The 72,089-nt window shown below is 40.3% G+C and overlaps 2 long non-coding RNA genes across 2 annotated transcripts; one reads left to right on the top strand and one right to left on the bottom strand.

The window, feature by feature from the left end:
* Positions 1–25,542: 25,542 nt before the first annotated feature.
* Positions 25,543–56,399, bottom strand: LOC141495009 (uncharacterized). Its single transcript, XR_012470628.1, has 4 exons — positions 56,300–56,399; positions 52,895–53,029; positions 28,370–28,505; positions 25,543–27,022 (listed from the first exon to the last, which is right to left on the bottom strand). It is a non-coding gene; the product is annotated as an uncharacterized LOC141495009 (long non-coding RNA).
* On the top strand, positions 55,731–66,647 carry LOC141495008 (uncharacterized). Its single transcript, XR_012470627.1, has 3 exons — positions 55,731–55,816; positions 66,154–66,255; positions 66,399–66,647. It is a non-coding gene; the product is annotated as an uncharacterized LOC141495008 (long non-coding RNA).
* Positions 66,648–72,089: the final 5,442 nt, after the last annotated feature.

Below are 72,089 nucleotides of genomic sequence, written 5' to 3'. Positions count from 1 at the left end.
ATCTCTCACTGTTGTTGTTAATGTGCACAGTGTTCTCTTGGTTCTGCTCCCTTTGCTCAGCATCAGATCCCACAAGTCATTCCATGCTCTCTAGAGTTATTGTATTGTCTTAAAGAGAGGTTATGTGGATGGGGGTGAATTGGGGTCTTCACTCTCAAGACACAGCAGGAAGGAGCATGTGGATAAGAGGATGCCAGCCAGAAAGATGGACAGACCCTAGAATGGTCAGTATTAGTCATGGTCTTCCACTCTTGTGGAAGGAGACACAGGGAGCTGCCATACTGGGCAATCTGGACATGCCCAAGAAAATCTCTTTACCAAAGCATAGCCAGAGTACCCAGCAAGCTCCAGGAAAAATGCAAACGCAATCCATGTTTCTCACATTTTCTCCTTTGCAGTGTCCTCGAAGACAAACTTATAGACATGCCCACAACAGGGACTCTCCCTAGGGAGTCCAGCCAGCACACCCATGCCCTTCCCCAGCTCTAGAGCTTTGCCTGTTTGTTCTACAAACAATTGACTATACCAAAGAGCAATGAGGCTAGCACCGGGCTGATTATCCCTTTGATAGCCATCACTACCCTTACTCCTTAAACATACAAGAAGTCCCAGGAGCTCCTACATGCTAGTGGGGGAAACACAATGCAGCATAGCCACTATTCCTATTCTGCTGCCTCTTTAGTCACGATGCTGACAGTTATTCAGATATGAATTGAAACGTACCAAACACCTTCTTTTTAATTTTGAAGTTAATAAATTTTAAATAAAATGAGTATTTCTGAGGTACAGGAGGGGAAAAAGGATTATGAGAAAAATTCTGAATCTCCATTATTATCCTAGCTCACTTTTAAAAGCACCTTCTCTTTGGGAGAAGTATAAAGGAATCCTTTAGAAGATTCTCTCCTCTCATGGTAAGAGGGCTGATTGTGAGGAAAGAGGATTAGGTTAGAATGGCACCTCTACATTGGCGACCTTGAACTAAATCTTTAACTTCTCTTGATCTCAGTTTCTTCATCTGTAAAAATGCAAGGACTAGGGTAAGAGAGAAGGTTAACTAGATGAACTTTGAAGTCCCTTCTTGTTTGGGTTTTTTTTTCCCTTTGTTTTTGCAAGGCAATAGCATTAAGTGACTTGCCCAAGGTCACACAGCTAGGTAGTTAGAAAGTATCTGAGATTGGATTTAAATTCTGGTGCTCCTGACTGCAGGGCCAGTACTCTATCCACTGCACCACCTAGCTGCCCCTTGAAGTCCTTTCTAATATTGGATCAACAATTCCATGAACACTAGCATCATGGTGGGGGGGAGATTTAGGCATTTGAGCTTTCTCCAATCTTGGCAGTCGATGTAGACTATATCTGAGTCCAGTCCAACCACCGGGCCACAGTCCAGCCACATTATGGTGGCATAATGAGCTTCTCATCATGCATAATGTCAGCTCTGACTCTAATATATATGCAACCTAGCTCCCATGCAAGCAGGGTGGGGAAGGGATAGCCCATTGATGCATGTGGAAGGAGATATTTACGATTGATTGAGAGAATGCAGAGTCCTTTCTCTTGGGGAAGAGATGAAGCTTATGACTTTGCCTAGCTCTGCCTCGCTTAAATTTAATTCACTAACAAGTCAAAATATCACCCTTATGATGCCCTTCCTAAGGAAGGACAAATAGCACAACCCTAAGAGAAAGATTTTTTTGATCATCTACAGTTGCAGGAGGTATGGGAGGTGTCAAGGGGAAAAAAAAGGTAGATTCTAGGTTAGCAGGAAATCTCTGCACTCCCTTTACTCCTGGGTCCTGGGGAATGGGTCATCACCTTCTTGAACATACCTCAGGTTTCAATGCCCATCCCTGGGAATGAGAATTTTAAATAAATCTTTTAAACAGAAACATTAATTAATTAATTAGACATTAATGGATCCAAGCTTTAGGACATACTGTGGTAGATAAAATAAAAGGCTGATGGGGTATGTAATGTTCAACTATTTCACAGGCTCAAGGAGTATCAGAAGTAGGAGACATCTTTCAGGATGTCTTAACCACCAATCCCTTCATTTTACCATCAAGAAGATGCTGAATCCCAGCAAAGGGAAGGAAGTAGAGTAGTTAGTAGAACCTGGGACTCCAGATCTCTAGCCCACTGCCCCTTCTGCTCCCACCCCTCATCTTTCAGAGGGAGGAAGGATTCCAGTCTCTGTGTGACTCCAGAGGCAAAACTAAGATGAATGAATGGAAATCACGGGGAGATTATTTAGCTTCCAAGCCACTCTGAAATGGCTCTCTCCAAGGTCATAAATGACATCCTTATCATTAATTACAACAACCCTCTTTCTCTCTTCCTATTGTTGACATCTCTGTACTTTTAAATAGTGTCAAGTCTCATTGATACTCTCTTGTTTCATGGTTTCTCCACTATTGCAATCTCAAGGTTATTAAGTGCCTACTTGGTATAGGTATTGGGAATGCCAAGAGACATGGAATACCACAAAGGACCTTGCCCTCAGGAGCTTCCAACCTAACAGAGAGTTGATAAATACACAAATAATCACCATGCATAAGAGACACTTAGAAAGTCCTATGGGAAATTTGAGAAGGGAGAAATTCTGTTGATGGGGAAAAACCTCGAGGAGGAGGGAACTTACTATGTCTATCTCCACACAATATCTTTTCATTAAAATGTAACTTCTTTAGGAGTGGAGACTTTTTTATTTTTGGCATTTATACACCTAGCACTTAGCCTAGAGCTTGATGTAAATATTTGTAGATTGATTGGTATGGAAAGAGAGCCTTCTTTCTAAACATGAAGGATGGCATGAACAAAGACACAGAGATGAAAAAAGACCATCTAAGAACAGGGACAGAAGACAGTTTCCTTTGCTAGTTTCCTTAACCCTTCTCTCTGCCTTCATTTCCTCATCTGAAAAATGAAAGACAAAAATAATAACACCTATTTTCCAGGAAAGGATTAAATGAGGAAAAATTTGTAAAGTGCAATGCAAAATGTAGTGCCCTAAATAAATACTAGCTATTGTCCTTGTAAGTAGGAGAGGAAGAAGAGGATTTTTTGTGCCTCAGTTATTGGTGCTCATTGATTCTCCCTTCAGTTAGATGACAAAGTACATAGAGCAAGAACCTAGAGCCAGAAAAACCTAAGTTCAAATCTGATTTCAGGCAGTTACTAGATGCATGATCTTGGGAAAGTCACTTAACTCTGACTCAGTTTCCTCAACTGCAAAATGAGCTGAAGAAGGAAATGGCAAATTACTCCAGCATCTTTGCTAAGAAAGTCCCATATAGGGACTTCAAGAGCTGCATTTGTACTTTAATTACAAGCCGAATAAAAAGGTAAATGACTTTTTTTTTTAAAGTCCCATGTTGGGGCGGCTAGGTGGTGCAATGGATAGAGCACTGGCCCTGGAATCAGGTGTACCTGAGTTCAAATCTGACCTCAGACACTTAATAATTACCTAGCTGTGTGGCCTTGGGCAAGCCACTTACCTCCATTTGCCTTGAAAAAATGAAAAACCACATAAGATCTTGAAGAATCAGACATGACTGAACAGCAGCAATATCATCTTGCAAGGCAGGGTCAGTAACATAATCATAGCCATTTTTACCTCTCAATTATCTACATGGAACATGTTAATGCATGAAAGGAAAAACCATCTGGTAAGGCTGGACAGTTAGATTGGGTCCATATTGTAGAGTCTCTAAATCAATTAGTATTTGGGAGTAGTTGAAAGGTTTTTAAAAGGGGACTGAAATTTTTACATGCTAATTTAGGAAGACTAAGTAAAAGATACTCTCCACACCTATGTTTGAAATGCCCTCCGTTTTAGGAATTAACAACTCTTCATTTTGATAGGTTGAAACCCTTCCCTCCCTTCCTGCATGGCTCAAGTCAGTTGCCATTTCCTCCTAATATTGCTTATCACATTGCCTGGCCCTGTTTTTTCCCTTTTTTAGTACGTTCTGTGTTAATCATCACAAAATTGAAGAACCCATCTTACCAAATTGTTCTGAAGATCAAATGAGAAACTATATAAAGCTATTTGCAAAAATTAAGTCACTACATAAATGCTAGCTATTACTATTATTGCTTTCAATCCATCAAGCTATTGATCTGTTCCTGTATCAAATCCTTGAAACTACCCTCCTTCCTCCTCCTGCCAACATACTCCTAATTAGTCAATAAGCTGGCACAACTACTAATACATGAATGGCATACTCCTTTTTTAAAATTTTTTAATTTATTTTGAATTATACAATTCCCCCCCATCTCGCTTCCCCACACACATAGAAGGCAGTCTCTTAGTATTTACATTGTTTCTATGGTATACATTGATCCAAGTTGAATGTGATGAGAGAGAAATCATATCCTTAAGGAAAATTAAAATAAAATATGAGATAACAAAATTACATAATAAGATAACTTTTTTTAAATTTAAAGTTAATACTCATTGGTCTCTGTTCAAAGAACATAATTCTTTCTCTGGATACAGATGGTATTCTCCATTGCAGACAGCCCCAAATTGTCCCTGATTGTTGCACTGATGGAATGAGCAAGTCCATCAAGGTTGATCATCACCCCCGTGTTGCTGTTAGGGTGTACAGTGTTTTTCTGGTTCTGCTCATCTCACTCAGCATCAGTTCATGCAAATCCTTCCAGAATGCCATACCTCTTAACAAAAGTCTGTTTCTGGATGGTGCTCTCCTAAAATGAAACAGATGGCAAGACTGGATTACAGTATGGGCTGGGGGAATAATGATGATGGGGTCTAAATGCTTCCCACATTGGGTAGGAACCCAACTATTTGTACTAGGGATACTAAGATACAAAAGGCAGCCTGGCGGCCTTTTCCTCATTCTTTCATGGTTTTTTTTTTTTCCTTGAGTAGATGACTGAGCAGTAGTCTGTGGATGGATATATCTAGTGGTGACCTTGTGAGTCTTAAAAATGGTCATAGAGGGCTTTCAAACCCTGATAACCTTGGTGTCATCAAAGAAGAGGGCTAATAGCAGGGTAAGCAGGAGAAAAAAGAGGCTACTGGAAAGAATATGAAGACTAGCTAATTCCAGTAAACTTGAATATTCACCTCCTAGATGGCAGTTTCACATAGCAATAGTGGAGTGATATAATATAATTAGCAACAAATTAATAATTTATTAATAATAGGAATAATTTGTAAGAACAGCTAGGTGACATAGTAGATAGAGCAGTGGGCCTGGACTCAGGAAGACTTACTAGCTTGGTGACCCTGGATAAGCCACATAACATGAGTTGCTTCAGCTCCTCATCTGTCAAATGAGCTGGGGAAGGAAATGGCAATCCACTACAATATCTTTACTGAGAAAACCCCAAAAGGGGTCACATAAAGTCGAAAAGACTGAAATGACTAAACTACAACAAAAATTTACAGTAATAAATTGCACTGCTGAATTTTGTTCTAATCATTCTGCTTTGTAAACTGTAATTTTTTGAAGTATGACATTCTTGTCTCTTTGTGTGTGTGTGTGTGTGTGTGTGTGATTAGGAATAAATCATTTCCCCTATACCCAGATCATGCTTGTATATTTAGAATTGTTTTACCATCTCCATTTGGAAGATTTAGACCTTTGGTTCTACTTTGTAAGAGTGGGGTGTGAAAAGGGGAGACATCCAATACCATCTAGCCGTATACAGACTGGAGTAAAGCTGATGTTCATCCTTATGGCCTCACCCTGGTGGTACCTCTCTGCTCTTGGTCAGAAATCAATCAATCAGCAAACATTTATCAAGCTCCCACCCACTGTGCCAATCATTGTGCCAGATCCTGGGACTCCAAAGACAAAAACAGGATCATCCTGTCTTCAAGAAGGTGCACCTATATAAGGATATGCCAAATTAAGCATAAAAAAATGCAAACTGGCTTAAGGATAAAAGACAGGAGCTGTTGAGGAGACTCAGGAAAATCTTCAAGTTTTGTAGATAATGGAGCTTAAGCTGGGTTTTGAAGAAAGCAAGTGATTAATCACCTGGTAGAGTTAAGAGTTAGAAATGGCCAAGTTTGAATCCTGCCCCTCATATGTTACCTGCCATAATGACCCTGGATAAGTCATTTAACCTCTTTTTGCCTTAGTTTCACTATCTGTAAAATGGGGATAATAATAATAATACCTGCCTCCCAAGGTAGAATCAGAGTGTTTTGTAAGCTTTAAAGCCCCAAATAAATGTTATCATCATCATCATCATCATCATCCTCATCCTCATCCTCATCCTCATCATCATCATCCTCATCATCATCATCCTCATCATCCTCATCATCATCATCCTCATCCTCATCATCATCATTATTATTACAAGGAGATGAGGAAGAAAAGACACAGTTATTTATACGTGGGATTTTTTCTCCCCAATTAGATTACAAGTATTTTCGAAGGTCGGGTCATACCCAGTTTGGCATCTCCAGTGACGGACACATTACCATCCTTATGGGAGCTGCTCAATAAATGTCTCATGAAATAAAATAAGCCAGAAACTGGGCAATGATGGGATAGGAAGTGAGGGTGGGTGCTATTCCTGTGTCTTAACGGAAAGAACCTGGGACTAAAAAATTGGAAACTCGGTGTTATTTCTTTTCTCCTCCTCCCCCTTCCCCTCTCCCACCCCTCCCTCCTCCTCCCCCTCTCCCTCACTATCCCCCCCCCCCCCATGTTTACTAGCTGCCTGAGTGAAGGAAGGTTGTTTAACCTCTTCTGTATCTTAACCTTGACTGTGAATTGAGATTATTATCTATTTCGCCTATACTGTTAACTAGTATCTACCCTATTAAACCACTGGGACTGTCGTAGAGAAACATGAAATGATATACCTGAAAAAATACTTGGGAAAATTCAAGATGCCACGGCAAATACTAAATTGCTGAATCCAATAAGGGAGGGAACTCAGATGGATTCTCCCTTAAAACAGTAAAACTTCACATAAATGGTAGTTTCTAACAATCATTTAAACAAGAAGAAAAAAATGAAGGCTGATTCTAGGCAAAGATGGTAAACCAAGAAATAGCCAATATTAGCCCCATACTGCTCTGCTCTCCCCAGGAGACTCCAAGACATCAGCTGATGGGGGTGGTGCCTCAGTTTTAAAAAATGGCTAGTTACTGATCTACTCATTTACCCGGGATTATTCTCTTCCCCCTTCTCTCCCCTCCCCCTCCCACCCATCATATTTGCTCCAGGGCTGAGAGGCTCCCCTTCCTCTCCCCTCCCGGCTGTGCAGCAGTCCAGCCCTGGCTATAGCTTCCAGAATGGCCAATGGGGCCATTCTCCCACTCCTGGCATGTTATGAATCGGTTGTCGCAGGCTGCTGGGGGAGAGCCTGGGATTGCAGAGATGATCTGAGGAGGGGCTCCAGCCACATCAAGGCGAACATCCAGGCTGCTTGCTATCAGATCCTCTCCCCCAACTCTCCTAAATCACTGCTTGGCATTCTCAAACACACCCCTCTCTCCTGGCTGCATTATATACCCTGCCTTCCTTAATTGGGAAGATTATATTTACATTGACTGGTGAGGTGGTAGGCGGTAAACCAGGGGGTGGTCCCAAGTTCAATGATCACCCCAGTATTGCCAATTTCCTTTCCCTTGGGAGAGGGATTTTGGTTTGAAAGTTTTAATGGGGGAAGTGGTTCCCATGGAGAATACCCAGTCTCCCAGTCTTAAGGTCAGTGATGATCTTGGTCATACACATATTTTTAAAAACATTTTAAATGCAATTGTACAAATGAATACTATTGTGCTAGCCTTCATGTGTAAAAAAGAAGGTGCTAAGAATCCTTCAGACTCATCCACATTCCTACACCCAGCCCAATGATAATCATTTGCATTCATATTGTACTTTAAAATGTTCTCATTGTGAAATATTTTAAATTTTCCTCACTGCTAAATAATACTGTGAAATAAGTCATTTAGATAGATGAATAGATTAGATATAGATATGTGGTTTCCAGCTATAGATCTGTTGTTGTTAAATACAGATGATGAAATGTAAATAACTAAATAATTAGATAGAGATATAAAGGTTTGTAGATATAAATACAAATGATGAAACATAAATAATTAATAGGTTAGATATAAATATATAGGTTTCTAGATATAAATATAGATGATGGAATGTAGATAATTAGACAGATATATGGGTTCTAGCTTTGGATTTGTTGGTATATACAAATGATGAAATGGAGATAGCTAAATAGGTTAGCTATAGATATATAGGTTCTAGATATAAATACAGATGATGAGATAACTGCCTCTGTGATTTCACTTACAGCTTCTCTGAAACTCAAGTTTTGGAATTCCCTAGAATATGGAGAGGTTAAGGGAATTGTCTAAGGTCACACAGTCAGTAGGAGTCAAAGGTTAGGCTTAAAATCAGGTTTTCCGGCTCCATGGGCAACTCTCTCCTTTACTGTGTCACCTGTTTTATAGCTAAAATTTAGTTCAGAAAAGGTTCCGGACTCTAGAACTAACTCTGCAAAGCCTCAAGAGGCCAAGGTGTCCAACCTCCCTCATTTTAAGACTTGAGTAAACTGAAGGCCTAAGAAATTAAGTGACAAGGAGCAATTGTTTGGGCAGATCACAAGCTCCGACTGGGGGCTGTGGTTTGTCGCTCTGCACCTCCAGATTGGTCACCCACAATCACTCACAGAGAAACAGAGGCTCCTGCAAGCCCAGTTCTCTGCTAATCCTAAATTCCTTACTCTGTTTGTCCCAGCATCTGCTTCCCAAACAGATTCTTCTCCAGATTGTGGGCCAGGGGTCAAAGGAGCTGTTTGTACCTCCAAAACAATGCTCTCAATGCTCTCAGTGATCTCTCTCTCTCACTCTCTCTCTCTCTCTCTCTCTCTCTCTCTCTCTGTTTTTATCCTTTTCTCTCTTTTCCCTCTTTTCTGTCTCTCTCTCCTCTCCCCCTCTTTTTCTCTTTCTATCTCTTTCCTTTCTCTTTCCCTTTTCTCTGTCTCTGTCTCTTCTGCCTCTCTTCCTCTTTCTCTGCATCTCTCTCCTTTTCTCTTTTTCCCTCTCTTTCTGTTTCCCTCTTTTCTGTCTCTCTCTTTCTTCCCTCTTTTTTCTATCTTTCTCTTCCCTTTCTCTTTCTTTCTCTCCCATTTCTGTTTTTATGTCTCCCCTTCCTCTCTCCCTTTCTCTATCTCTCTCCTTTTCTCTCTTCCTTCTTTCTTTCCTTCCTTTCTGTCTCTCTTCTCCCCATCTTTCTCCCTTTTCTTTCTTTCTTTCTCTCTTTCTTTCTTTCTTTCTTTCTTTCCTCTCTTTCTTCTTTCTTTCCCTCCTTTCTCTCTGTCTCTCCTCTCCCCCCTTTTTCTCCTTTTCTCTCTGTGTATCTCTCCATCCTCTTTCTCTTTCTCCTGTGCTCCCTCTCCCTCTCCCTCTCCCCCTCCCTTCCTTGGTCCACATGAACACTTTGCTCTAACTCCTCATCCAGCTAGCTAACCCAGAGGCCAGCTGTTCTAGACCCAGGATGAAGGCGGAGTCCATTCACTGCTAACTTTCTCATTATCCACCTCAGCATACTGAGATGTAGCAGGTCCTTGCATTTTCCCTCTGGCATTCCCTGCCACCTGGCTGCTCAGTCCCTCACTCTCCATTTATATCTCTATTCTCCAGAGTTCCTCCCATCCTGGATTTTTCTAATCTCCCTCTCATCAGAATTCACTGTCATGGTTGGCTGACTTCCCATTCTGCTCCTGCAGAGTGTCCACTAAAAACAGTCTCAGATAGCTCTGCCTCAGGTAAGATTCTGTGAAGCAGAGATTATAAATCTCTCTCTCTCCCCCTACATGGACTCAAGTAATTACAGCAAAGTAAAAGAGCTCTCCCTTCTTTCCTCTCTAAAAGTTTCAGGGAAATAGCTTCAGGTATTTACATAACTCTGCCCAGCTGGCCAGGTAAAAGTTTAGGGAATGGGAGGACAATCTCAGAAAGATTGGCAAACCAGTCCCAGATACAGAGAAAAGTGCTGATACAAAGAAGAAAATGCTAGAAGAGTAATATGCTCCAGCAGCTTACACAGAATTGGGGAAGGAGAACTGTTTCTAAGGCCCACGTGGGGCTACTCCTTATTTTTTGTGGAAAGTCACTGAAATTGTACTGATCTCTGAAGACAGGATTGCTTACTACTGGGTATTGTCCATTTCTGTAGGCTTCGATGGATGACCTGTTTCCATTAACTTGCTCATTCATTCATTCATTTATCTATTATCTATCTATTTATTTATTTATTTGAGTTTGCAAGGCAATGGGATTAAGTGACTTGCCCAAGGTCACACAGTTAGGTGATTATTAAGTGTCTAAGGTCAAATTTGAACTTAGGTTCTCCTGTCTCTGGAGCCATTGCTCTACCCATGACATCACCTAACTGCCCCTGTTTTCATTAACTTGTCAAGAAAACTGTTCTTGTCTTCAGTTTTGTGTGTTTTAAGGCCAATTGGTGACTCCTCAAGGACCCTGAAATTCAGAGATCATCTGAACAGAAACAGTTAGTTGGAGAAATGGAAGAACCAATCGTGTGGTCATGTTCCTTCTCTCCTTCCAACTTTGTCAAAACCAAAGATGCTCAAAGATTTACTCATTGAACTTCGCCCAATACAACCACCATTCTAGAGGCCCAAGGTTGCCACATACCGCTTACTAACTGGAAGAGAGGTGATGGATCAGATGCATGAGAGAACATCAATGCATATTTTTGTATATCAACACTGCAAACCTTTCTTTTTCTTGATTATGTATAATTGTTATAGAGCTTTTGTTTATCTTATTCATCTTCAATTGGATGAAAGAGAAAGTGGAAAGAGAAAATAAATGCTTTGCTAACTGGAAAGAGCATTTTAAAAAAATTACATGATGGAGCACCCAACACAAAGGTTATATATGTAAACTGCTTTGTAGATTTTCAAGTGACAGATCACTGTGAACTGCAGAGCTGCTAGAGGCTTCATTAGCACCCCATTAGCAGTCTTTGTAGTCTGGTGGAACTCAAAACTTAACATGGTGTGGAAAGAAGTTACTCCTTGGAAACATTAAAAGGAACATCCTGGGGCGGCTAGGTTGCTCAGTGGATAAAGCACCGGCTCTGGAGTCAGGAGGACCTGGGTTCAAATCTGGTCTCAGACACTTAGTAATTCCCTAGCTGTGTGGCCTTGGGCAAGTCACTTAACCCCATTTGCCCTTGCCAAAAAAAAAAGAACATCCTTTGAGTCCTCTTCATCTATATGACAACATAGCGCTACAATTCAAGTCAATCTGGGTGTTCCTACGTGGAGCAATCTCGGTGAAGACACCCAGCTGGATGTTCTGACCAATAGCTAGTGATGGGTGGGTTACATCTTTTGGTTCCTATTAAGAAATTTGACTCAATAAACATTGTTAAGCTCATAACGAATAACGAATAACGAATAACCATAACGAATCTGTCCCACCTTAAATGTGTTTATTTCACCCTAGAGGTATATAACACAATTTATACACAAATAATTAGGTACCAGATAATTTGAAAACTGTTACCAGATAGGAAGGAGGACCAAAAAAAGGCTTTGAATAGGAGATGACTCCTGAACTGAACATTGAAGGAGGTCAAGATGAAGTTAAACTATATTCTAGACATTTGGGATGGTTTATGCAGAGGTTCAGATGTGAGGGATGAGAAGTCCAGGTTGGGGCCCAGTTTGTAGGCATGCCTATAGTGTGGCATGCAAGCAATCAAATAGGGAGAAAGGTGATCAGAAAGGTATGGTAAAGCCCAGTTGTGCAAGAACCAGGCTGAGGAATTTATAATTTATGCATAAGGCAATAGGGAGATATTGATGATTTTTGAGCAAGAGAGTCATAAGTCAAAACTAAATGACTTAGGAAATTTGATGGAGCAGCCGAGACGGCTCTGGATTAAGAGATAGGACAGAGTGGAAGCAGGGAGACCACTTAGGAGGGTGTAGCAATGGACCAGATGAGAGATGATGAATGTCCGAACTAGGGAAGAAAATGTGTGAGTTTAGAACAGGGAATGGATGGGAGAGATAGAGTGGGAGTAGAAAAAGCAAAGTTTGGTAACTTGTCCAGCTTTGATTGGACAAGGGAAGACCAGAGAGTCAGCGATGACTGTGGGCTATAGACCGGATAACTGGGAGCTGGCAGGGAAGCCTCCAGGGTGAACTGATAATCACTGTTAGTCACAACACCTAAAGGATAGCAGCCAGGTAGAGATGTGAGAGTAAGGATGAACCTGCTTACCTGGGAAGAAGCCTGCTTGCACCTTGTATGTGATAGTTACCTATGCTGCGTCTCCCTCCCTCTGGGTTCTGATCTTTGAGGGGAGGATTAGCTAATCTGATAAATCAATCTGGCCTAAAGTGTGAAGGTCTGATAAGGGCCCCATCGTGAGTTAACCAAGAAACAAGCTTGCCCTTCACCTCTGGGCTTTACACTCAGAAAGGGACTTTAAAGATAGCAATTTGAAGTTAGATAGAAAGCTGACCTAAGATATTGGGGGTAGGGATGAATTGAATTTTTCTTCTTTCCATATCTTTCAAATCACTGCACAAAGATGACTGTTTATAAGCAGAGACAGCACTAAACCTTTCCAGAATCCAATTCAACCCCTCTACAAGATTTTAAAAAAATGTTTTTTACATTAAATTGTGCAAAACCCAAATCTCACAACTTGTATGTAAAATGAACTTAAGACTGAATGTTTTAATTCAATTCAACAAATATTCATTAAAGGTTGTTTGAGATGCTAGAGATAGAGATATCAAAAGAAACATTACCTGTTCTCAAGGAGCTGCCATTTTACCTGGATCCAGACAAGTAAATACAAAATGTGTATTATGTGCTACAATGTAATTTATAGAGGGAGTAGGTATGTTAGTACCTTCTGGAATGATCTGCAGCATGGGAGGTGGTCCTGGCTTTGAAGGAAACAAAATATTATTTGAGACAGAGATAAGGATGGAGTGCATTCCAGACATGGGGACCCCTAGACTGGAAGCCCGGAGCAGCAGCCAGCAGTACAATTTGACTGAAATGAAAAGTGTGTGAAAAGGGATAATATAAAATCAGGTTGTAAAGGAAAGTTGGAGTCATATCGCAGAGGGTTTCAAAAATCAGTATGAAGATTTTGTATATTATTCTAAAATTCTTGATTTTTTCATATTATAGACCTTTTTATTATTCTGTTGAAGCCTATGAATCCCTGTTTGGAATCATTTTTTAAACAATTAAAGTAAATTCTAAATTTCAGGTAGAGATTGGTGGGGGGAAGAAAGCATAATGTTTTTCCTCATTGAAGTTCAAAGACTCCTACCCTCCAAAAAATAATTTATTCACAGGTCCCCTTGGAAGTCCCTGGACTCCAGGTAAAGAATTATTCTAGGCAGTTTTATACATAGAGATCTGGACTTGAAGTCTAAAAGACCTGAGATCAAATCTTGTCTCAAACATTCATTAGCTATGTGACCCAGGGCAAGTCACTCCACTTCTGTTTACCTCAGTTTTCCTCAACTATAAAATGATGATAATAACAGCAGCTACTCCTGGGGCAGGGGGAGTTCTGAGGATCAACTGGGATAATATATGTAAAGATAACAAAACTTAAAGTGTGATATAAATGGTAGCCATTATTGTATTATTATTACTATTATTATTATTATTGAGGCAATGGGAAACAACTAAAGATTTGAGTAGTAGAATGAGCAGTGGATCATCAACCAATTTAATAAGTGTCTATCGCATGCTGGATAAAATAACTCCGGCCTTCAAGGAGTTTATTCTCTAATGAGGGAATTCAGCATGTGCATATATAAAAAAAATATGGAACAGCACATTTGGAGCTACATCACTGACTACTCTAGACAATGGTTATACTTTCTAGCCACTATGTGATGTGTTTCCATATATCAACTTGCTGATATAAATTTGCTTTAAAAAATAAAGGAATGTGTGCCAAGAAGATATAGTAAGGACCATATATATATATATATATATATATATATGTATATATATATATATATATATATGTATATATATACACACACACACACACACACACACACACCATATCTTCCTAAACAAACTTCCCCACCTTGTATACCAAGCTTCCTGGGGAGAGTGGGCTCAAACTTAGAGAATACATGACATCAAAAAAGTGAATTCATGTTTTTGTTCCTATGTGATCTTTTCTCCATTGGAGTCTTGTAGTTCACTGTTGGACTCCAGGGGTCAGTGACTTATAGAGACCTGAAATTACCTTTCCGTGGTATGTCTACTGTATTCTCTGTGTGCCTCTCAACTCCCAATGCAGATGCTTCTATCAATCACTGCTTGACTGCTTATGGTAATCTTAACCTTTCAAAGTTTGGCAAGGAAATAGGATGGAGGAGGCACAAGAGAAACTTGATCTTATTTCTCCTCCCTGTCCTCTTGACCTCCACTAGGCTGATTTATCTATAGCTCCATGGGGGTATGACTATTTCTTTTCACTCATCACAAAACATTTCCTGTACAGAGTCATCTGCTTCCATTCAACAATTAAAACATTTCATTCCTCCCATAATTCATAAAGATGTGTTTATACCTAATTTGTATCTTTGATTGGTTTAATGAAAAATTATAGACCTTCTGCATTTACATTCATGTAAACAAAATGAATATAAAGTTACTTCTGTACATCTAGAAGATGGGAAAATCAAAGAAGGTTGCCTTCAAGGAGAAGGCGGCACCTGTGTTTACTCTTAAGGAAGACATAGGTTCCAAGAGGTGGTAGTAAAGAGGGGATGCATTCCAAGCATGGGGGCAGCTAGCATGGCTGAGGGGAAATAATATGTAAGAAGGTTAGAAAAGGCAAGAAGGGGACAGGTTATACTCAGATTTAAATGTTAAATAGAGTTTATATTTGACCCTACAAACAATTAAATATGAGTTTATTGAGTAAAAGTAAGTATAATAAAACCTACACCTTAAGAAACTCACTTTGACTGGTGGTATCTGAAAGAAGATAGATTAGAACAGAAAGAAAGGCTAAAACAGCATTTTAGGAATATCAGTTTGGTAGGGATATGAGGATAGATTGAAAAAGGGAAAGACTGGAATCAGGGCATCTAATTATGAAGGTATTGCAATGGTTCAGGTAAGAGATGCTAAAGGACTGAATGAAGGGCCATGGGAATCAAGAGAAGGGAGACAGAGGAGAGAGATGCTGTGGAAATGGAATTCACCCATTGATTTGACATGTGGAGAAGAAGAGACTAGAGAAGAGTCAAGGATGACCAGGTTGGAGACCTGAATGACCAGACACTGATGGGTAAAGCTCTTCTACCAGCCACAGCCCAGCTTCAAAGGAGGCAGGCACTTGGAGAGGGAGTGAGTGCGAATCTCCCTGACTCAGATTAGGGACCCAACAGCAAGATCTGGCAAGGAGGGCCAGGGAGGAGGCCACGGGTGAGGCAGAGCTGAGCCAGGTGGATGCACTCAACCCTTCACAATCAGAGCTGAGGCTCAGCTTGGCTTCGTTTACACCTCCCTGCACCTCCCCTTCCCTGCACCTCCCTGGATCTAGGTGACAGTTACCTGCCCTGCATCTCATTTCTTCAGCCCTGATCTCTGAAGTGAGGATGAGCTAATTTTAATACTCAATCTGGTTAGAAGTGTGAAGGACTGATAAGAGTTTGAGTTTTGTTAAACACTGTAAGAAACAATTTGCACTTTACTCAGGACCTAAGGCACATAGGATAGGTAGCTCTAATTATGGGACTTTCAAACTAGGAGTGGTAGATTGCTAAGAAAATCAATTCCCTAGCTCCCCCATCAAACAGACAGACAGACAGAGACAGAGAGAGAGAGAGAAAGACAGAGGCAAAGAGGGAAGGGGGGCAGGGAGAGAGCGAGATCAAGAGAGAGACAGAGAGAGACACACACAGAGAGAGAGAGAGAGAGAGAGAGAGAGAGAGAGAGAGAGAGAGAGAGAGAGAGAGAGAGAGAGAGAGTCTTCTATTCGTCCAAGCAGATAGACAGTGCAGTCAGAACACTGGCTTGGAGTCAGGAGGACTGGAGTTTGAATCCAGTCTTAGATACTTGATACTTACTAGCAGCATGACCTTAGGCAAGTCACTTAACCCTGACTGCCTCACATCCAGTCATCCTGATTCATATCTGGCCACTGGACTCAGATGACTCCGGAGAAGAAATTGTGACTGGTGACTTAGCACAGCCTCCCCCTCACTCAAATCCAATTCATGTGTTTGTCATGGCATCACCTCCCTGATGCCCTGGTCTTAAAAAATGAAGGACAACATTACAGGTAGACGGAACAACTCAGGATGGGTAGAACCAACCCTAAAGCTTGTGATCTAAACCTTTCTAGACCCTAATTTTCTCCCTCTATAATTCCACAATAGCTTTCTGCATTGGATTGCATAAGACCCTGGGGAATTTCTGGATCTTTTGATAAAGTATCCCTCAGATGGACTGATGAAGGAAAGAGATGACCAAGATTATTTCTTGAACCTTATTTCAAAAAGAATGTGGACTCTGAGGGTGTTTTCACAAATATCTTGGGGGGTAGTTTGGAAACCAGGCATTCCTCAAGTTTGGAGAAAAACATAGGTTATATAAATCTGGCCATACAAGAACCTTAGAGGACATCAAATCCAATTTCCTCATTTTATACCTGAGGAAATGGAAGTTTAGAGAAGTGACTTGCCCAGGCACACACAACTCTTCAGTGTCAGAGGCAGTGAGATCTTCAGAGAGAATCCTTCTAAATAGTCTTGAGTAAGTTCTCCTTCCCTATCCGCCTTCTTTTTTTTTTCTCTTTCCGAGATAGGGATATTTAGGTATTTAATTTACTCTTTTTTTTCATTCTCTACCTTTTCTACTTTTCTCCTTCTCTTCGTATTTTTCCCTCTTCAATCAATCCACAAGAATTTATTAGGCTCCAGTTATATGTCAGACACACTCCTAGGTACCATGATTATAAGTATAAAGAATGAAACACTCCCCCACTTGCAAGTAGTCAATAAATACACAAAAATAGCTAAATGGAAGGCAGTTTTGAAGGTGGAGAATCAGCAGTAGAGAGGAAGGGATCAGGAAAGGCTTCATATGGTGCTTGTTCTGTGTCTAAAAGGAAATGAGGAATTCTCAGGAGGAAGTTAAGGAGAAAGTGAATTCCAGTCAAGGGGAATAGTCAGTGCAAAGGAATGGATCCGAGAGACGGTGTGTTGTGTGTGAAGAATGAGAAGGCCAATTTGTCTGGCTCAGAGAATGCAGAAGGGGCAGCCATGCCCAAGAGACCGAAAAGATGGGTCAGGTTGTGCAGGACTTTCAAAACTAAACAGTTTATATTTGAGTCTGGAGACAAGAGGAAGCCACTAGAGTGAACTGAGTGATCCCATGAATATGCCTGCAAATAAGGAAAATTCCTTGTGTGGCAGTGTGTAGGATAGATTAGGTTGGTAGACACTTGAGGCGGAGAATGGATGGAGGATGAAGAGGTGATGGCAGTAATTTAGGTGAGAGGTAATGAGGACAGGAGCCAGTGGTAGCCAGCCATACAGGTGGAGAGAAGGGGTCAGAGTTGAGGTGTTATAATGTTCGTCCTCCATTTCCAAAGAAGACCGCAGCATCAGGGAAGGGTCATGACAAGTACATGAGTTGGATTTGGGTGAGGGGGGACTGTGTTAAGTCACTAGCGTACTTTTTTCTTCCAGAGCCATTTGGTTCCAGTGGCCAGTTATGGATCAGGATAGTTGGCAATGGCCCTGGATGTGAGACATTTGGGGTCAGTAACTTTCCTGAGGGCACACAGCTAGTGAGTGCCAAGTATCTGGGGTGGTTCTCCTGACTCCAAGGCCAATGCTCTATCCACTGTACCACCTAGTTGAGGTGTTAAAAAGGTAGGAAAAAGCAAGATCTGGCAACTCATTAGATCAGCAAGACTCCCTCTCTTTCTTGTCCCAAATCTCTCTCCTCTTTCCCCTCCTCTCTTCTCTTTCCATTTTGCTTCTCACTCTCTCTCTCTCATTCCTCTTTACCTCTCTCTATTTATGTCTTTCTCTGTCTAGTTGTCTCACTCTTCTTTTTTTCTCTCTCTCTTCTCTTTTTTCTCTTGCCTCTCTCCTTTCTTTCATGCCTCTTTCTGTCTCTGTCTCTTCTCTTTCTCTCTCTCTTCTTTTTCCTTTCCTCTCTCTTTTCTTTTTCTCTTACTCCTCTCTCTTATTCTTCTCTATCTCTCTCTTTCTCTCTTCTTTCCCCCTCCTCTCTCTCTCTCTCTCTCTCTCTCTCTCTCTCTCTCTCTCTGTCTGTCTCTCTTTGTCTCTCTCTCTGTCTCTTTCTGTCTCTCTTTGTCTCTCTCTCTGTCTCTGTCTCTCTTCCCTCTATCTTTTCAGACAGAGGAGACCTGTGGCATTTTCAACACTACCACTAGAAGAATAAAGGTGCTTTTGACAGAAATGAAGAATTTGTGACCTGGGGAGAGTTTAGGGAAAAAGAGAATAAGAACAATTTGGATTTTTGAGTTTCCGATGGACCTGGGACATCTAGTCTGAAATGTTCAATAGGCGATCATTTCTGTGGAATTCTTTTGTTGTTTGCTTGTCTTTGTCTTCCCTCATCTCATTCCTGACCCACAGCAGGACTCCCATTCCTATCTACCCCAAATTTGAGGCACAAAGGGAAGAGTGAAGATCCCTTCCACAATCTTTCACTTGGCATGGAAGGACCACATCTATAATTTCCCTGGTGCAGAGAACTAACTTGGCCTAAAGGAACCCCTCAAAGTGGTCCCTATTCTGTAATTTATAGTCCCAGAGCTTGGTCTGGGCCCCTAAGAGCTTCAATTCTTTTGCCAAAGGCCACAGATCATATATGTCAGTGGTAGAATGTGAACTGGGGTAATCTAGGTTCCTAGGCTGGGTCGCAAGGCCACTTTGAATGGATGATGATTATATAGGTCAAGTGCTTTTGTAGACTTGGTCTCATCTGATCCTCATAGCCCTGTGACCTCTCTCTCTGTGCTTTGCAGGGGTGGGAGACTAGAGCTATGAAAGCTTGCACGGTCAGGAACTATGGATTATCATTCTCATTGACATGTTAATTGTGTCAAAATGCAATTTTTCTCTTTTTTATAAGGGATTGGAGTGGGGGGAGGAAGATACACACAAGATTTATTCATCAATCTATCTATCTATCTCTATAACTCTCCACCTATATAACTACGAACCTACCTACTACCTACCTACTGATATCTATCTACATATTTTCAGAAATTAAGATCATATAAAAACAAAAGATATGAATTGAAATTTTAAAACAAAATTCTTCTAAGCATTATTAGCCCCAATTTACAAGAAAGGAAGTTAAAGCACAAAATAATTAGGGACTTAGCCAGGGTCTCATAGCCAAAACAACCAACCAAGTGTCTGAGACTGAAGGGAGTTGCTATCTTCTCTATAGAAACAGAAAAGCGAAATTCCTGCTGGTGCTGGATGCTCTAATAAGAATGAGGATATGAAGGAGATTTGTCTTGTGGAGATGATGATATCAGCCCATTCATCTTTCCCCTGCCCTGCTCAGGTCCCCATCGGCAGCCCTCATCTGACAGACTCTTTGAAGAATGCTGCAGAATTGGCCAATTCAGGGTAGGGTGTGCGAGGAGCATTTGTACAAGACGACAGGAAGTGACTTTAGTCATCTCTGGAACTGACCCCAGCTAAGAGAGCTAAGTCATCTGCAAATAAGATGAGCCTTCCCTTCCTTTACAAAGTCACTGGATCCAACTTTGTGGCTAAGCCAGCAGAACAGAAGGGTTCAGTTCCTCAGGGCTTCCTGTCCACAGGGCAGGTACAGGATTACTTAGGGCTGCCTCAGGGAGATGGGAATTGCTTGACTGACTGTCAGTTGGTCTATCCAGGAACAAGAAAAAAGACAGAGACAGACTAGAGACACAAATGCACAAGAGGGATATGGAGTGTGTGACCATGCACCGAAAGATAGAGTGATAGAGACAAAGAAAGATTTAGATAGATACAGAGTCACTAATAGAGACAGAGACAAGAACAGGCCCATGGATCCAGACAGAGAGACTTATAGAGAGATGTACAGAAAATGAATAGGAGAGATGGAGAGAGAGAGAGATAGAAACAGAGACACAGACGCAGAGATACAGAGGGAGAGATAAAGAGAGTCATAGAGAGACACAGAAAGAGTGTGAGAAACACAAAAAGGGGGGGGGGGAGAAAGAGAGAGTGAGAGAGAGAGATGGAGAGAGGCAGAACGATGGAGAGAGAGGGAGAGAGATGGGGAAAGACAGAGAAACAGATACACACACAAAGATTCAGAGATAGAGGGAGAGACTCAGAGACACACAGAAAATGAAATGGGAGAGACAAGGAGAGAGAGAAATACAAACAGAACAGACACATACACAGAGAGAAAGGCAGAGACAGATACACACAAAGACAGAGACAGACAGACAGAGACAGACAGACAGAGATGGACTGACAGACAGAGATGGACAGACAGAGACAGACAGACAGATGAAGAGATAGAGGGGGAGACAAAGAGACTCATGGAGAGACACTCAGAATATGAAATTGGAGCAACAGAGAAACAGGGACAGAGAAAGAGAGAGTCAGAGATGGAAGAGAGATCAGGGAAGGGGGCCTTGAGGTGAGGAGGGTACACAGAAATCAAGGTGAAGACAGGAATGTGTCTGGGTTGCCAAAGAGGCAATAGCCCCACTGCATTCGGTCCTAGTCAGATCGTAGCTGCTATTCTTCATTCCATTCTGGAAGACCCTGGATTAACTGTAGGTAGTTCAGAGACATTGAAGACCTTGAAGATCAGAATCATCTATTTAGAGCTGGAAAGGAACTCAGATGTCATTTAGTTCAATTTTACTGAAATTAAAACTCAAAGGAGGGGTGGCTAGGTGGAGCAGTGGATAAAGCACTGGCCTTGGAGTCAGGAGTACCTGGGTTCAAATCCGGTCTCAGACACTTAATAATTACCTAGCTGTGTGGCCTTGGGCAAGCCACTTAACCCCATTTGCCTTGCAAAAACCTAAAAAAAAATTCAAAGGAGTCACAGATTAAAAAAAAAAAGACAGGATTTGAATATAAGACTTCTCACTTCCAACTCACTGTGCCAATTTATGATCTATAAGGATTATTTGGAGAATTGTTCATTTAAAGGAGAGAGCAGGAGGTTGGAGGCAAGAAATTAGAAGTGAAGGGTGGAGTTATCGGGTTTGTCAGGAAGAGCTTCCTAATTTTTAAAACTCTCCCTTAGTGGAATGGGCTGGAGGCAAGGTGAGATGCTGGGGACGGGGTGGTGTTGGGGTGGGTTGTGAGGCAGTGAGTTTACCATTGTTGGACATCTTCAAAGGAAGACCACATATTTTAGAGAGGATATTGTAGGGGTATACTTTGGGCTAGAAGGCCTCTGCTCTCCCTTCCAATTCTGAATTCCTAAGAGTTCATGACTCCTAAAACATTTCTCATCACTTTTCTCCCCATTCAACTGCCACCCATTCATGCTTTGCTAGAGAGTAAAGACAATTGAAGAAGAAAAGAGAAGAGAAAAGGGAAGGGGAAATGGGATCAAAGGTATCCCAGAAAAGTTCCTGGTCATCTTTCCTTGTCCTGAAGATCTCTAGCCTCAAGGGCTGAAGGACTATGGGGCTTTGAAGAGTTCTCTGACCTAGAGGAGTAATATGGGAAACTGAAGAAGAAACACATATAGCCTAGGTAGGACCTTACCAATTCATCCATCTACTCAAGCCTTACCCCTTCTGATCAACATGTTCAGTAATAGTGGCCTTCAGTTTTCTGTCACAATTGAGAGGAGTACTTTCATATTTTTAAACTGAAAGAGATAGCATGGCATAGGGAGAAAGAGAATGGATTGTGGAGAAGACCTGGGTTCAAGTCTTACCTTTGTCATATGCTGGCTATATAACCCTAGGTAAGTCACTTAACCCTGTTTGCCTCAATTTCTTCATCTGCAAAATGACCTGGAGAAGGAAATGGCAAACTTCTTCAGTATGTTTGCCAAGAAAACCTTAAATGGAGTCATGGAGAGTCAGATATGACTGAAACAACTCAAAACCAACACTTTCCTTGTCTACTTCGTCTAATTTGCAAAACTATCCCCCACTTCAAAGCAACAAATATTTATTCATTAACTACAGTGGAGAAGCATCATGAAAGTGTTGGGGATAAAAAAAAATGTTAAAAATCACAGAATCTTAAGAGTTGCAGATCTCCAGAAATGTCTAGCAAGAAGTTCCCTAACAACTTCTCATAAAGTGAACATCCAACCTTTGCTTGAAGCCCTTCAATGATGCAGCTCTCACTACCTTACAAAGCAGTCAATTCCACTTTGGGATATCTAGAAATGTGGAGCTTTTCCCCGACATCCAGCTTACATTTGCCTCTTCTGTTGGTTTTCATTCTGCTCTCTGGGACTAGACAGAGCAAATCTGGGCCCTCTTCCGTGTGATGGCTTTTTAGTTATTTAATTTCAGCCATCCCATCCTCCTTGAGTCTTCTTTTCCTCAGATTTAGCATGACCAGTTCCTTCAAATGACTCAATCTAGAATAAGAATGCTTAATCTTTTTTTGGTCATGACCCTCTTTGACAGACTGGTAAAACCAATGGATGCTTTATCAGAATGTTATTTTTAAATCACTAAGGAAAATGCTAGATTTAAGTTAGAGAAAATAAAAAGTCCTTTTTTTCCCCCCAGATCTGAGAATCTGAGTTCACAGACTCCTTGAAACAAGCCAAGAATCTTTAATCAAGAGATTCTGCACTATTTTGGTTGTCTAACCCTGGACATGCTCTGGTTTATCAGTGATCTTAAAATGAGGCATCTAGAACCAAACAAATCACTACAGACGTAGTCTGACCATGGAAGAATAGAGAGAAAAAGATTATCATCTTTCTGGTGCTCTACACCATACTTCTCAATGCATTAACAAAACTATTAAACATCACAAGACCAAGCAGAGAAGCCAGGGATAGTGTGATATTATGGAAAGAACATAGAAGTCTTAGGTTTGAATCTTGACTCTGTCATTTAATATCTATGCAACCTTAGGCAATGTGCCTCAGTTTTCTCATCTGTAAAATAAAGGGCTGAATTAAAGGATGTCTGAGATATCATCTATTCCTAAATCTTGTGATTTACTAGAGATCTTGGTCCATTGCCTGACATCATTTCATCTTTTCCATGAGAATAATATAGAGACTTTGCCATGCTCTCAAGAAGTTTTCATTTTGTCAGAAGATATCACATGTCTATATATGTATATATATATACATATATGTATATATATATATATATATATATATATATATATATATATATATATATGCCAAATGAAATCTCATGGGAGAAACATTTGTCATCTAACTACATTTTATCATGATTCCTAAGCCCAATGAGTGATCTTTTATTGGAAGCAATTTCCTCGAACTCCATTCCCCATGAGACTGAGTACAAGTGATGCAGGAGCACTGTGATTGGAGTGTGACAGAGGTGGTTAGAAGGAGAGAATATAAAGGAGGACACACATTGATCTATATACATATGGCATCCTCCATCAAAATGAAAGCTCCCTGAGAGCATGGCATATTGTTCTTGTGGAAAATATTCCATATTATTCTTGTGGAAAAGATGAAATGATGTCAGTGAATCACAAGATTTAGGAAGAGATGGGATCTCAGAAGTCTAGTTCTACCCCCTATTTTACAGATGAGGAAACTGAGGCACATTGCCTAAGGTCAAATATGTCTTAAGTGGCAGAGTCAAGATTCAACCCTAGGTTTTCTGTAGGCTTTCCATATCATCGCACCATCTCTGGCATCACTGCTTGGTCTTGTGATTTTCCTATTCAATCCAACAAAAATCTACTAAGCTTCTACAATGTGCAAAACACTTCTAGATATTGATGACGATAGAAAGATAAAATATTTTATATGATCCCTATTCTGTGTGCTTATAAAGTATTTCAGCAGCTAAAATTGATAAGCATATACACAATTTGAGGAAGAAGAATCTTCCACAGTGCTTTACAAAACTTTGTTGTTCAGTCATTCTCAATTACATCTGACTCTTTGTGGGTTTTCTTAGCAAAAATACTGGAGTGGTTTGCCATTTCCTTCGCCAGTTCATTTTAGAGATAAGGAACTGAGGCAAGCAAGGTGAAGTGATTTGCCTAAGGTCACACAGTTAGTAAGTGACTGAGGCCAGATTTGAACAGGAAGATGAATCTTACTGACTTCAGGTTCAGCACTCTATCCATTGTGTTACTTAGCTGTTCTTGTGAACCTTAAGGTGCTATATAAATCTTCTCCTTCTCCTCCTCCTCCTCCTCCTCCTCCTCCTCCTCCTCCTCCTCCTCCTCCTCCTCCTCCTCCTCCTCCTCCTCCTCCTCCTCCTCCTCCTCCTCCTCCTCCCCTCCCCCTCCCCCTCCTTTTTCTCCTTCTCCTTCATTTTTTTTGCAAGGCAATGGGATTGAGTGACTTTGTCCAAGGTTACACAGCTAGGTAATTATTAAGGGTCTGAGGCCAGATTTGAACTCGAGTTCTCCTGACTCCAGGGCCTCCTCTTCCTCTTCCTCTTCCTCTTCCTCCTCCTACTCCAACTCCTTCTTTTCTCCTTCTCCTCCTTTTCCTTTCTCCTCCTTTTCCTTCTTCTTTTCCTCTTCTTCTTATTCTCATCATCATCATCATCATTATTATTAATGGAGGAAATGAGGGAATTTGAAGAGACAGATTACTAGTAACTAGGAAGATCTTGGAAGGTTTCATATAAATCATGACCCCAGAGTTGAGCTCTGTGCTGTGGTCTAATTCTCAAGCACATCCAAGATAAGAAATCATGCAAGAAATCCAAAATTTTTAAAGGAATATTAAGTGGATCCCAAATACAACAACAAAAACCATGACTCATCTATGATCACAAAGAGGGAAGCAGATAAAACTAGAAATGTCTGTTTAAGTCTCCTTCCTTCTGCTTCTCAGCTCCTGTTTTTAATGGGGTGAGGAGAGTGAAGCCAATTATACAACTCTGAAGAAAGTAGGAAAGGGAAGAAAGGAAAATTTGCTATGAATTTAAATCTGAATGAAATAGTTTTTACCCTTTTAAGGATCTATATGGAATGACAACCCTGGTCAGAAAAACACTGCAGTTTTAAATTTTTATTTAAAATGATAGATGTGGACTCTAGATAAGAATTTGACCCACAGTCCAGCATCAGGCTTCTGCGTCCTCCCTGGGAGAGCTTAAAAAACATTTCATCATTGTACGTTCAGGTTGAATTTATGAGCTTTGTAGTTATAGCAACAAGCCCCTTTAGCTGATATGCAGCAGTTCTGTGAGACACTTACATAACAGTCAACTTGATATGGAAAAATGGAGTAAGCCCAGAGACTGATCAGCACTCATCTACCTCCTGCCTCCCCCCAATCAACCAACCAACCACCAATTGCGGGGGGAGGGAAGAGGGGAAAATGGGGAATTATTATTTTTAAGGACACACACCACGTAGATATTTACTCCAAGCTTTATTTCCCTAACTCCGAGTAGGACAGCTCATGAATATTGGATGCGGCTCATCGAGCTAAAGAAGAGACAAAAATATGGACACAACAGTTCAGGCCTCTGCCAAGAGGGGATTAAGCAGCAACCAAAAACACATGGCTGAGGAAGAAGGATCCTCCATCAAAGGTTTCCTTGGACCCTGTTGAAGCCAGGATGATGCAAGGTCAGATCAACCCAAAAGATATTTTTTATTTTTTCCTTAAAGTGCTCCGGGAAGAAAACTTCCTACCCTGGTTTAATGGTAGTCTTTCTGACGTGCAGCTCCTCTATTTTAGTTGCTTTTTCCCCCTTCTCCAATTTCTAAGCCTTGAGCTGCCATCTCCCTTGGCTCTCCTTCTCTCTGGGCCTGCCACCGGCTACTCTTAGGGGAAGCCAGATGGGGATTCCAGAAAACGGACATCTGCCAGCCTCTGCAGGCAGCCAGGAGAGGAAGAGATCCCTATCCCTGGAAGGCTCAGGCATTGCAGATCCCTTACAGATGCGGTCTCCTAACAAGGTGAAGCATGAGGATCTTGACAGTCATTAATATTAGGCTTGTGGGTCAACTGCACAAAGCCTGCAGGAAAATGGAAGATCAGTGTGGACATTGTGAACTACTTTCCAGGGCTATAAGCAAAATGGAAGGGGGGAAATTTAGCAAAAGACGTTAAATCAAGTCCAACCATATATTAGCTTTCAACAGAGGTCTTATTCTTTTTTTTTGTCAGTCTTTCCAATTTCTACGGTCTAAACAGAAACTGGAAATTAGTCATTATTCTGCCAGTGACGAAGAAAACAGAAAGGAGAAAGGGCTTTACACACACACACACACACACACACACACACACACACACACACACACACACTTTCTCATTTCTCTTTCTTCAGTGAAGGACACGTGCTGCCTCTTGAAAAACCAGCTCTCCTGAGCCTTCCCCTTAGTTACTGACTACTGTAGGACTAAAGAGCAGCTCTCTTGTCTCCATCTCAGACCCCCTTTGAGAAAAATCAATAGCCATTTGGCAGGGCCCTGGCATCAGGCCAACCGTACTGTGTCTTCTCTGGATAAGTCAATTCCATTTGCCATCTCCCAGATGTAAGTGGGGCCGCCAGTAACCTTCAGATGAAGTTTAACCTAAATTCTCTTCCTTTGGTGGTCCTTGGATTGAAAGATTTACAGCTTCCCAGGCTGCTCCCTGGTGCAGACCCTGGAGAGGCCGGAGATGGCAACAGGGGCAGTTTTTACGCACAGGGTGAGGGGAAGAACCCAGCCTTCAGTTGTTACCAGTATGGGCAAACAATTTCACAATTACTAGGCTTTGGCCTGGCCCAAGACTTTCCACTTTACTCCAGTCAAGGTTGGGGGGTGGAGGGTGGGAAAAGATTTGTCCATCCTGGAAAAGGTGAGAGAGAATACATACAATGACTTTTGATTATCAGCATGAAGTGGGGTTTTGGCATGAACTGACTACTCACCTGATCTATGTTAGGCAACATTTAACTAAATAAGTGTCTTTTTTTTAAATTTTATTAATTTAAGGCAATGGGGTTAAGTGACTTGCCCAAGGCCACACAGCTAGCCAATTATTAAGTGTCTGAGATCAAATTTGAACTCAGGTCTTCCTGACTCCAGGGCTGGTGCGCAATCCATCACACTACCTAAATAAGTTTCTATTTGGGGTTGATTTTGTGTTTTTCTTTTGGTGGTGAAAATTTTAGTTAGAGTTGAAATAATATCGGTCAGGCTAAATTCTGTGGTGTTATCATTGTGACTGTCTTTTGTCTTTATTGATATCCCAAGCACTAAATTCAGTGTCTAGTTTGGAGTAGGTGCTTAATAAATGTTTATTGAATTGAAATGAAGCTAACTCCAAATTTATATATTCTTCAAAAGTCTCCTATTACTTTGGATAAAAATGCTCCAAGAAGTTTGGCAATCAGTATATGAGGAGTGATCAGGGGCAGCTAATCCAGGTTTTCAATGAGCCAGAGAGCAGTAAGGGGAAGCTTTGCTAACAGACTGCTTCACTCCTGATAAATCATTCTCTGTTTATTTATATAGCACTGTCATTTAAGGTCTTTAAAGACTTTAAGGTCTGCAAAGATTTGCAAATCATCTCATTTGAGCCTCAGAAAAAAGCCCATGAGATAAGTAGAGCAGATACTATTATTAAGCTTAATAAATGATTGCTGAATGATTGAATTCCCATTTTACAGATGAGAACAATGAGGCCAAGAAAAGTTCATCAGCTAGCCCAACTAGCAAGTGTCAGAGGCAGGACTCAGATTTAGGTTTTCTTGACTCCCAGTCCAAAAGGCCACCCACTATAACCACATAACCCTCTAAATGTCTCTTTTTAAACCAAAGATATCATCATTCTCCCTGGCTTGTGGGTTCAAATTTTGGTGTCATCTTTTATAAGGTCTCCATCTTTCCTTTTCATTTCCATTTCTACACCTGGGACTGCCATTACCATTTGACCAAATTAGTATGATAGTCTCCTTAGTCTCCTTTTCCCATCTCCTCCAGTTAATCCTATGAGACTTAATCTTTTAAAAGAACCAATTTGTGTGTCACAGCCCCTTCTCAAAAAACGTCAGTGGATTGATTGTCTACATGATACAGCCCAAACCATTACCCTGGCACCTGTGATTCAGCTACTACCTACCTTTCTAACTTGACTTCCCATTACTTCCCTCTTATCTGCATCATAATCTTTGGTATCTTGGACTACACTTACCATCAAACTCCATTTGTCATGACTTCTAAGTTCAATGAGGGATTTCTTATTGGGAGAAGTTTCTCAGGACTCTATTCCCCAGGAGACTGAGTGCAAGTGAGGCAGAGGTTTGGTCTGTGGAGTGTGACCGAGATGCCTAGTTCAAGGAAATATAAACCAGAATACACAATAGATGAGTTTTTAGGGTTCCTCATCATTACTCATTTTTCCAATTTAATTCAACAAGCATTTTCTGAGTTCTTACTATGAGCAAAACTCTGTTCTAGGTGCTGACAATACAGTACAAAGATAAAATATTGTAAATGCTACAATTCCTGCCTCTAGTGGGCTTATAGCCTACTGAAATAATACAGTATATGAGCTGATAATAATTTGAGGAGGGAAAGAGCACTAATGACTAGGGGTTTCATTAATGACTGGCACAAGAGTTGATCCTTGAAAGAAGCTAGCACTTCTATGAGAAGGAGGTGAGGGATTAGTGCAGGGGAGTGAGAAACTATAGAAAGGCATGGAGGCAGGAGATTGAATACCAACTTTAGGGAAAAACACACAGGCCCATTTGCCTGGAACATGGAAGAGGTGAATGGGAGAAGTCTGAAAGTAGTCTAGAAAGATGGACCTTGTCTTTCCAGTACCTAATCCTATACATTTGCACGTATTTGATCAATTTTTGTTGTTACAATGCATCACATTCACAACCACCCTCAAAAGACCTCAATACACAGAATACACTTTTAAAACTTATTCTGTGTCATTACTATTTTCTGCATTACTTTCCTAAGTTTAGGCAAACAACAAAAGAATTATCAAGTTCTGATTTGTGACTTCGATTGATTTCCGAGGTACTGATAATGCTGCAAATTTAACAATTGGCTCAGCTAGCTGGTGTGGCCTAGCTTTAGGAAATCCCTGGGTATAATGGAAAAGAAGAGCTGGGTCTGGAATCAAAAGAACTGGATTCGAATCCCAGCTCTGCCACTTGCTATCTGTATGACCTTGAGAATGTGGGCAACTTCTCTGGTCCTCAATTTCTTCTCTGTAATTTGAGGGAGGCGGGTTCTCTGAGTCTGTTTCCTCATCTATAAAATGAAGGGACTGGACAAGAGGACTTCTAAGGTCCCTCTCAATACTCAATCTATGATGCATCTGTCCATCTAAAATGATGAGAAGGATGGTGACCCAGGTGAATTTGATGATTGAGGCTTCCCAAAAGGGTTGACTCAAAACTTTCTTGCCACCCACAAGCTCCTTGGTTATCCCACATGATACTCTATGTCTTTCCTCCAGGAGTCACTAGGCTTCACCATAATTCTTTCATGATAGTATGATTGTCTTAAAGGAGAAGGGAGTTACAAAATTGTAAGGAAGAAAATTCAGGTATAGGTAATTTTGCTTTAAAAGACCCCCAGTGAGATTCGGTCAAGAAAAAATTAGCCTTGACTGGTTGCCCTTTGAGTGTTTTAAGGGTTGGACAAAAAAGGAATGGCCACATGTGGGGAAAGACACATCCATGCACAGGACGCTGCCTCCCGTATTTCCCGCTGCTCTTCTCTCCCATGACTGTAATGCTGGAATCCAAGCTGTTTCCCTCCATTATGATCTGATCTGAAAATTAAATGCTAAAGCAGAGTAGGAGGAGAGGACATGATTCTATTCCCCTGGGGGTTGTCTGTGATAAGAAGAGAATTAAGACCTCTAATCTGTTTCTAACCAGGAAGCTTCAGGAGGGCATTGGGGAAGCAATTGAAAGGTTAGTAAGGACATTCTGCCAGGAAATGTACGATGTCTCATTACCTTTTATCTTACAAATACGTAAGGTCAGGCCAGATCTCCATACAGTTTGGAATAAGGTCTCTAAAGAAATAGTCAGCTAAGGAGTCCTGTGTTCTTTAAACTCACGGGAATGTTAAGAAACCATTGCCCAGAATTCTGGAGAAATCATTCTGGACTAACACCTTCACTCTATCCTTGATTCCTATGAATAACAAGAATGACTTATTCATAAATAATAAATAACACCTTGCATCTGAAGAGTTCTTTGTTCTTTTCAAAGCCTTTCAAAGAGGAATGAGTATCGGATTTTAGTCCTGGACCTGTAATCTGCCCCCCAGGACCTCTGGAAAGTCACTTTCAGTTTTCTTATTTGTCAAAATTAAGGAGTTGGATTAAATGATGGCTAGGCGAGCTTCTCAACCTACTTTATGTGTAATGGAACCCTGGCAGTTTGGTGAAGTCTATGAGCCCTTTCTCAGAATAACTGAGCTATTTACTTGACACAATAGTTAGAGTGCTGCATCTCAAGTCAGAAAGAAAATGAATTTGAATTCTGCCTCATTCACTAACTAGCTGTACAACCCTGGACATCACATAGCCTTTCTCAGCCTCAGTTTCCTCATCTATGATAATAACACCTACTTTCCAGGATCGCAGTGAAGACTAAATAATATATGATATTTGCAAAGTAGTTTAAAAAGTTAGACATCATGTGAATGCTTGCTATTATTATTAACATTTTAAATGCATGTCATAAAAATACACTGATACCAAGGGAAATATATATTCATTCATGAACAGACATATACACCCATATACACAATCATACACACACACATACACACACACAGACACACATACTGTATAAAAAAGTTCATGAACTGCAGATTAAGAATTCCTGCTCTAAAGTTCTAACTCTCACATAATAATTTGGACTTAATTACTTCTTCTGACATATATACTAGCTGTGTGACTATGAGCAAATCACTTAATCTCTCAGAATTCCAGGCTAGGACTGTAAATTACAGATCAGTTGTCCCATTGGCAGAATGAGTTTTGACACTGGTGGGATCAGAATTCTGGACCTCCTACCCTCTCCCCTCCCCAAAAAAATTCAGTTTTGAATCTTGGAGTTGTCATAAAACAGCAAAACATAAAACATCTAAACTTTTGGTAATTTAAAAATTCTTATTACAAGGACAATGGAAAGGTACATGGTGGATGCAAGCAGGCTGCAACATATGACCAATGAGGAGCTGCAAAGAAAAGCAAGAACCAAAAACATCACCGGGGAAATTGTATGATGGCATGAAAAGATGAGCCGACAGCAGGGGACATAGCCAGAGTGATCAAATGGCAAACTTTTGGGAGGACATCGACAAGAGTGGCCCACGAGTGGCAGCCAGGGAAGGGTTTTAGATTCTACCCTTGTAAGGAACTCCCAAATCAATGAACTCACATCCATTTGAGTATTTAAGAAAATCACAGACTGCTATCTCTTTGAAGATCTTCCAATAGTCAGTGATCATCCAATCATAAAAATTATAGATTTGCAACTGGGAAAAATTTCAGAGGTCATAGCCTAACCTCCTCATACCCAGAGGAGAAAACTGAGGATTGGACAAGTTTCATGAATTGGTGGAGACCTCATAGGCAGAAAATGGTAGCACCAGGCTTTGAGTTCAAGTCCTTTGGATCCCAAATCTGGTACTCTCCTATATTGCTGCCTCATCAGCTCAACCACTTCTTTTTCTTTTTCAGATAAAGTAACTGAGTCCCCGAACATTTGAGGCTTTATCCAAAGTCCTCTACTCCAATCCCTTCTTGCATAACCAAACAATTAGAGCTATCCAAAGGTGAAATGGACATTTTTCAGATGAAGCAACCAAAGATTAAGTACTTTATACAAGATTTAACTTGACAAATTAGGAGCCTGTGAGGTGACTCCTCCTCTTTTGCCATGATTTCCCCCTCCCTCCCCTTACCCAGTTAGTTACCAAATCAATCATGTTTTTCTTTCACAATGTCCTTTGCATCCTTTCCATTCTTTTCAGTTCCATTTCCACCATCTTCTTTAGGCCTTAATTATTGTTCACTCGGTCTATATTGTCTTAACTGCTCCCTCTGTCCTAATTCTTCTATTCTAAGCCATTGTACAGTGCTTAACAGATTTATTCAAGAGTGAAATGGGTGGATTCACTGAAGGTCTTCAACTAGAAAGTTTGCCCTCAAAAGAGGTCTTCAAACTAAATGCCAAATGACCACTTTTATACTGAGTATTTACATATTCTCAAACTGAGTTACTTGCTATTTTACAAAGGAAATGTTCACCCTGTGCATTGGTCTTTACCTTTCCCCAGCTTCTCCATCAATTGAAATAGTATTCACTTCTAAAACTAAAGTTGAAAGACTGCAGAACTTCTGAAATTATAGAAACAAAGGAGTGAGGTCCCATAGACCTGAACTGGAAAGAAAGGACAGCTGAGGGACAACCAGTGGATGGAGAAAAAGAAGTGAGAACTGAGCAGTCAGGAGAAACGAAAAGCAAGGAGGACCATTGACCCTTCCGGTAGAGCAGAAGGCTTGGGCTGATGTTTTTTATTGTAGTCACCTATTCAAGGACTAAGAAGGTTCCAGGAAAAATGTCTACTCTTCCCAGTTTCTCCTTTGGTTTTTGTTTAGCCACAGATATTGTAATATAATATGCTATTCTGCTACTCAAACACTTCCAACAACCTGATTTTTTGCCTTCAAATACAGAGATCAAGGGCTGACCAAAGATAGATATAATTATAAATTAAGACATAGAACCAAACCTCTATCTAAATGTTAATAATTTTCCTAAATAGGTGCTCAAAATAATTGTGGCTATACTCCTCATCTTTCACATAAAATAAAATCCCTGGAGTCATAGAAGAGAGAACTATAAGGATCTTATTACTTTATATACATATATATATATATATATATATTATTATATATGAACCCTAGGTATCAATGAGATAAACTTCTCCTTCTCCTCCTTCTCCTCCTTCTCCTCCTCCTCCTCCTCCTCCTTCTCCTCCTCCTCCTCCTCCTTCTCCTCCTCCTCCTTCTTCTCCTCCTCCTTCTCCTCCTCCTCCTCCTCCTCCTCCTTCTTCCTTCTTCCTTGAAACCTTCTCTGGATATCCTAATGAGACGTTATCTTTTTTGTGCCTTCTAGAACCACTTTGTACCTTTCAAATAACATTGTCACCTACCACTTTTGGGATAATATCTGTGACCACATCTTAACTTCTCTACTAAAGTAAACTCTTTAAGGTCAAGCTGTATTTCATTACATATTAAGGTGGCATTGTAAAGAAAGCATTGGATGTGGAGTCAGGAAAATCCGAGTTTGAATTCTGCCTCATATACTGTGTGACACTAGGCAAGTGTCTGCCTGTACTTCCTTATCTGTACAATGGGAATAATAGCATTGGCCTCTCAGAGGTTGTCTTGAAGATAAAATGAGATGATATTTGTAAAGTACGTCATGAACATTAAAATGCTATATAAATGGGCTAGGTGGTGCAGTGGATAGAGCATGGGCCCTGGAGTCAGGAGTACCTGAGTTCAAATCTGGCCTCAGACACCTAGCTGTGTGGCCTTGAGTAAGTCACTTAACCCCATTTGCCTTGCAAAAATCTTATTAGAAATTGCTATATAAATGCTAAGTGCTATTATTATTTTTGTTGTTTTTAAATTTTATTTTTAAAATGTTTAATTTATGAAATCAAATAGGCATTGTTATGATAATAAAGGGATTGTTGTCCATCTCAAAAGCAACCTCTGTTGGAATGTCCCAGAGTTCAGTCCTCTGACCTCCAGACCTGTTCTCTCCAACATTTTCATCAGTGACTTGAATGAAGGCCTAAATGTCACACTTATCAAATTTGTGGATGATGCGAGGCTGAGAGAGGTAGCTTATACACAGGATGACACAATCAAGGGCCAAAAAGACCTTGACAGCTTAGAACCATGAGCCAAAAATAACAAGATGACATTTCATAGGGAAAAAAGTCTTACACTTTTTTTTTAATCAACCATACAAATACAGACCAGGACAGCTATGGCTAGAAAAGAGTCCATGTGACTAAAGGAGCTGAGGGGTTTATTGGGTCCAAGTCCATGAGCAAAGAAAGGTCATTGAGTTTTGTAGATAAATTGTAAGTGGGTAGAGAGGGGAGTAGGGAATGCTAACTAATAGCCACCAGAAGAAGTCAAAAGCTATGGGGAGATGAGTTGTGCTGGGCAAATGGTCAGGCACTCTTGACATATCCCATACTTTCTCTCCTGATCAGACAGAATCAGACCTTCCAGTCAGAATCTGGCTTCTGAATCTAATTTTCTCATTCATCTCAGCCCCTGGAATTCCTTCTTTAAAAATTGTCTTATTTAAATTATGCCTTTTTTAATTTCAATAATTTCCTTAACTTCCCCACTCTTTTTTTCCCCCCAATATACTTGTAACAGTGATTTTAAAGGAAAGAGTGAGGAAAAATCACTTTAAACAGGCAATTTCTTACTCTATCTAGGTCAGACTCTGTGCAAAGCAATGAGATTACAAATACAAATAAACAAACAAAACCCATTTCCTGCCTTTAAGGAATTTACAATCTAATGAGGGACAACATGGAGGTGGGGCATGATAGCTAAGCTAGGAATGAAGCACGGCCACCCTGGATAGAATTCACCAATGAAAGAAAAGGGAATGGCAGAGGGATGCTCCAGAGTGAGAAGAAACCGTCTAGTTATGGAGTCAACCTCTGGAGAGGAACAGCAACAAAATTAACCAATATTCCAACCTTGACTGATAGTATATGTGATACCCTATACCCATAACCCTTTACCCCTTCACACAGGGACTGTTTTAATTTTGTCTTTATACCCCTTGAGCCTTGAGTAATGTTAATGTTTGACATGCAGCAGGTGCCTAATAAATGCTTGTGGCTTGATTTATAGTCATCATCATCATCAATTATTGGCTACTCATATAGTACCAATATTATTGTGTTATGATAATAATATTAGTATATTTATTTGAATATATCCTGCATATCCTTCTCAGACTATAAGTTACAGAACAGGTGTCAGCCTGCATTGGTAGAGATAGTTTTATCACTGGGAGCTCACTACACCAGTGAAATCACTGGTGATTTCATGGGAAATGTATCAACAATTAAAAGTATGTGAGTCAAATCAGATTTTCCACAAAAAAAAATCCTTTTTGCAAAGATGTTCTTTGGCAAGCTGTAGAGACTTAAGGAGACTTCCCACCATTTGATAGCTTTTGGAGATACTGATCCTACAATTATACCCTCCCAGGAGGTTGATATTTAAAACATGAACCACTTAGGGAGATTATTGAATAGGGATTTCACATTTCCCTTGACTCTGCACTAGCTAAATAGCTTTATCAAAGTTGATGTCTTCTGGCAAGCCAGTCCAAGAGGTTCATTCATTCTTCTGTCTGTGGTTGTCTTCTCCAAGAAACCCCGAAACTGGGGGCATCTCTTGGAATCCAGCTGGTACTACCTCTTGAACTCAGAAAGTTGCCTCTGAAGCTGGAAATGACCACTTCAAGATCACTGGTAAGTCCTCTTTGCTCAAACAAATTACTACCAAACAGAAGAAATACCCAAGGTCTAGAGATTCTGATTCGGTTCACCTGCATGAGCCCTATACCAAACATCCATGTAAGATCAGTATCCATTTTTCAAAGGAAACTCCAGAGGGAGGGTCACAGATTCAGGAGATTAGGATGGAGAGACAGCAAAATCTGTCTCTCTCTTGTTTTAAATGGACATAGTATCGCCTACCTAACCCTTACCACTAGCAGGGATGGGTTGGGACCATCTAGGTCTTTCTGCATCTTTCCAAAATACCGAGTTCTTCAGCACTGATTCAGAATACACAGCTCACCTAAAGTAAGCCAGGATTCCACCAGAGAACTCATCTCTTTGATTCCTTACACAGCTATTGATTACAAATGCCTGTTTAATCTTTATTATTAGTGAATTTAATCTTTTTATCTACTTTCTTTGGCCATTTGTTTGGTGGAGGAAAACAACTCTTCAACACAAATGTGTCTCTGATGCATATGCCAAAATTATCTAGGATACTTTGGAATACATAACAATATACACTCTTTGTTGAACTTCTGATTATTAATAACAAGCAAAGTATAAAACAGGGAGACATATGTTCCTCAAAAGAGTTTGCCACTCTTATGGAGGGCAGATTTCAGCAAAGAGCAATTCCCAAAGGTAGTAAGGTCTTCCAGATATTCCTTTTCATGGTTGACAGACAAGGTGATAGCAATAAGCATCAAAACAGTGTTTGGTCAAACTATTCACATGGGAAAAACTAAGTGGATGAAAATTGCCTATTGTTCAGACTATGATAAGTGATTATAAATAAACCATAGAGAGCTTATCCAATTATATGTATTTATATATTATGTATGTGTATATGACCCTGTACATTGGGCTTAAACAAACAAGAGTAAGGGGCATGTTTGGGTACCTTTGAAATAGAATAATTATTTTAATGCCTTCCTAAAAAGAAAATTCATCTTTAATATCCATATTCTTCAGGTAATAATATATAATTGGTAGCCATTTAAATATGCCAGTTCTTAAATTTTTCAAGAGTCATGAGAGAGTCTTTAAATTCTGAAAAAAAAATTATCCAAAGGACAATGGAGAGGCTGGTGATGGGAGTGGCCAAGCTGCAAAGAACTTGATATTTTGAGATGATGCTGAAAGCTCTAGATGGTTCCAACCCACCCCAGGCAGTGGTAAGAGCAAGATGGGTGATGCTACGTCTATTTAAAATAGAGAGATGTATTTTACTGTCTCTCCATCCTACTCTCCTGAATCTGTGACCCTCTCTCTGGAGAAATTGTTTAAAGGATTTCATCAAAGCAAGGACTGAGTGAAAAAGCAGCTGAGATGATCAGGTGGAGACCTAACTGAGGCAGCATAGAGGTTCCATTGGTGTCCTTGCTGTGATAATAAAATAAGAGTTAGGTCCTTAAGATGGTTTTTCACTGGAAGGACAGACATTCCAACCTTCTCTTAAGCCTGAACATATTGCTGTCTACATCATTGGAAGGAAGAACCATTTCAGTGAGATCCCAGATTCACTGGAGGATTTAAGCATTGGCATATTTCCTGTCATCCTTTACCAGGCTGGCTGCATTTTGTTTCAAAAAAAAGGGAGGGCTGAGGAAGGCCATTTATGTGGGCAAATTGCTCCTCTCTGCTGCTACTGACAGGTAATCTGGGATTGATGTGGTCAGGAGCATAATATCCTTCTAGACTAGAGGATAATTCCTTCTGTGAAAGCCTGGGAAGAGTGATGGAGGAGAGGTGAGCAATGCTGAAGGCTACTTCTGGCTTTTAGTATCCAAGATCATTCAGCCCTTGAGCATCCTTTCTTACTAGGTCTTGAGAGCAGTTGCCCATGACAAGTGGAAAGAGGGGGTGCTTCAAGGTAGCTTCCCTAACCCTTTTCTCCTGAGAGGCTTTCCACCTGGCGGGGAGAGGCTCAGAATGGATAAGAACAAGTAGCAGGTACTTAGTGCTTGGAAATCGTGACTCTCCAAAGGAAGGAAGTGGGAGGGAAGGGATTAAGCCAACTGCAGCCAAGCCTACCCATGCTTCTAGGGATTGGGGAAAAAGTGTCAGTAAACCTTCATCAAGGACCTATTACGTGCCAGCCCCAAGGATACAAAGAAAGGCAAAGATCGGTCCTACCTCTCAAAAAGTTCTCAGTCTAATATAGGAGATCATATGCCAACAACGAGGTACAAATGATGATACGGTTCGGTCCTTTCCACCGTGATCCCATTTGGGACTTTCACAGCAAAGATTTAGAAGGGTTTGCCATTTCCTTCTCAGAGAATGAAAGTAAATAGAGTTAAGTGTCTTGGCCAAGGTCACACAACTAGTAAGTATCTGAGGTCGGCCTCTAACTCAGGTCTTCCTGACTCCAAACCCAACACCCTATCTACTGCACCACCTAGCACTCTCTATAAGAATGACATATATGGGATGAATCAGAGATAACTGACAAATGGAAAGATCTAATATTAAGGAGGATCAAGAAAGACTGCTCAGAGAAAGTGGGATTTTAGTTGAGGAGGACTGGAAGAAGGGGCAGCTAGGTGGTGCAGTGGATAGAGCACCAGCCTTGGAGTCAGGAGTATCTGGGTTCAAATCCAGGCTCAGATACTTAATAATTACCTAGCTGTGTGGCCTTGGGCAAGCCACTTAACCCCGTTTGCCTTGTAAAATCCTAAAAAAAAAGGAAAAGAAAAAGAAAAAAAAAGAGGACTGGAAGGAAGCCAGGGAAGCCTAGAGGGGAAGATAAGAAGGGAGAATTTTCAAGGCACTGACAGAGCCAGTGAAAAATGGAGTTTTGTGCGAGAGAGATTTGAGATATCTCTTCCTATCAACCACTCACTAAACTTGAAGGACTTTCTTCAAGCCAGGCATTTGCCAAGCACTAGAAATACAAAGAGGCAAAAGATGGTTCCTGTCCTCAAGGAGCCTGCGATTCTCCCCCCCACCCTTTTTTTTTGGTAAGGCAAGGGGGTTAAATGACTTGTCCAAGGTCTCATAGCTCATAAGCATCAAGGTGTCTGAGATCAGATTTGAACCCAGGTGATCCTGACTCCAGTGCTGATGCTCTATCCCCTGTGCCACCTAGCTGCCCGGTAGCTTGTCATTCTAATGACTAGAAGCCTTCTATCTTGCCAGCATCAGACTTGAAATTCTGCCTTGGTGTTCCAGCCGTAGCTGAGGCACTTGGAGGTCTCATCCCTCTTGCTGACACCTTCCATTTCAGGAAGCTCACACCCTGCTAAACACTGGGCAAGAATACACAGATACTCATGTTCAAAAGCTGAGATCTTGGGTGGAAAGATGCTCCTGGTGAAAGAGCGCTAGACCCTGAATGGTGGATTCTGTGAAAAAGGTGCACTCCCAATCTTCTCAGAGCCTCAAGATTGACTTTATACCTAGGATGGGGGTGGGGGGGAAGCAGGAGAAACTGGACCCACAAACTTCCCTGGGGGCTGGGAGGAGGTAAGGTGGTACTCAAAGGTCCAGGGATTTAGGAGTGCTTGCCACTTTGGGATTTTTTAAATCTCTTGATAACGTGTTTCAAACAAATTATCTGTTCTTTTTTTATTGAAATGAAATCTAAACCATTGGGCTTGAGTTCAAATTTGACTTCAGACACTGACTAGCTAGGGGACCCTGGGCAAGTCACTTAACCCTAGTTGCCTCAGTTTCCTCATCTGTAAAATAAGTTGAAGAAAGAAATGACATCTTTGCCAGGAAAAATGGGGTCATGAAGAGTTAGACACTGAAATCACCAACCCTGGAGTCAGGAGGACCTGAGTTCAAATGTGACCTCAGATATCATGTACTAGTCGTGTGACCTTGGGCAAGTCACTTAAACCTGATTGCCTCATATCCAGGGCCATCTTTAGTCATTTTGATTCATATCTGGCCACTGGACCCAAATGACTGTGGAGGAAGACTACTGCCTCCCCTCACTCAAATCCAATTCACCTCCCTTATATCTTGGTCTTTTTTGAGAACTAAGGATAAACAGCATCATCATAACTATCATCACCACCAGCTTAAATTTTAAGAATGACCATTTATGCTTCAGAAATCGGCATTTGATTTATTGTTTTATTGATTGGATGTAAGAAAGTAATGAAGAAAATATTAGTAATATTGTATTGTGTGCACATTTGTTTTTGAGAATCTGTTGTTAAACATTTACCAGCATCCCCTGATCTCACCCCATACAGTGGAGACTATGGGAGAGGGTTTCCCTTGACCTCAGAACAAGGGCCCATGAGAACAGAAGTTATAGAAATAAGGAGGAAAAGTACTCTTACAAATTGAAGGGAATGAGAGAAATATAGTATAAAGACAGTTCTGCACAGAATGTTTCATTTTATTTAATAGACCAATCCCACTGAGGATCAGAGGCCGGGCATAGCCTAGCCCATAGGAAACACATGCTCTGATGAGACTGGCCACTTCTCCAGACACACTTGATGGTCTAATTGAAAGCTTCCTCCTCCCAAAGATGGGCATTTTATTATAGGATCCCAGATTTAGAGCTGCAAGAGACCTTAAAGGTTAGTCCAATCTCCCATTTTACAGATAAGGAAAATGAATTCTAGGGTGGAAAATTACTAACCCAAGGTCACACAGGATCAAGATTTGAACTGGGACCTTATGACTAAGTTCAGACTTGTTCCTGCCAACTTCTCTCTTGCCTTCTTTAATTAAGAATAAATCAGTTCTGAGTTTTAACATATAAGTCTGCAGGGTTTGCTTTTTTTTAATTCAACAAAAAAGGAGCCCCATCCAGGGAGAACACAGAAAAGCTTCTAAAGGGATGACTCAATGCAGTCTCAGATATAGGCTTTCCCTCTCAGATTCAAGCAGAAAGTTCTAATGAAATACAGACTCTACAGGGTTTTTTTTTAAATATAGGGGCATCCTACCTCAGTTGTCTTCTTACTAGAGAAGATCATTCCTTTAGTGGAGGGGAAAGGATTCCCCTTCTCCCATTGGTGACTTTCTCCTCGAGGAGGGCTCATCCCTAGGCCAACCACACTTAATTTTCAGGACTTTGCCACCTTTCTCACCACCAGTACCCAATTCCACCTCTAGTCTTTTACCTGTTTTTTTCTCCCATTAGAATGTAAGCTCTTGGAGGGCAAGCACTTGGCTGATGTTTTTCCATCGTGTCCAACTCAGACCCCCTTTGGGGATTTCCTTGACAAAGTGGTTTTGCCATTTCCTTGTTCAGTTCATCTTACAGATGAGGCAATTGAGATCGACAGGGTCTTCCACATGTCAGAGACCAGATTTGAACTCAGGAAGATGAGTCTGCCTGATTCCAAGCCCAGTGCTCTATCTATGGAAGCATCTAGTTGACCACCTGGAATATAGCTGGTTATTATTCAGGGAAAATGGAGCCTCACAGAGAGTCAGTGTGGGGCAGAGAAAAGGTCACTGGACTTGAGTTAGAAAACTGCTTTGTATTCTGGTGTTTCCATACACTAGTGTGTCTATCAGCTAAACCGTATGAATCTCAATCTCCTATTCAATAAAATGGGAATAATAGTATTTATGCCACTTAATTCAATGAGGGTTGATATTAAGAAAATGTTTTGTAAACCAGAACAAAGACTATAGGTATGAAGTTGTTATTAATTATTATGTTCCCACATATGGAGAACAAGGTGTGGTAGAATGAACACTCGCTACGAAGGCAGAAGACCTAGACATGAATACAAGAGTCAGAGATTTAGAGCTGGTAGGGACCTTAAAGATATTTTAATCCAACCCATTCATCATACAAAACTGAGGTTCCAAGAGGAGAACCAATTTGTTAATGAGATAGTGTAAGCTCCTCCTTGATGTCTTCTTCCAAGGACAAACATCATCATCAAACACCTCCATAGTTGGTAAATTCCTTCTGGGCAAGGACTGCTTTTTTTTTCCCTCTTTTGGTCTTTGTGTATTGTTGGTCCTTCCCCCAACCTGTCCATGTAACCATTCTTGGTTCCAGGGACCATGTGACTCAAACGTTCGAGATGGTAAATGATGGAGAATGCCCAAATTGGTTGCTGAGTCAAAAGAGCTGATGGTTTAATGGATCCACAAAATGAATCTCTCAGGATCTCATTTTTTGGCTGAGAAGTGTGTGGATTTTTTTCTGAGTTATGACAGCTGAGTGGAAGGAGGGACGATTGTCCCATCTCCACCAAACTCCAGTAAACAAGAGGCTGCCTCTACCTCTTTTGTCTTTGTTCTATCCCAGTCTTGGTCCAGTGGGTATCTTTTTCCATGACAGATGTACACAGGACTGGCAGGCCCTCGTGGGTTCTGAATGAGTCTGTGGTCCTAAGAGGCCTGGGAGTGTGGCAGTGGTGTTGTCTCTGGAGTAGCAAGTGACTTGATTGCAAGGAAAGTTTGTGTATCAGAACCATTGGCCACGGGCAAGGATCTGGTTATTTAGGGCAGAAGGGATAAAAATGGTAATGACTAGTATTCATATAATGCTTTACCAACAATGCACATATGTCATTTTACTTATTCCTCACAATTTCATGAGATAAATGCTATGATGAGAGAGATCCTCATTTTATATAATGAGGAAACTGAGGCTGAGAAAGGTTACGGGATTTGTCAGGATCACACAACTAGTAAGTGGTCTTCCTTACTCCAGAACTTCCTTATTCCAAGTCCATTATTCTATTCTACCATATAGAATAAGGGAGGAGAGGGAGAGAGAGGGAGAGAGAGAGAGAGAGAGAGAGAGAGAGAGAGACAGAAAGACTGACAGATAGGCAGACAATGACAGAGACAGAAACAGAGGCAGAAAGAGAGGGAGAGGGAGAGGGAGAGGGAGAGGGAGAGGGAGAGGGAGAGGGAAGTTGGGTGGGGGAGACAGAGAGAAAGGGAGAGAGATTCTTTACTGACCTCCAGAATATCAGTAATGATCTTCCCAGTCATCTGACCCCAACAATTCTCTCTCTCAGGACCATTATGGCCCAATTTTGTCTTTGTGACTTGACAGCCCTAACAGAGAGTCCATTGGATGTGGTTGGCATGAGTGGTAGTTACAAAACAGGCCATCCAAGGGAAAGTAACCACAACTGGGTGGGGACAGTATGGGCATGAGAGGCCCCATATGCTAGCCTTGTTCTCTACTGGGGGTAGCCATCTGGATAGTTCATTCTGTGGCTGCCAACAAGAGTCATTGAAAAACGGCCAAGTCCCTCATTTTAGTCTGGTCTGAAGGCTAGACTTTTTTCTTTCTTCCATTGATAGTTCCTTTCTTTTGGGGAAAAAAAAAAACAATGAACGTGATTTGCTTTTTGGTTGTCCTTGTCAAAGGAGCAACTGTGCTGTGAGTAGCCATTTCAAACAAAGAAATTCACAGCTTAATTATCAATCTCTCATTCAGAAGCCAACCTGGATTTCAGAGTCCTATTTTTTTTTCCAAGAAGAGGAAATTCCAAAAAAGATGCTCAGTCCCTATGAGCAGCCAATTGAAACTTTATAGTCGGCATCCATAATAGACAAAGATCCCAAAGATGTAATCAACCTTTTAAAACATATGGGGCAAATTTCAGGATGGTGCATTGGGAATTGAGGGCACAACTCCCATTAATGATAACCTAAAATAATAGGAGTTATGCGCATAACTCTTGTGCAGCAAGCCGAAAATTACACCCTAGAGGTCTACTCTACATCAGAGGCAGTATATTAACACACTCCTTTCTCACTCCCCTGTAGTCTACCAGCCAAGTCTGGACTGAGGCTCTCTGGTTCTGCACCACTGAGCCTTGGATGTTAATAGCCTGGTATATAGTAGGCACCTGTTGATTCACTGATTCATTCTTCCATCTCCCTACCCAAGATTGGTTACATGACCTTGGATAAGTCACTTTTATGACTCAGTCTCTTTTTCTATAGAACCCTGGCCCTGTCCTTCCCCGGTAGGACCAGTGTAGGAGGCATCAACCTCTTCCCTTCCATCACCACTAATATCTTGCACATTATCCCTAACACAGCACTACAACTCTTTGGTTAAGATTAAGGCATTGAAAGTCCTTATTAAAATAAAAGAATGAATGAATGAGAAAGCATTTAAGTTCTTACTCTGTCCCAGCCTTATGTCATCTGAGTAGAGCAACAATTCTAAATCCTTATTTTTTTGTGAGTTGTGGATTCTTTTGGAACATTACCTCATTTCTCACAAGACTGCCACTTTCATCATGCCCAGAAAATTCTTTAGCCTAGAAGATTATGTCAGCCCTGGAATTCATACCTCAGAAATACCTCCAGCCCCTATAGCAACTCCTTTTGATTAGATGACTGTACGTCTATTTAAAGGGGGCCCCTGAGGTAGCCACTGTCTGGTTTCCTAGCAGGCTGCCATCCACACTCCTCCAATCTTATATCCAAGGTGTGTGTATCCCCTATCCAGCATCAGTTCCCTTTTATATATCACCTTCCCCCTTTGAATGGGAGCCCCTTGGGGCCTTGGACTGTATTTATTTTTTACATGTATTGTATTCCCACATCTGGCACATAGAGCTTAATAAATGTTTGTGCACTAACTGGCATTGTCATGAAGTCTGTGGAAGCTGTCTCAATTTTTTTTAAATAATTGAAAGAAGTGCTAAATTTTAGTGAAAATAAAGATCTAATTTGTTTCCCAACCAAGTTTATGGACTTCCTGAAATATATCCACAGACATCTTGGACCCAGGTTAAGAATCTCTACTCTAAACCTTCTTCTGATCCATTTTGTGCTTTCTTTTTTAAGGTTTTTGCAAGGCAACGGGGTTAAGTGGCTTGTCCAAGGCCACACAGCTAGGTCATTGTTAAGTGTCTGAAGCCAGATTTGAACTCAGCTACTCCTGACTCCAGGGCCAGTGCTCTATCCACTGTGCCACCTAGTCACCCCCATTCTGTGCTTTTAAAAATTCTTTTATTAATGCTATTTTCTTTTCTTTTCTATTTTTCCCATAACAACATCTGGGATAGAGTTACAAAGGTAACATAAAGTTCCCCACTAATGGCTCAAATTAATATTCATGTTAGGCAAACATCCAGCATATTTCTTAAAGAACAGGACCCAAAAAATTAAAGTTTGAAAGAGAAAAAATAGGGAAGGTTGAAAGGCCAAGATCCAGAGAAGGTTGGAGAAGAAGGAAGCAAAAATAAGAAAGGAGAGATGAGGCTAAAAAGAGAGGGGAAGAGATATTGGGAAACTATTTATCTGATCAGGACTTCTTAACCTTTTGTGTAGCTTGGGAGTTCCCTCTTCATCTCATTTCCCTCTGATAGTTTCTGCCACTATCTCCCCTTTGCCCCTTTCTTGCATGAGAAAAGCCTTCTCCAGTCCATCTTCTCCAGCAGATTGACCCCTCTAGCAACTCTCTTACTCACTATCTCTCCTACTTATCTTCAGTTTCACCTTATCTATTGGTTGATTCCCTATTGCCTATGGAAAATTATGGTTGCCTGGAGAAGTTCAGCCTCATGACGGCACGCTTCCCTGAGTTCTGGACAGTGGACATTGCTCTCAAGATTTCCCAGTCAGCAGTGGAGTGAAACAAGGCTGTGTCCTTGCTCCCAGGCTTTTTAGCATGATGCTTTCAGCGATGTTATCAAATACCTTTACTGAGGATGAACATGGACTCAAGATTAGCCACTGCACTGATGGCAAATTCTTCATCCTGAAAAGGCTACAAGCCAAGACCAAAGTGGAAGGAGGGTTGGTGCAGGATCTTCTGTTTGCAGGTGAGGATGCAGCCTCTGAAGCTGAGATGCAACAAAGTATGGATCAATTCTCTGCTGCTTATGCTCATTTTGGGCTAACAATTAACACCAAGAAAACTTCATCAGCCAGCACCACACATCCATATGTGGAACCATTTATTCCAACAAATGGAGAAGTTTTAAGTACTGTGGACAAGTTCACTTATCTTGGCAGTGTCCTTTTCAAGGAGATACACATCGACAATGAGATTGACACTCACATTGCGGAGCCTCTGAAAGAAGGTATAGGAAAAGAGTATTAGACTGACTATAAAAACTGAAGGTCTACAGGGCTGTTGTGCTGACCTCATTGCTGTTTGCCTATGAAACCTAGACAGTCTGCCAGCTCCCTGGTCTGCCAGCTCCCTGTCAGGAAACTGAATTGCTTCCATTTAAATAGTCTTAGGAAGATTCTGAAGATCACCTGGCAGGAGAAGATTCCAGACACCAAGGGTCTTTCTTGAGCTAAATTGTCTAGCATTCCAACATTACTACAGAGAGTGCAACTACTATGGGCTGGGCACATTGTTAGAATGCCAAAAAGACTAGAGAACTCACACAAGACAAGTGCTCACAAGGGGGTCAGAAGAAGCAATAGGTCTCTCTTAAGAACTTTAGAATTTATTGAACAGCATGGGAGATATTGGCACAGGACTGCCCAGTATGATGTGCCCTCATCAGAGAGGGCACTCAATGAGGAAGGCAGAATTAAAGTAGCTCAAAGGAAATGTGACATATGTGTAGAACCCACCCCAGTTGTCCACATGGATTGTTTGTGCCCCACCTGTGGTAGAGCATTCCGAGCTTTATATTGACCTGATCAGCCACAATGGACACACTGTAATTTGTCTCAAACATAGCGATGCCATTTTGGTCTTCTTCCATAATGAAGGACAAAAAATCAACTGCCTACAAAAGTGACCTTCTTTTCTCTATTCCTCATTTGACCCAATCTTCTCCATTGGAGATTCCATCTCTCTCCTTCCTTTCATAGCTAAATTCTTAAGAAAGTCCTTTATAACTGGTGTCTCCACTTCCTTGCCTCCCAACTGCCTTCTTAATTCTTTGCAATCTGGCTTCCAGCCTCATCATTCAAATGAAGTTGCTCTTTTCCAATGTTGCTAATTCTAAAGAAGTTCAGTCTTAGTCTTTCTGGACCTTTCTGCTGCTGTTAACGCTGTTGACCGATCTCTTTCTAAGTTTCTAGGATAACATGCTCTCCTGGTTCTCTTCCTATCTGTCTGACCATGCCTTCTCAGTCTCCTGGACAGGTTCTTTATCTAGGTCACCTCCATCAAACACAGGAGACCCCCAGGACACTGCTATTTCTGTCTACCGTTTCACTTGGTGATTTCAGCTCCTGTGGAGTCAATGAACATCTCTTTGCAGATGGATGATTCTTAGTGCTATTCATTCACCCCTCTCATGACCTTCATTCTCATATCTTCAGTTGATTTTTGTTTTAGGGTTGTTTTTTTTCCCAAGGCAATGGGGTTAAGTGGCTTGCCCAAGGCCACACACAGCTAGGTAATTAGTAAGTGTCTGAGGACCGATTTGAACTCAGGTACTCCTGACTCCAGGGCCAGTGCTCGGTGCTCTATCCATTGCACCACCTAGCCACCCTTCAGCTGCTTTTTGAATACCTTGATTTATATGGCTTGTAGACATCTAAAAGTCAACATGCACAAAACTAAATTGTCTTTCCTCTTCTTAATTTTTCTATTACTGTTAAGGGTTTGTACCACCATTCCCCCAGTCATTCAGGCTTGCAACCTAAGATTCACTTTAACTCTACTCTCTCTCATCCTCAATCCCAGACTCAATACCCAAAGGTATATGAGTTGCCTGTCTTATCCTTTTTGTCTTTATTCCCTCACACCTGGACGATTACAAGTTCTCTGACTGGTGTCCTTGACTCAATTTTCTTTCCACTCTAGTTCATCCTCTACTTGGTTTTCAAACTGATTTTCCTAAATCAAGTATGATCTTGTCATTATTCTATTAAAAAACTCCAGTGATTCCCTGTCACCTCTTGGATGAAATATATAATCTTCTGGCTATTAACACCCTTCATAACCTGGCCCCTTGCTACCTTTCTGTTGTTCCATTTAACTCCCTTCCAAGTACTCTGTGAGTCAGCAACATTGGCCTTCTCAACTATTCTTCCTCCTAAACACTACATCTCCCAGCTCTAGGAGTTTGCACTGGCTGGAAATCTCTCCATTCGTATCTCCATCTCCTGATTTCCTTTAAATCTCAGCTAAAATTCTACCTTTTGCAAGAAGCCATTTCCCAGTCCTCCTTAATCTTAGTGCCTTCCCTCTGAAATTATCCCCTAATTAATTCTATGTGTATTTTGTACATACAGAGTCATTTTGTATGCTGTCCCTCTTATTAGACCATGGACTTCTTAAGATTGGGGGTTGGGGGGTGGCTAGGTGGCACAGTGGATAGAGCACTGGCCCTGGAGTCAGGAGTACCTGAGTTCAAATCTGGCCTCAGACACTTAACAAGGACCTAGCTGTGTGGCCTTGGGCAAGCCACTTAACCCCACTGCCTTGCAAAAAAAAAAAATTTAAAAAACCTTAAAAAAAAAGGTTAGGGGTTGGCTTTGTTTTTTTTCTTTTGCTGTTTGTTTTGCCTTTCAAGTATCAGTCTAACATAGCACCTGACTTATTGTAGGTCCATAATAAATGTTTATTGGCCAATCCTCAGCTGACTGACCTCAATTGCATTTTGGTGATTCCTAGATTCCTCAGAAAAAAATGTTTTTTTTGCTGAAAGATTTTATTTATTTTGAATTTTACAATTTTTCTCCTAATCTTGTTTCCCTCCCCCTCCCCCTCCCACACAGAAGGAAAAATGTTTTTAAATGCATAAGATTATAAATGAAATCAATTCTTAGAATAATCTATCTAAATGGCGCTCCTGTTAAGAACCCTCTAACAAATGTCACAGTTTTGACCTGCCTTAGTCCACGACAGAGAGAACAGAAATGATTCACAATTTCTTGGTAAGAAAAGCCCCCCTCCCCAAAGATCCTTGCCATTTGTATTTAAGGTTTAAAGGCACAGTCATTAAAAAAAAATGAACAGGTAAACTTCTCTAGGTCAGGGACAAATCTGTCCTAGGTTAATCTGATTCATGCTGTGGACTCCCCGAAGCACAGGTGAACTGGAGCCCTAGCCGACATTCCAGCCAGTTCAGGAAGTGCTTAGATGGTGACAGTGAGGATTTCATTTGAGATGATCTCATAAGGTGAGTATTACTATCCCCATTTCACAAGCGGAAAAACTTAGTGAAGGAGTTAAAGAAATTTGTCAAAATAATCTAGCTAGTAAGTGATAAAATTAGCATTTATAAGCTATCATCTCCCCAATCTAAGATTCTTTCAATTCCCTATCATCTCCTAGGAAAAACTATAATATACATTACTGACAGAGCTACGAATTGATCTAATTGGTCCAGGAAATAATCAATCAGAAAGTAATAACTATTAAAAACAACATATACATATGGAGAAGTGCTCTAAATCATGATTGATTAGAGAAATGCAAACTAAAACAACCCTGACTTATCATTTTATACTTACCAGATTGGCTAATATGATAGAAGGGGAAAGTGACAAATGTTGGAGGGGATGTGAAAAAAATGGGACAGTAATTCATTGTTGGTAGAATTGTGAAATGATCCAAACATTTTAGAGAGCAATCTGGAATTATGCCCCCAAACTACCCTTTGACCTAACCCTATCACTACTTAGTCTATTTCTAAAGATAATTAGGGGAAAAGCAAAAGAGCCTATAAAATCTAAATTCTAAATGTTTCTAGCAGCACTCTTTGTGGCAGTAAAGAATTGGAAATTGCAGGGATGCCCATCAATTGGGGAACGACTGAACCGGTTATGATATATGATTGTGATGAAATACTACTGTGCTCTAAGAAATGATGAACTCTGTGATTTTAGAAAAACATTTCATGAAATATAAAGAAGAAACTGAGTAGAACCAGGAGAACACTGTATACGGTAATAGCAATATTGTTTGAAGAATGACTTTGAGACAATAAGTTATTTTGAATATTATAAATACTCAAATTAATACAAAGGATATATGAAGAAAGATGCAATCTATATCCAGAAAAACTGATAAATAGAATAATTATATATGCATATATATAATAGAATAATTATATATGTAGATACATACACACACATATATCCTATTTGAGTCTAACAGTAGCCATCTCTGGGACGAGGAGGGGAAGAAGAAGAAAAAAAAGAAATTTACAAGATAATTTTCTTATACATTTGAAAGGAACAGCAAATTGTGCATAGTAGATTTATAGTTTCCATGTGCAATCATCTTTTTTATTGTACTATATTATGGAAATGCTTGTTTATTCCGTAAATTAAAAATTAAAAAACCAAGTAATAACTATGCTGCCTATTATAGTTACAAATAAAAAGAAGGGGGGCTGGGGAATTTCTGTTCCTTCAGAATTTACCCAACAAATACATACATTGATAAATGAAACATTAAATATAAAGTGAATGGATAAAAAATAGATTGAAAGTAGAGAATAAGAAGGAAGTTTAGGAGGGAGGACACTATCAGATGGAGAAGGTTTCATAAAAAATTGATTTACTTCTTGGGGGCGGCTAGGTGGCGAAGTGGATAGAGTACCTGAGTTCAAATGTGACCTCAGACACTTAATAATGACCTAGCCGTGTGGCCTTGGGCAAGCCACTTAACCCCATTGCCTTGAAAAATACAAAAACAAAACAAAAAAGAATTGGTCCACTTCTTAAAGGAAGATTGTGACTCTGAAGCAGAGATAAGAATCATCCCAGACAGGTGAGACAGACATCAAAGAAGGAGGTGGGAGATGACAGGTGAGAAGGAGGAACAGAGGGAAGTCAGCTTGGCTGGAGAACTATGTGTGAGCAAAGGAGTCAAAGCCAGTGAGGTTGGTGAGGTGAGGGCTGTGGTCAGATTCTATGTACTCTAAGGGCTAAACAGAGGAGTTTCTATGTGATCCTGGAGGCAATAGGAGGCTCCTGGAATTGATTGAGCTGGAGAGGGATATATGTAGGATGAACTCCAGTGGGGAGAGACTCAAGGCAGCAGATCAATTTGGAGGTAGTTGCAATTACCTGGGCAAGATTTGGAATTACAGGGGGAAAGTCACTAAGCAAATTCATACTCTTTGCCCATTGCTGAGCATATTCACCAAGAAGGCCAATTGATCAATCAGTGAATAAATGCCTAAACTGTTTCAGGTGCTACAATAAGCAAGCGAGAGTAAAAGAAATAAAAGAATTTTGCACTCAATCTAATGGGGGATATAAGAGATACCTATCAGGGACACATTAACCATGTACAAAGCAGACACATGGAGGGGAAAACTGTAGCATGACATGGCGAGACCAGGGATGAGGCGGGGAATCAGAAAAGGACTCACCTACAAAAAAAGTGTTTGTCTCTTGGAAAAAGCCAGAAATTCCAAGAAGGGAAAGTGAAGAAGGAGAGTGTCTCAGGCATGGGAAATCCCAGTGCAAAATCAAGAAGAAATGTCATTTGTGAGGAAGTTAAGGTCAATGTGGCTGGCCGATAGAGTGCATGGAGGGGCTGGGAAGGTAGGATAAGACTGTGAAGCGCCAAACATCGAAGAGTTCACATTTGATCCCATTTGGCCTTCACTGATTTAGGTCATATTTATATATTAAGACATATTTAAGGGAAATCACACTGGTGGCTATAGCAGAAGCATCAAACACACAAGAGTGATTGGCCTAAACCCAACTAAAATATCATTAGGAAATAGTTAACAAAGGAAATAAAAATAGAATTTTTGTTGTTGAGTTGTGTCCAAAGCTTTCTGACCTCATTTGAGGTTTTCTTGGCAAAGATACTGGAGTAATTTGCCATTTTCTTCTCCAGTTCATTTTACATATAAGGAAACTGAGGCAAACAAGTGACTTGTCCAGGATCACTAATAAGTATTTGAACTTAAGAAGATGGGTCTCTGTTTTCTCTAAGTTCCACACTCAATTCACTGAGTTTCTAAAAATAGAACATTGAAAACATTAATATGATTTGTAAATCTTGATTTGTTGTAAATCAATGTGCCACCTAGAGGGATCCTTATGCATGGTTTGGTGACCCCCATTTCAATTTGAGTTTGACACTACTGGTGTAGAAGACAGATGGGTGAGAGGACACGCTTGAAGCAAGGAGGACATTGCAATAGTACAGGTAAGAGGTGAGCAGGTTTGAGGTAGGGTGGTGGCTGTGAGAATGGAGAGAAGGAGAAGGAGGCTGTTGGATGAAGCTGGAGAGATGTTGGATGAGATAGAAACAAGAACTGGCAACTGTTTAGAAACATTGGGTAAGCAAGTGATTAAAATAAAGCTCCCATACATATCAAAACCTTCACAGCAACTTTTTTTGTATGTTAGCAACAAAAACAACAAAAAACTGGAATCAGAGTGGGTGGTGATTGATAAAGATATGGAATGGTTGAAGGAATCATGCTATCTGCATGCAAAGAATGCTGTTGTCTCATAAGAAATGACAGATACAAATAATTCAGAAAAATTGGAAGCAACTCAAATAAATTGATACAAAGAGAACTAGACAAACCCCCCAAACTATTTCCTTCATAACTACATTGCTGTAAGTGAAAACAGCACAAAAAGACAATAATGCAGAATGGTTGCCATATTATTACTGAAGAACATGAAATGAAGAATGAATCTCTTCCCTCCACTAAACAGAGAAGGTTTATCAGGCTGATGTTGTACAGCATTGTAACATATAGTTGCTTTGCTCATTAGTTTTCTTGAACTGTTTTGATTTGTTTTAGATGGAGATTCTGTGTCTAGGTCTCTGTCTCTGTCTCCCTGCGTGTGTGCTAAGGATTGTATTGGAACATGACTGTGAAGTTGTTGTTTTTAAGATATCAGTTTTTAAACATGAGGAGGAAAAGATAAAAAAGTCAGACTTTGCCATAATTGAATCAATTTTATGCATGCTCCAGATTTATCTTACATTAGCTAGAATTGAGTTCCTATAAAGTTGCATTAGAGCAAATTTGTATAAATCAAACTATATTTTAAGTTCATTGGGGAATTTTCCAGATAAAAAATCCTGCAGAGAACAGTTTTGTAAAGCAGAAAAGTCCTCCATGAAGCATGTAACACCCTAATTTATCTTGTACATATTTTAAAAAGCAAATATTCATGTGTCAATTTTTATTAAAAGCAGGTTTACATAGTGCATCTGTACTTCATAGACACTCTAGAGTTGGCAGGGACCCCAGAGCCAGATATCATACTGTTTACAACATACCTGATGCACAATCATGTAGTTTGTACCCAACAATCTCTTTTAAGGAGGTAAGACCTGGAACCTAAATGGGTACCAGTTGACCGGAGAATGGTTGAAGGGATTGTAGTTTATGAATGCCACCGATTTCTATTATACCTTAAGAAATGAAAAATACAAAAAAAATTCAGAAAAACCTAGGAAGAATCATATGAATTGAACCAAAGCGAATGAAACAAAACTGGGAAAACAAATTATCCAATGACTACAATGATGTAACTGAATAAAAGCTTCTGAATGCTGAAAAATTGTATTGATGATTTTTAATGACCTTGCAGGAGAATGTCCAGGAGAATTTCAAGGACACTTTGATATGCCTGGGTTATTATAACTGGTTTGGCTTTCTGTAATACACTCCCCAAGGCCAGGACTCAGCCCTTGATGTGCCTAGACCATGTGCAAAGGCTGTACTGAATACAGTCTATGAGAATAGGAAACAGTGTCATATGGAATAAAAACAGAAACCAGGTTTGTAGTCAAAGGAACTTGAGCTAGCACGCTGGGACCTGTTTGCTAAAGCCCCAGGCATGAGGAATCTCTGGGGAAAGTGGCTGATTTTCTGGTCATACAGGACGGACTTGTTTAGGAGAACCTCCCCCCATGTCAATATTGGGTCACCCAAATCTCACAAGACAAACAGATCTCTCCTGCCTCAGGTAAGTTCAGGAAAAAATAACTGGTATCGCCAATGTGGTGGCAAGGGAGAACTGTCCAAGAAGAGATAGGGGTCATGGGATCATAAATTTAGAGCACAAAGGTACCTCAGAGCGTATTTATTCTCCCCTTCATTTAGCAGATGAGAAAATAGGAAAGCTATATGAATTATCCAAGATCACGGAAGAAAGGCTGGAACCCATGCCCTCTGACTGCAAAGCTAGTGCTCTTTGCATTGCATATTCTCTCTCCCAATATCTGTCCTATTGTGTTTTGTGGCAAGAGAAAATGAGGGAAAGGAGAAGAGAAGAAATGCTTGGAAACTGACTCTATGAAGAGTCAATTCAATTTAACAAGAAGCTGTAAACTGATTTTTTTTAATTATTAAGCATTATTTTTTCTCTCTCCCATCAAGAAAAGAGAGAATTAAGCCTTTGTGCTAAATAAGCATACCCAAACAAAACAAATTCCCATATTGACTATGGTTTTCTTTTCTTAAGTGTTCTGGCTTCTGCATATTGATGGATCAATTCTTTGTCAGAAGGTGGGTAACATTCCTTGTCATTGGTTCTCTGGTATCATGGATGATGGTCGTTCTTAAATATCAAATTGTTCATTTTCACAGTTCATTTGTGAATAGGCATTTTTTAAAAAATAGTTTTTATTAATGTCTTCTGTTTCTTACATCATCACAGTTTCCCCAAACATCTCTCCCTTTCCCATTCCCAGAAAGTTACACCACACAAATTAGGATGGTTTTTATAAGGGGAAAATCTTATCACAACTGACCAATACCTTGAAAAAAATCAAGAAACATGTGCAATACATATGACTTCTATCTTTGTGAAGGGATAAATTGGTGGAGTCTTCTCATTCTCTTCATTCAAATCCTGCTGGATCTTTATAATTTTATTACATTTACTTTTTTTTTAAAGTTTTTGCAAGGCAAATGGGGTTAAGTGGCTTGCCCAAGGCCACACAGCTAGGGAATTATTAAGTGTCTGAGGGCGGATTTGAACTCAGGTACTCCTGACTCCAGGGCCGATGCTCTATCCACTGCCCCTACTTATTTTTTAGAAGAATAGTTTTTCTTTCCAATTTCATTGGTTACTAACTGTATATAGTATTCTTAGTTCCGCTTACTTCACTCTGAATCAATTCATATAAATCTTTCCATGCTTCTCTGAATTCAATATACATAATGTAATATTCAATCACATTCATGTACCACAGTTTGTTTAGACATTTTCCAATTGACGGGTGTCTACTTTGTTTCCAAATCTTTATTTTCATAAAGAGTGCTAGCATTAATATTTCAGTGTATATGGGGATTTTCTTCTTATTAGTGGAATTATTTGGGGTATAAATCAAATAATAGAGTCTCTAGTCCAAAAAGTATGGATATTTTGTCACTTTCTTTGCAAAATGCCAATTTGCTTTCCCAAATGATCGTATCATTTCACAGCTCCACTAACAATGCATTAGTGGGTCCATCATCCTACATACTTTCCGACATTGACTATCATCATTTGGAACCATATTTGCCAATTTGAAGGATGTGAGATGAAACTTCAGTGTTGTTTTGATTTTTATTTCTCTTATTTGTGATTTAGAGTTTTTTATTCATGTTGTGAATACAATGCTTTTCAGAACTGCTTGTTCATATCTTTTAACTGCTTATCTACTGGGGAATGGCCATTAGTAATATATATATGTATATATGTATATATATGACTATTTGTATAATTATCATAGAAACCTGTCACAAAGATTTTACCCATTTGATTGTTTTCTTTCTTATTCTAGTTACGTTAATGCAGTCTATGCAGACAATTCCAGTTTAAAGTAATCAAAGTTAGCTATTTTGTCTTTTATAATGCCTCTGTCTTTTGTGTTGATGTTTTAAGAATTTATCTTCTGATCATAGCTATGAGAAGTATATGATGTTTCTTTTCTAATTTTTTATAGTATGATATTTAATATTAAGGTTATATAACCATTTAGTATGTCTTGTGGAATTAGGGAGATGCCAGCACCATGTAAATGAAGATTTTCCCCAGTGGAATGAGCATATGAAAACAATTTATTCCAACTGCCATGAAGGCAGTTGAAGCAGGTGCTGTGGAATTCTTATAGCTAAGTCAGAAATAGAAGACACCAAGGTCATCCGGGGCATTCTGGGTCATGCCTAGTCATTTGACTTTGCCCTTAATTTGACTTCTGGAAGAAAGAGTAAGGCTGATGACTTTGCTCTCAACTCTGACAACTCGTGCACAAATTAAAATATCCCCCATGATGCAATTGGTCCTCTTCAGAAATGAAGGATGAACAATAACAGCAATTGAGAAGTTTGGTGTACAGCGGTGGTCTAAGTCTATTTTTGACACTTTTGTAGTTTTTCTAATCAAGTAGAGAGTTTTTCTCTAGATAACTTGTTTCCCACTTTATCAAACAATGGTAATTATTGTTTCTGATTTTACTTTGTCTAGTCTGTTCCATCGTTTTAGCTGTTTTATTTTTTAACCAAAACCAGATGGTCTTGATGACTGCTGTTTTATAATATAGTTTGAGTTCTAGAAATGCTATGTTCCTTTGGTTCTTTTTCCCCTCCCATCTTTTCCCTTCCATAAATATTTGTTAAATACCTACTATGTGCCAGACACAAGTGGAGTCATGGAGAGAAGCAACAGAGCTGTTCTCCTTTGCTTCCCCTACCTCATCCAAAGCAGCATCTGGGAGAGCACAGCATCCTCTGTCTTGGGAATCTGGTTCAGAGGCTACCAGAGTGGAGACATGGCTTTGCCAAAGGATCTGATTCCAGCATCAAACATCTTTTATATCATAGAATGCCACCAGGGATAGTTCTGAAGGGGGCAAGTCATAGAGGTCACAACTTACACAGAGCAGCTTTGCAGGGAGTCTAGGCTGTCTCTATGGACATTTCTAAAACAGGGTAGGGGAAAATCACACACCCTGGCCCCTGGTTTATCAGACAGAGAAGTCAGCATACGACAAAGACACCCTGGCTCTTCAACTTATAATTTAAAGCAGGTGAGCCACGGGTTATACCACCCAGTCATGAAATGTAGTGATCTGTGAAAGGTCTCCCAAGACCTTTTCTTTAACATAAGCATCCTTCACGTGGCTTTGAGAGGGAAAATGTCAAAGGGACATTAAATTAAATCATAGTTTTGTCTTTGAAAAATAGATTCTATCCTCAGTAGGATACGGTTGGAGAGACACAGGAATTAGCATACCTCCTCAGTGTACTCTCATAGGGCAATTGAAAAAATATATTTTCTCAGTGGGGCATTAAGGGTTATTCCCACAGTTACAGCCTCTCAGGTCCCGGGGGAGAGAAATGGTAGGGAGTTTACTAAGAGAAAACTCCCCTTTTCAATTTCGCTTTAACAAAATTAGCCCAACTGTTAATAAAAATCACCAATGTAGATTCCTCCATGCCAGAGTCATGGTTCCAACCAAGAGAACCTCTTAGTGATTTATGTTGTTCAATTCAACAATCTTTTATTAGATGCCTACTATGCTGACAAGGTACTGGGTGCTACAGAAACAGATGCAAAAGTAAATTGCTTTTTACTTTGGAGAAACATTTATTTAGATAAATAACATTCAAAATAAGTGTATTCTTTGTTTTTTGGAAGTAGAGAGGGATGAGGGAGTGGATAAGAAGTCTAATATAGGAGATGCCTCTTGAGTTGAGCTTTGAAGGATGTAGGGATACTTAGATGTTGAAGTGAGAGCAGCTAGATAATGCAATGGATAGAGCATTGGGTCTGGAGTCGGGAACACTCATCTTCCTGAGTTTAAATCCAGTCTCAGATACTTACCAGTAGTGTGATTTTAGGCAAGTCACTTAACCATTTTTGCTTCAGTTCCTAATCAAAAAAACGAACTGGAGAAGGGAATGGCCAACACTCCAGTATCTTTGCCAAGAAAACCGCAAATGGGGTTACAAAGAATTGGATATGACTGAAATGACTGAGTAGCAATAATATGTGGAAGTGAGGGGGGGAGCACGTTACAGACATAGGGTTCAGCCTCTGCAAGGCCCTAGAATTGGGAAATAGAATATGTCTACAGAAGAGAAGATAGCATCAACTGGATGGAACCCAGAGTGCATAAGGGGGAACAATATGTAATCAGTCTAGGCAGATTACAAAAAGCTTTAGATGCCAAATAGAGAAGTTTTGTATTTGATTCTAGACACACTAGGAAACCATGACAGCTTTTGGAGAAGGGGACTGACATAAACAGATGTGTGCTTTCGGAATATCACACTGGCAGTTGAGTAAGATTGGATTGGAGAGGAAAAAGACAAGAGGAAGTCATAAGAGGAGATTATTTCATTAGTCCAAATGAGGTGATAGGAGTCTACACTATGTGAATGGACAGAAGGGGACCAATGAAGAAATGCAGAGGCAGAATCTAAAACCTCAGCAGCTGATTGATTATAGGTGATGAGAGAGACAGAGAGGGAGAGAGACAGACAGACAGACAGACAGACACAGAGCCAGAGAGAGAAGTTTGACTATTAAGTACCAGACCTGACGGTGTAAAAAGGACTGGAAAGGTTTCATTTTTTTTTTCTTTTTTATCTCCAGTGCTAGGTTATTTATCTGGCATATGGTGAGGATTTAATGAATGATTTTTGATTGATAAATTGTCATAGGTAGAAAGAGGGTAGTTAGGAAGAGAACTGACTTTGGGGAAAGATAATGAGTTCCATTTTTGGTTCGTTGGGTTTGAAATACCTATAGACATTCAGGTAGAGCTGTCTAGAAAGTAGTTGGTGTTATAAAGGTGTAACATGAAGCTTGGAAGAGAGATGCAAGCTGGATATGTAGATTTGGAAATCATCTGCATAGAGGTGATAAACTGGACCTATGTGATTGGATGAGTTAACCAAAAGAGAAAATATATAATGAAAGATGAGAAGAAGATCCTGGGGCGCAGACATAAACTTGGGAGGAAAACATAGGATATTGGATCATTATCCAGTAAAGGAGACTCAAAGATGAGGTGAGACAGAGTAGGAGGGACAATAGGAGGGAGCAGCCAGAGTCAAGAAAATCAAGAAAGGAGAAAATATCCCAGAGGGAAGTGTGACCAACAGTGTCAAGCTCTAAATAGATGTCAAGAAAGATGAACATCAAGACAGGCCACTGGATTCAGCACCTCAGAAATGGAAGTTAATTGGCAAGTGGTTGAGTAGTAATCAAGATGTGAGGGAATGTTATCAACAAATACAGACAGCTTCTTCTAGGAGTTTGATTGTGAAAGGAGAGGAGATAAAAAATAGTAATAGAAAGTAGACTCCACATGTATAGAGAGACCCATCTGTGGCAAGGGTGTGCCATGTGTATGTGTATCAAAGGGAGGTAAAATAGACATCTCTTTTCCCTCCAAACTTCTCCAAGGGAGGGTCTCATTCCTGATAGGAGGTGAAAAAGAAGTTTAGGCTGAGGTCACTTCCCTCTTCAGAGAGAGAGGGGGTATCGGGCTAGAGGCACATCTGTTTGCTCCCTTAAATATGATTCTTCTAGAAAATATGATTGAATTCCATCTAACTTTTGATTGCATTGTCATTTTGGGAGGATAGGGGACCCTGATCCCATCTAATACCAGTTCTACAACAAATATGCAGAGTGAATAGGAAAGAAGCCCATTTATCCAATTCAGATCAAAATGGAAATCAGAGAAGGTATGAATAGCAGAATATATACTTTGCAATAATAAAGACCTCTCCTATAGGGAGCAAGGTAACTCAGTTCAGTCATGAGAAAATGTCCTGGATCTCAGCCAAGGGAAATAATCTTCAAGGTCTCTAGGGAAGCAAGCTGGAATAGGAACATGATGAAGGTTGCTCATTCCTCTGATGTCTTCTCAAAATCTTTCTTTTCAGCAACCTGAAGTAGCATTGGGTTCTTCCATCTGCTCTCCTGGGAGTAGAAGCCAGGGACACTTGTAAAAGTCAAAAAATACTCTTTGCTAGGTGAGTCCTCCAAAGGGCATTCAAATGGGACTTTCTCTTGGAGAGTCCCAAAAGGGGATTAGCGGAGAACTGAAGTTCTAACCTCCTATCCACTCTGCCCTACCCCTTACTCAGGTCAGAGCCTTCAACAAGGGGAGAGTCCCATGCTAGCTGGCTGTGGGACAGGAGATAGTTTCAAAGGATGGTTGTTGTGTGAAGGTTTCTTTTAAAAACAGAAGAGATCTAGGTGTGTTATTAGGTGCACTGAAGAAGCCAGTGTATAAAGAGAGACTGAAGGTTGAGAGGGATGAGGAATCACTGAAGAAAAAAATTCCTTGAGAAAATGGAGAGGAATGGAATTATGGGCACATGTTTAAAAGGATAATCTCAGCAAGGAGAAGTGCCAAATTTCTTCCTGACATGGGAGATAAGGTAAAAAAATGAGTAAAATTTGGATTTGAGATATATAGGAATGAATAAAAGAAAAACAATTATTGTTTATCATGTGCAGGGTGGTGTACTGAAGAAACATACAAAAGCAATATAGAAATATATATGGGGTGTAAATTATGTTTAAAGAAGACAAGGATTGGGGGGGGGCGGCTAGGTGGCGTAGTGGATAAAGCACCAGCCCTGGAGTCAGGAGTACCTGGGTTCAAATCCAGTCGCAGACACTTAATAATTACCTAGCTTGTGTGGCCTTGGGCAAGCCCCATTTGCCTTGCAAAAAAAAGAAGACAAGGATCTCTGGTATGATGCCTGCTGAGCCCTTTTTCAGGACTGCTTTCTACCTTTGGTGTCTATCTGATCCACCTAACTCACCTGTGATTCTAAGAAACTGTAACATACAGTCTCCACACCCTGGTAAACCATTTTGGTAGATGAACTAACCTAAGTTGGAGAGTCTCAAATCCATAAGTGAGTTAGGGAGGTGTCCACTCCAAGCAAGTGACGACTTCTCTGGTGGAATGAGAGGATGAAATCAGTTTATTTCAGTGACCATGAAGGAAATCAAAAGCACCAACATCTCGAGCCATCACCAGATGTTGTGTCTGTCCTGACACTGGATTGTGATGTTTCTGGAAGAGAGTGAGGCTGACAACTTCATGCAACTCTGTCTCACTTAGGTATAATTTACTCATGAATCAACAGACAGTACCCATACCATTTTACCATTCCCATCTCAAAGTCCTGTGATGACACGCAAATGATGAAGAAGCAAGTGTGGATATGCTGTAGCCACAACCCTGTACACAGGTGGCCCAGGCCATGGGGTTGTCTCCTCACTAGAAGCAGCAGTGGGATTTGCCAGTCCCCTGGGTACCTGAACAGTCTTTTAAGAATCACACTGCTCACTTCCTGGTATGAGAAAGGAGCTAGAAAAGGTACCCTAAAATTGTTTGCTAACCCAACTTGAGCTGATTACCATGGCAGGCAGGGCTCCCACTCTTCAATCAAAACACAAAAAGTATACAAAAACCTTTGCAAAAGTGATCCCACTCAGCATCATAAAATGATGTGCATGCTCGTAGACAACATAAAATCCAACAGATCTGAAAGATGAGCAGCTGTTGTTGTTGTGAGAGAACTCAGCAGGTATCATATCCAAATAGCAGCCCTGAGTAAAACAAGGCTGGCAAATGAAGCCCAGTTTAGTGAATTCAGAACTGGATAGGAGTTTTTCTGGAGTGACTGCAGGCAAGGGGAGCACTGTGAAGCTGGAGTAGGTTTTGCAATCAAAATTAATCTAGTTACAAACTTGTATTCCTACCAAAAAGAGTGAATGACAGGTTCAAGATAATACAATTGTCTCTAGAAGGATAATGCCACACCACCATCATCAGTGCCTATACTTCCATTATGATGAACCCTGATGAGGTCAAAGAAAAATTTTATGAAGCTCTAGAAATCTTTATCATTGATGTATCAAAAGAGGACAAGTGTATAATTCTGGGTGACTTTAATATTAGTGTAGGTTTACCAGCTTAGCATGGCAGGGATCTTTGGGAGGAATGGAGTTGGAAACAGCAACAACAGCGGTCACCTACTACTGAAGCCTTGTGTATCTCATGACTTTCTCATGTTTCCCTTTTACCTAAATGCAATTAAATTTTGTGGATGCACCCTTGCAGCAAACATTAGCATTTAATAGATTATGTGTTTGTAAGGAGAAGAGATAGACAGCTTGTGAGAGAGAGATGAAGGCAATGTGAGGTACAGAGTGCTGGACTGATCACAGACTCATCTTCTTCAAACTAATTATTCACACAACAAAAATGAGGAACCAAAGTAAAATTTCTACCAGAAGACTTAATGATAACAATTTAGAGCCCTTCTTTGAGCAGGAACAGTTTGTTACTAACGTGGAGGGAAAATTGAGCCAACCCTACATTTCGAAACAGAGGATCAGAAAAGGATTGGGCAACTTTCAGAGTTTGGTGTACAGAACTGCATTTGCTGATCTGGCTAATAACACTTACAGACATCAGCACCGATTTGACAAAAATGATAGGGAAATACAGAAGTGGCTAAATGAAAAAAAAAAAAAGCAAGAACTCCATAGCGTGTACCAGCAGGATAGTTCATCTATCTCTGAGAAGGCAGCATTTAGCTACATCAAAACTAAAGTACAAGTGAAGTTTAGAAAGACATAGTATTCTTGACTCAGTAAGAAGGCAGATGAAATTCAATTTATGTGGATAATAACAAACCAAATGCTTTTATGTTGCCCTGAAGGTGATTTATGGGCCAGAAACATATGGTGCATTTTATCTATTCAGTGTTGATGGAGCCACTTTGGTTAGTGATAAAGACATGAGCCTAGAGAGATGGGCTGAACATTTCCATAGTGGTTCTCAATAGACTGTCATCAATCAATGCAGAAGCTATTGATCATATATTTCAGATTGAAGTCAATACCTCCCTAGTTGAAGTTTCAACTGAAAAAAAGAGTTTTTGAATACAATTGGGCTCCTTTCATGTAGTAAAAAATCTATTCCAGTTGAGATTTACAGTTCACACAACTGAAATTTTCCAGGTTATATTGTAAGAGGTTATATGACATTACATTCACATCTATCTATCTATCTATCTATCTATCTATCTATCTATCTATCTATCTATCTATCTGTCTATCTATCATCTAGCTAGCTATATGTGTGTGTGTGTGTGTGTGTGTGTGTGTGTGTGTGTGTAAACATACATTTATATGTATGTATACTCCTCCCAGAGTTCAAGGACAGCTCCACTGTCCATCTTTATGAAGGTAAAGGGAATAGATTATCCTGTGGCAATCATAGAGGAGTCCCTCTCTTAGTCTTTGCTGGCAAGATTCTGGTCGGAGTCCTTTTTATGCTGATCTTTTCCCTTGGAAGGTGGCATCTACCAGAGAGCCAGTGTGGCCTCAGAAAAGGTCAAGGAACTGTCAGTACAGTATTTACTGCCCAACAACTCCAGGAAAAATGCCAAGAGCAGAACAGAGATCTGTACACAATGTTTGAAGATCCAACCAAGGTTTTTGAGACTATCAGTCATGAGGATTCATGAAAAAAATGATCGAATCTAATGGTCTTTTCTCGATTCTTCTTCTTCTTGCTCTCTCTCTACCCTCTGATGCTGTTGAATACCTTTCTCTTTGATAGTATTCTCTCTAAGTTTACGTGACTCTGCTCTCTCCTTCCCCCTTTCCTGCATGTTTGATTAATTCTTCTCAGTTTCTTTTGCTGAGTCTTCATCCAGTTCAGTCTTATTCACTGATAGGAGTTGATCCATTGGGTATAATCCAGATTCTCTATCTGGTAATCTCATCAACTCCTCTAGATTGAATTAATATGTCTATGCAGATGAATCTCGGATCTATTTGTCTAACCCTAACTTCTTTCCTGAACACTATTCTTGTATCTCCAAATACCCATCAGACATCTTGAATTCTAGGCCTTATAGCTATCTTAAATCCAACATGTCCAAAACCGAATGCATTCTCATTTTCCCCAAACCTTCTCCTCTTTCTAACTTTCCTGTTATTATTGAGGGTTCCACCATCCTTCTGATCACATAGGATCTTCTTCAAGTCCTCACTCTCTCTCACACCCCATATCTAATCAGTTCTCAAATCTTGTCTCTTCTACCTTCATAACATCTCTCCTATATGTTTCCTTTGGGGCTCTGACATTGTCATTGCCTTGGTCATGACTTTCTCACCTTACCCTTGAACTATTGCAATAGATTGGTTTCCCTGCCACAAGGCTCTCCTCAATCCAAACGATCCCCTCTCAGTTGTCTAATTTATAAGTATGATCATGCCAAAACTCATTCGATCAACTACAGTGGCTCCCTATCATCTTTAGGATCACATACAAAAATCCTCCCCTTTGCTTTTAAAACCTTTCATTAAGTGATCGCTTCCAACCTTGTCAGTCTTTTAATAACTTTACTCACCTCATTATAATCCAGTGACACTGGCTTCCTTGCTGATCCTCCCACAAGATACTTCATCTCCTGACTCTAAGCACTTTAAAATATATATATATATGTGTGTGTGTGTGTGTGTGTGTGTGTGCACATGCACGCATGTGTGTGTTTATCTATGTATTTATTTATTCATCTATTTCTCCCAAGTATTTTCACTGCCTGTTCCCTATCCCTGGAATGCTCTCCCTCCTCATCTCACCTCCTGGCTTCCCTGGCTTTCTTCCAGCCTTAGTAAAGACTCATTTTCTGCAAGAAACCTTTCTTAATTCTCCTTAATCTTAGTGCCTTAACTGAGATTATCCCTAATATATCTTGTTTACATGTAGTTGTCTGCATGTCATCCTATCTGTTAGATAGCAGATCTCTTCAGGGTAGGGTCTGACTTTTTTCTGACATACATTTTCAGTATGCCCAAAGCTAACTTTAGTAACTGGCATAGTAGGCATTTTATTTATTTTGAATTTTTCAATTTTCCCCCAATCTTGCTTCCTTGCCCCCCTCACAAAAGGCAGTCTGTTAGTCTTTACATTGTTTCCATGGTATACATTGTTCTAAGTTGAATGTGATGAGAGAGAAATTATATACTTAAGGAAGAAAAATAAAGTATAAGAAATAGCAAAATTACATAAGATAACAGGGGTTTTTTTAAATTAAAGGTAACAATCTTTGGTTTTTGTTCAAACTCCACAATTCTTTCTCTGGATACAGATGACATTCTCCATCACAGACACCCCCAAATTATCCCTGATTGTTGTACTGATGGAATGAGCAACTCCATCAAGGTTGATCATCACCCCATGTTGCTGTTTGGGTGTACAATGTTTTTCTGGTTCTGCTCATCTCACTCAGCATCAGTTCATGCAAATTCCTCCAGGTTTCCCTGAATTCCCATCCCTCCTGGTTTATAATGGAACAATAGTGTTCCATGACATACATATACCACAGTTTGTTAAGCCATTCCCCAAATGAAGGACATTTACTTAATTTCCAATTCTTTGCCACCACAAACAGGGCTGCTATGAATATTTTTGTACAAGTGATGTTTTTACCCCTTTTTCATCATCTCTTCAGGGTATAGATCCAGTAGTGGGATTGCTGGATCAAAGAGTATGCACATTTTGGTGTCCTTTGGGCATAAATCCAGACTGTTCTCCAGAAAGGTTGAATGAATTCACAGTTCCACCAACAATGTAATAGCATCCCAGCTTTCCCACATCCTTTCCAATATTGATCATTGTCCTTTCTGGTCATATTGACCAGTCTAAGAGGTGTGAGGTGGGACCTCAAAGATGCTATAATTTGCATTTCTCTAATAAGTAATGATTTAGAGCAATTTTTCACATGACTATGGATCATTTTGATTTCCTCATCTGTAAACTGGGGAAATGGTTTGTTTTTTTTAAAAAAAATCGACTCAGTTCTCTGTATAGTTTAGAGATGAGTCATTTGTCAGAAATACTAGTTGTAAAATTGTTTCCCAATTTACTACATTTCTTTTGGTCTTGGTTACAGTGGTTTTGTCTGTGCAAAAGCTTTTTAATTTAATGTAATCAGAATTGTCTAGTTTGTTTTTAATGATGTTCTCCTTCTCTTTCTTGGTCATAAACTGTTCTCCTTTCCATAGATCTGACAGGTAAACTATTCCTTGATCTCCTAGTTTGCTTATAATATTGTTTTTTATGTCTAAATCCTGTATCCATTTGGATCTTATCTTGGTATAGGGTGTGAGGTGTTGGTCTAATCTAAATTTCTGCCATACTAACTTTCAATTTTCCCAACAATTTTTATTGAAGAGAGAGTTTTTATAGCTGGACTCTTTGGGTTTATCAAACACCAGATTACTATAATCAATTCCTGCTATTGCACCTAGTCTATTCCACTCGTCCACCACTCTATTTCTTAGCCAATACCAGACAGTTTTGATGACTGATGCTTTATAATATAATTTTAGATTTGGTAAGACTAATGTACCTTCATTTGCACTTTTTTTTTTCAATTGAGTCATAGTAGGCATTTTAGAAATATTTATCAACTTGGCTTTATTACAATGAAAAGTCTATTATAAATATTTTTAGCACCTTTTTCTTTTTCTCTCTTCTTTTTGGAGTAAGAGAATATACATCCTAACAGAGGGACACAATAATTCCCAGAAAAGGAATTCTGGTGTGGAAAGTCAGAGGAACAGTGAACACCCCTTCCGGAAACAATGGTAATGTTGTTTTGATAACTCTTCCCTTTGCAAGAAATGGAAAGAGATGGGAGTTGGGGAGGCTGAAGAAGGGAAGAAAGATGTTGGTGAAATATCATCAACTGACTGGAAATGACTAGATGAGGTGAACTCTCACTTTCCAGGATGGCAGGACCCCCAGGACAAGAGTTGGAGTTCTCCATTGGGAAGAATGCAAGTAGCCTTGGAATATGATGGTGAAAGATGTCAACAAAGCCACATACATATACAATCCACTACTGAACCCATAATCAAAGTTCTCCACACTTGTTAGAAAATCCCAAGGTTTGTTATTAGTTGACAGAGCCTTAGAGACCTCAGAGTCACCTTCTTGTCACAGTGAAGTCTTGGAATAAGGTACAATGATGTATAAAATAAAAGCAGATCAGTAAAGAGAAAGCTACCCTTGAATTTGAATTTTTGCTTTCTTTTGAAATAAAACACTGCTTTTATTCATTTTTTTTTTGTTTTCATAGAGTATCAATGATATTCTTGGATGATGTCCTAACTGAAGCATGTATTGGATTTAAGTGAAGCAGAATTGCACAGAATCATCAGCCTCGCTCTCTCTTCCAGAGGCCACAAAAATCAAGACGATAATGGCCTGAGATGCAGTGAATGACCTTGGCATCTTTGATATCTGGTGAAGTTTTAAGCTCTCCAAAACACTAGCTTCAATCACTTTCATGGTTGTTGGTACAAATTGTTTTCATCTGCCCATTTCACCAGGATGGGAGTGGGGAGGTTGGGAGGGCGGGGTGTATACTTGAGGTAGAAATCCCCCTAATTCACTAGTGGGTTGGATGCCCGCCAGTTTTTCTCAACCTGGTTTAGCCCATCTGCAGCGATGGTTCTGCCAGGGTGTGGCTGCTGTGCATGTTACACCTTCTTGAATGAAATCATTGGTCAGATGGGTAGTTCATTATACCCTTTGCTATATTTTCTCACATACAAAAGAGTCCCTAAACAAAGATTGTTTACCCAGGTCATTTTATCTACCCATAGTCAGTTTGCCCTCACTGAGGGCAAAGCAAAGATTGTCACTTTTATCTTTGTATTCCCTGGTGTCAAACACAGTAGGCATTGCACATAGTAGGTATTTAATAAATGTTGCAACATCAACTAAAGAGAAGGGAAAAGTTTTTGGAGGGAAGGGTGAAAATCAGGTTAGGATAAAAGAAAGTCACCCAAAAGACCTGGAATATAAAACCTTATCCATAATACTAACTCTAACTCAGGTATATTCGATTATCATAATGGTCTAACCTGTGGACTTCAACTGACTATCAGAAATGTGTACCCCATTCAAGAAACAGGCTCCAGAGTTGCTATGACCAAGAGGAACATTTGGACCTGGGACAGGAAATTGAAAAGATGAGTTTCTACTGTCTTGGGTTTTCAGGAGGAATGTATCCAACCATTAGAAAACTGTCATTAGACAAAAAACATTCACGAGGCCTCCAGCCAAGCAACAATTCACCTTGATGGCTTAGACCTCGTGTTTTGAAGCAAACTAAAACCCTTCAGGTTTGGAGTTCATTTTCTCTTGGCAAACAGCACGTTCCTTTCCCACCCTCCCTCCCCCACAAGAAAGGGGAGAGAGAGGGAAAATAAAGAAAAGACACTCACATGACATGTTGGCAATCAAACAACTCTCAGAAAACTGCATTTTGATGAGTTTGGGAATCCAAACCATATGGATTAAATTCCCCTTAAGGTCCTCTTGAGAATAAAATTAAGCAAGGGAAGGGGGAATGCCTGGCCCAAGACAGCCTGTGGTTAACACAAAATGTTTGCTGAGGATCGGTCTGAGATAATTCAGGCCTAAGTGGGGCAGTAACCACCATCCACTCCCTTCCACTCAAGGAGCCGCCTGTGTCCTCAGTATTGTGGTGGGAAGGGGAGAAGATACAATCAAATAAGACTGATTCCCTGCGTACTCCAGCCTAGGGAGGAGATAGAACACACACATACCAAGAATCAAAGACCTGCTGGAAGGTCAAAGAAAGAAACTCTGGAGTAAAACAGTGAGGACGCCCCTTGAAGGACCCAATATGGTGCAGGGGAAAGAATACTGATGATGAAATCAGAGAATGAATGAACAGACAAACTTGCCTTTGTGACCTTAATCAAGTTCCTTGACTTCCCTGAGCCTCAGTTTCCTATTCTGGAAAGTGAGGCAATTGGACTAGTTATGCTATAAGACCCTTCCCAGGTCTAGGTGTATGAACTCAACCAAGAATGAGGAAGATATTGAACAGCTTGTAGATGCAGTTATTATGATTGATGATCCCTCACCTTTTTTCATTTTACTAATTCTTTCCTTAACATCACTATTACTTCCCAATAGCTTCCTCTTCCCATGGAACCCTCCCTTGTAATAAGGAGAACAAAATTAAAATCAAGACAAGCAATACATCAGTCACATGTAGCATTCTAGCCCATGCTCACCATTTTTCTACTGAGAAGAGAAAAATGTATTTTCCCCAAATAATTCCATATTTTTGTTTTTGTTTTCAGTCATGTCTAACTCTATGACCCCATTTTTGAGCATTCTTGGAAAAGATTGTCAATCTTTCTCCAGCTCATTTTCTAGATGAGGAAAATGAGGCAAACAGAGTAGAAGGGTCACAATTACTAAGTGTCTGAGGCAGGATTTGAACTCAGGTCCTCCTGACTCCAGGTCTATGCTCTATCCATTGTGCCTACCTAACTGCCTCTTTTAAGTTTCACAAATTGCTTTACAAGTAATTCATTTGGTCCTCACAAAAATCCTGGAAGGTATGATTCGTTATCCCCATTTCCCCATTTTATAGATGAGGAAACTGAGGCAAATAGGGTTAAGTGACTCACCCAGGGTCATAAAACTACTATATGTCTAAGACTAGATTTGAACTCAGGCCCAGTGCTCTATCCATTATGCCACCTAGATGCTTCCTTCTCAAAATAATAGCTAATATTTAAATACTCCTTTAAGTTTCACAAATTGCTTTTCAGCTATCTCATTTTATCCTCACAAAAATCCTAGGAGATAGGTGTACTTGGTATCCCCATTGGAAATCAAGGCCAACAGGTATTAAGTGACTTGTCCAGGGTCACAAAACTAGCAAGTGTTGGAGGTTAGATACAGAATTTTGGTGTTGTTGATACAGGTGCAGTATTCTAATAATTGCCCCATCTAGCTCCCAGGTATGAACTGGGAAGCAATGTGGAAAGAGCGTTGGGAAGAGAATCAGGGGTCTGAATTCAAATCCTCACTCTACTACTCATCAGCTTCGTGACTGTGGGATAGTCCCTTAACTCTATTTGGGTCTCATCTTGCGGAGGACCTCTGAGGTTCTATCCAGCATGAAGTACCAATTAACTTTACAGAATGCAGCAGAATTTTTAATTAAGGTATTAGTTTTTAAAAATAACTCTAGGATCCTATCCTTGAGAGATTGCCTGCACCATCGACAGGACCCCACGTTGTAGGTCTCTTTAATGATGGGGGAAAGGACTGACAATAAATTGCTGTAATTTATACTGTGAAGGTCCTTCAAGATTACCCCAGAGTACAGGAATATGTGCTGAAATGAAATATTTTTTCCTGTGTAATCAGGTGCTTAGGTAACTTGTCTTTCATTTTATTATAGTCATGTTTCAATCTGTATTCTGCTGACATGAGCAAATTCTAGAATTCAGCCTCTATAAGAGTCTTTGCAAAAAAAGTATGATTCACTTGATATTTGCTATGAAAGAAAACGGTGAGGTCCTAGCACTTCCCATTTTCCCCAGAAATGGCAGAGATCCTGACCGGTCCTACCCTGGGGATGTCCATGGAAGGGGATGCCCATGAGGGCAGCAGCGGGGTTGGGGAGGAAAAGGAGGACTTGGTTTGCCCAGGGACAGGGTCAGCCAGGAGTGACACTACTGTGTGAGGTCCAGTTGTGATAGGAGAGGGAAGAAGTCAGCCTGGCTCAGGGGTTTTCCTGACCATCAGAAATACAAGGATAAGTTCATAAAAACCTGAGAGTTTCCCAAAGAGGGAATGAGCTAAATCTATTCCGGAACTGGCTGGATGCAGTCGGTTGAAGCTTCCCACTAGAAGACATATAAGCTTCATGGTTACATATGGTTTTAATCAAAAAACAGGTGAAATGTTCATTGAGCCATGGAAACATGAGGGTGGAGGATGGGAGACTTTTTTTTCAAGATTAGTGGCTTCAATTAACCCATACCTTAAGGAAAGCTCAGGGATACAAATTCATCCCAGCTGAGCCTTGAAGAGACAACAGGGAACCTTCTAAATCTGTGCTGGGCTGAAGGTAGGTCTCCAGTTACATTTATTACCTTCTGACAAGGAATAATAATGACTCAGGTCTACATGGTGCTCTAAGGTTTACAGATCATTTTCCTACCAAGAACCCTGAAAAGAATAAATTATTTTCACATATGGGTCATACCATAGGGCAGCCAGGTGGCACAGAGGATAGATCACTGAAGACCTGAGTTTAAATCCAACCCTTGGATGCTTAATTATGTGACCCTGAGTAAGTCACTTCACCCTGCTTGCCTCAGTTTCCTCATCTGCAAAATGAACTGGAGAAAGAAATGGCAGACCACTTCTCGTGTGTCACAACTGAACAAAAAGCAATTATAATCTCAGATAAGTAAAAAGAGACCCAATTCAAAGAGATAATCAAGGAAACTACATTTTTTTTGGTGGGGGGGAGCTACATAGTTCAGTGGATAGAGTGTCAGGCCTAGAATAAGGAAGCCTCATCTTCCTGAATTCCAGTCTGGTCTTAGACACTGGGTGACCCTGGCTAAGTCACTTCACTATTAGCCTCAGTTCTACATCTGTAAAAGAACTGGAGAAGGAAATGGCAGACCACTCCAATATCTTTGCCAAGAAAACCCCAAATGGGACCAATAAAGAGTGAGACACAGCTGAAATGACTGAACAACAAAAGGGTGGAGAGAACATCAGATTTGAAGACAGAAAGACCTGAGTTCCAATCCTGCCTCAAGAATTAATTATCTGGGGCAGCTAGGTGGTGCAGTGGACAGAGCACTGGCCCTGGAGTCAGGAGGACCCAAGTTCAAATCTGGCCTCAGACACTTAATAATTACCTTGCTGTATGAACTTGGATAAGTCACTTGACCCTGTTGTCTTTCAAAAAGAAAAAGAAAAGGGGCGGCTAGGTGGCGCAGTGGTAGAGCACCGGCCCTGGAGTCAGGAGTACCTGGGTTCAAATCCGGTCTCAGACACTTAATAATTACCTAGCTGCATGGCCTTGGGCAAGCCACTTAACCCCATTTGCCTTGCAAAAACCTAAAAAAAAGAAGAATTAATTATCTGTGTGACTCTGGGGAAGTCATTGAACCTATCTAGGCTAGTTTTCTCATCTGTAAAGTTACAGACAAGTTGTCAGGATGAATCAATGCAAGTTGCAGACAAGTTTTCAGGATGAAGGGAATTTCCCCACTGGAAGAACCTAAAGAATTCCTAGGAATGGATCAAAAATAAAAAGGAACCTACCAGAAACTGAGCTCAGGACCCCAGAGCCATTTCTACTACAGAATAGTGTCTATCAGAGTAGGAAATTAGGAGAGGAAAGGAACTTTTTAGGAGAGTAGAAAGAAGCCTAGTTCAGGAATCAGAACAATCAAACCCTGCCTCGAACACTTAATTTCCTTAGATCTCTGTTTGCTCATCTGTAAAATGAGGGTCCATATGATCCCTTCCAACTCTATGATACTAAGGCACTTTTCCATCTACAACACAGGTAAAAATATTTCCTTTTTCATGTGGGGAAACTGAGGCACAAAGA

This window comes from Macrotis lagotis, chromosome 8 (genome assembly GCF_037893015.1).
Source record: "Macrotis lagotis isolate mMagLag1 chromosome 8, bilby.v1.9.chrom.fasta, whole genome shotgun sequence".
Taxonomy (NCBI): Eukaryota; Metazoa; Chordata; class Mammalia; order Peramelemorphia; family Peramelidae; genus Macrotis; species Macrotis lagotis.
The sequence above is the reverse complement of the archived record's forward strand: the minus strand, read 5'-3'. Positions and strand labels throughout refer to the sequence as shown.